The following is a 72,089-nucleotide window of genomic DNA, read 5'->3' on the forward strand; positions in this document are numbered from 1 at the left end:
TGGGTTCGAGAAAGTCTAATGGTGATAGAAGGTATAGTAAATAAATACCATCTCGGCGCTAACCGACAACTAAGTCGCTTGAAACTCTACAAATTTTACGTACCATGCTGCGCCAATTTGGGAAATGTGGGACTAAACCGGACTTGCAAGTAAGTCATACTTTGTAACACATAGAATAGTAGGAAAACCCCTTTGACATTGCTCGCCTATCAGTAACTATTTTCTCCCTTCGTTTAGTTTCAAATGGATAATGAAATAACTGCATAATATTTGTCATACGATAAAAAAAATACTTTTCCCATTTCTCATCTAAGATGCCGCCTATAACTGGCAACACAAATTTCTAGCAGAATGTAAAGCTGACAAGAGGGTTGAAGCGCGACGTTGTCCAAGGGACACACGTATTGTATCAAAAAATAAAATAACCTACATGGTTGTGGTCAACTTGTAAGCAGCAACTAAAAAAAATATCTCTTTTCAGATGCGTGCGGACTGGATTCCTGAACAGTTGTGGAGCGTAAAAGAAGATTGTTCTGCTACTTTTATGATGAAAAATGTGTATGATTGTTGTTGCGTGATGCTATCAAACTACAAGACAAATTAGACATTGGGAGGGAAACGTTAAAGAATGTAAGTGTTACATTGGCACGTAAATGTGTGAAGAAAAATCTGTTTATGGCCCAAACCTTGAAAAAATTAATTTCTGACTATTTATATTTCACGATGACAGTAATTGCAATTGAGATTTTATGCCAATGTAAGGTGAACGTTTTCGGCTATGTTCAGCACTTTAAACGGATTTATACCAGATAATATCAACACCCCTCTGTACAACCACATGAATGGACGAAATTCTTTCAGACACAAAGGTATGTCCTCCTTCACAAGAGTTAACTGTCTTTTATAATATGGTTTAGATCGACATCATGTAAAAACTGACCTTTTCCATCTGTACGTTTCAGATGGGTACGAAACAGTTTAAAGGTGAAAAGGTATAACAAATAAATACAATCTCTGTGCTAACCAATCAGAAAGTCACCTGAAACTCTTCATAATTCCTCGTACCATGCTACGCCAATTTGGGAAATGTGGAAATAAATCGGACTTGCAGGTAAGTTATACTTAGTAACACACAGATCTCTAGGAAAAATCCATTGGCATTGCTCAACTATCACTAATTATTTCTCATTTCTTTTGGTTTCCGATGGGTGCTAAATTGGCTGCATAGTTCTGCCATTTATCCACCAAGATGTCGACTACAACTTCCAACACTAACCTCTAGCAGAATCGAAAGTTGAAGAGAGGGTGGAAGCGCGACATTTTCCAACGGACACCTATTCTGTATCGCAATGTAAGGAAACCCACATGGTTGTTGTCAGCCTGTAGATCCTAATTTAAATATTCTTTCCTTTTTTTCAAATGCGTGCGGAATGGACTTTTTAAGAATTGTGGAGTGTAAAAGAAGCTTATCGTGCTACTTTTATGATGGAATATGCATCTGATTGTTTTCACGTAATGCTATCAAACTACAATACAAATTGGACACTGGGAGTGAACCACTCCTGAATGTAAGTGTTACATTGGCACTTAACTGTGTGAAGTATAATCTGATTATGGCCGAAACCTCTGAAAACTTAATTTCTTATTATTTATGTTTCAGGATGACATTATTTGGAATCTAGATTTCATGCCATTGTCAGCAGAAAGTACTTTAAACAGATTTATACCAGATAATATCACATCCCTGAGTACGACTCACATGAATGGACGAATTTCTTCAGACACAAAGGTATGTCCACTTTCACAAGAATTAAGTGTCGGCTGCCGGTGTGGCCGTGCGATTCTAAACGCATCAGTCTGGAACCGCGTGAACACTATGGTCGAAGGTTCGAATCCTGCTTCGGGCATGGTTGAGTGCGATATCCTTAGGTTAGTTAGTTTTAGGTAGTTCTAAGTTCTAGGGGACTGATGACCACAGATGTTAAGTCCGATAGTGATCACAACCATTTGAACCAGTTAACTGTCTTTTATAATATTGTTTAGCCCCTCATCATGTAAATACTGAACTTTTCCGTCTGTTATGTTTCAGATGGGTACTAACCAGTCCAAAGGTGACAGAAGATATAGAAAATAAATACTATCTCGGCGATACTGACCAATAAGTTACCTGAAACACACAAAAATTCCTCACAACGCGATGCGGCAAATCGTGAAATGTGGAAATAAATCGGACTTGCGGGTCAGTCATACTTTGTAACATATATACGTGTGGGAACAGACCACTGCTATTCGTCACCTGTCACTAATTATCTTCCTCCTTCTTTTGGTTTCAGATGGGTGCTGAACTGACTGCATAGTATTTCTCACACGCAAAAATAATAGTTATGCCATTTCTCATCCAAGATGTCGACTACAACTTGCAACGCTAACCTCTAGCAGTATCCAAAGGTTGCACGAGGATAGAAGCGCAACATTATCCAAAGGACACCTGTTTTGTATCGCAATGTAAGTAAAGGTACATGGTTGTGGTCAACCAGTAGATACTAATTTAAATATTATTTCTTTTTTCAGATGTGTTCGGAATGGACCTGTGATGAATTCTGCAGTGTAGAAGAAGCTTCTTCTTTTACTTTTATGATTAAATTTGCATCTCATTGTTCTTACACGACGCTATGAAACTAAAAGACAAATTAAACATTGGGAGGGAACCGTTCCAGAAGGTAAGTTTTACGATGGCACATAAATGTGTGAAGTAAAATCTGTTTATGGCCCAAACCTTGAAAAACTTAATTTCTTTCTATTTATGTTTCAGGATGACATTAATTGGAATCCAGATTTTGTGCCAAACTCAGCAGAACGTCCTCTTCTATCTTCAGTACTTTAAACGGATTTGTACCAGATAACATTATACCCCTCAGTACGACTCACATGAATGGACCAAATTCTTTCATACTCAAAGGTATGTCCACTTTCACAACAGGTAACGGTCGTCATCAATATTGTTAACACAGTCATCATGTAAATACTGAATTTAAGCATCTGTATGTTTCAGATGGGAACGAAACAGTACAAAGGTGATAGAAGATGTAGATAATAAATACAATCTGGCTGCTAACCGACCACTAAGTCACCTGAAACTCCTAAAAGTTCCTCATAGCATGCTGCGCGATTTTGGAAAATGTGGAAATAAATTGGACTTGCGGGTAATTCATACTTTGTAACACATATACGTGTGGGGACAGACCACTGCTATTCGTCACCTGTCACTAATTATCTTCCTCCTTCTTTTGGTTTCAGATGGGTGCTGAACTGACTGCATAGTATTTCTCACACGCAAAAATAGTAGTTATGCCATTTCTCATCCAAGATGTCGACTGCAACTTGCAACGCTAACCTCTAACAGAATCCAAAGGTTGCACGAGGATAGAAGCGCAACATTATCCAACGGACACCTGTTTTGTATCGCAATGTAAGTAAAGGTACATGGTTGTGGTAAACCTGTAGATACTAATTTAAATATTCTTTTCTTTTTTCAGATGCATTCGGAATCTACCTCTGATGATTTCTTTAATATAAAATAGGCTTGTTCTGTCACATTTATGATGAAATATGCATCTGATTGTTCTTACGTGATGCTATCAAACTACAAGACAATTAGACATTTGGAGGAAACCGTTCCAACATGTTTTACATTCGCACATAAATGTGTGAAATCTGTTTATGGCCCAAACCTTGAAAAACTTAATTTCTTACTATTTAGGTTTCAAGACGACATTATTTCCAATTCACATTTTGTGCCAAAATCTGAACAACGTTTTCTGTTACCTTCCTTACTTTAAACGGATTTATAACAGATAACATCAGACCCCTCTCTACGACTCACATGAAAGGACGAAATTCTTTTATTCACAAAGGTATGTTCACTTTCACAAGAGTTAACTGTCGTTTATTATATTGTTGACACTGTCATTATGTCAATACTCACCTTTCCCATCTGTATGTTTCAGACGTGTACGAAACAGTCCAAAGTTGATAAAAGATGTAGATAATAAATACAATGACGGCAATAACCAACCACTAACTCACCTGAAACTCTTAAAAATTCCTCATAACATGCTGCGCCAATTTGTAAAATGTGGAAATAAAACGGACTTGCGGGTATGTCATACTTTGTAACACATATATGTGTAGGAAGAGTCCATTACTATTCGTCACCTATCACTAATTATCTTCCCCCTTCTTTTGGTGTCAGATTGGTGCTGAACTGACTGCGTAGTATTTGTCATACGAAAAAGTAATAGTTCCGTAATTTCTCATCCACGATTTCGACAACAGCTTGCAACGCAAACCTCAAGTAGAATCCAAAGGTTACAAGGGGATAGAACCGCGACATTATCCAACGGACACCTGTTTTGTATCGCAATGTAAGTAGACCCACATGGTTGTGGTCAAGCTGTAGATACTAATTTAAATATTCTTTTCTTTTTTCAGATGCGTTCGGAATGGACCTCTGAAGAATTCTGTAATATAAAAGAAGCTTGTTCTGCTACTTTTATGATGAAATATGCATCTGATTGTTCTTACGTGGTGCTATCAAACTACAAGACAATTAGACATTGGGAGGGAACCGTTCCAGAATGTAAGTTTTACATTCGCACATCAATGTGTGATGTAAAATCTATTTAAGGCAATAACCTTGAAAAACTTAATTTCTTACTATTTGTGTTTCAGAATGACATTATTTGGAATCCTCATTTTATGCCAAAGCCTGAACAACGTTTTCGGCTATCTTTAGTACTTTATACGGATTTATACCAAATAACATCACACCCCTCTGAACGAATCACATCAATGGACGAAATTCTTTCATGCACAAAGGTATGTCCACTTTCCCAAAAGTTAACCGTCGTTTATAATATTGTTGAGACCCTTATCATGTAAATACTGACGTTTTCCATCCGTATGTTTCAGATGGGAACGAAACAGTGCAAAGTAGATAGAAGATGTAGAAAGTAATTAAAATCTCGTCGCTATCCGACAACTAAGTCACCTGAAACTCTTAAAAGTTCCTAACAACATTCTGCTCCTATTTGGAAAATGTGGAAATTCAATCGGACTTGCGTGTAAGTCATACTTTGTAACACATATTTGTGTACAAAGAGACCATTGGTAATCGTCACCTGTCACTAATTATCTTCCTCTTTCTTTTGGTTTCAGATGGGTGCTGAATTAACAGCATAGTATTTGTCATGCGGAAAGGTAGTAGCTCTGCCCTTTATCATCCAAGATGTCGACTACAACTTGCAACGCAAACCTCTAGCAGAATCCAAAAGTTACAAGAAAATAGAAGCGCGACATTATCCAATCAACACCTGTTTTGTATCGCAATTTAAGTAAACGCACACGGTTGTGGTCAACCTGTGGATACTAATTTAAATATTCTTCTTTTTTTTCAGATGCGTTCGGAATGGACTTCTGAAGAATTCTGTAATGTAAAAGAAGCTTGTTCTGCAACATTTATGATGAAATATGCACCTGATTGTTCTTAAGTGATGCTATTAAACAACAAGACAATTAAACATTGAGAGGGAACCGTTCCAAAATGTAAGTTTTACATTCGCTCATAAATGTGTGATGTAAAATCTATTTAAGGCAATAACCTTGAAAAACTCAATTTCTTATTATTTATGTTTCAGGATGATATTATTTGGAAACCACATTTTGTGACAAAGTCTGCACAACGTTTTCAGTTATCTTCAGTATTTTAAACGGATTTATACCAGATAACATCAGACCCCTCTCTACGACTCACATGAATGGATGAAATTCTTTCATATGCAAAGGTATGTCCACTATCCCAAGAGTTAACTGTCGTATATACACTCCTGGAAATGGAAAAAAGAACACATTGACACCGGTGTGTCAGACCCACCATACTTGCTCCGGACATTGCGAGAGGGCTGTACAAGCAATGATCACACGCACGGCACAGCGGACACACCAGGAACCGCGGTGTTGGCCGTTGAATGGCTGAATAGCAGCCTGCATTGCTGCGAAAGGTGGATATACACTGTACTAGTGCCGACATTGTGCATGCTCTGTTGCCTGTGTCTATGTGCCTGTGGTTCTGTCAGTGTGATCATGTGATGTATCTGACCCCAGGAATGTGTCAATAAAGTTTCCCCTTCCTGGGACAATGAATTCACGGTGTTCTTATTTCAATTTCCATGAGTGTAGATATTGTTGACACTGTCATCATGTAAATACTCACCTTTCCCATCTGTATGTTGCAGACGTGTACGAAACAGTCCAAAGATGATAGAACGTACTGAAAATAAATACAATATGCGCGCTAACCGACCACTAAGTCACCTGCACTCTTAAAAGTTCCTATTAACATGCTGTGCAAATTTGGAAAGTGTGGAAATAAATCCGACTGGCGGGTAAGTCATACTTCGTATCACATATATGTGTAGGAAGAGCCCATTGCTATTCGTCAACTGTCATTGATTATCTTCCCCCTTCTTTTAGTTTCAGATGGGTGCTCAATTGCCTGCATGTTATTCCTTACACGAAAAAATAATAGTTTTGCCATTTCTCATCCAAGATATCGACTAAAACTTGCAGCCCAAACCTCTAGCAGAAACAAGAGCTGAAGAGGGTGAAGAAGTTCGACATTATCCACCCGACACCTGTTTTGTATCGCAATGTAAGTAAACCAACATGACTGTGGTCAACCTGTAGGTACTAATGTAAATATTCTTTTCTTTTTTCAGATGCGTTCGAAATGGAGTTTTGAAGATTTGTCGAGTGGAAAAGAAGAATGTTCTGCTACTTTTATGATGAAATATGCATCTGACTGTTCTTACGTGATTCTATCAAGCTACAGATCAATTAAACATTGGGTCGAAACCGTTCCAGAATGTAAGTTTCACTTTCGCACGCAAATGTGTTGGGTAAAATCTGTTTATGGCGAAAACCTTGAAAAACTTAATTTCTTACTATTTATGTTTCAGGATGGCATTATTTGGTACCCACATTTTATGCCAAAGCCTGAACAACGTTTCCGGCTATCTTTAGTACATTATACGGATTTATACCAGATAACATCACACCCCTCCGAACGACTAACATGAATGGACGAAATCCTTTCATACTCAAAGGCATGTCCACTTTCCCATGAGTTATCTGTCGTTTATAATATTGTTTAGACCGACATCATGTAAGCACTGACCAGTTCCATCTGTATGTTTCAGTGGGTACGAAACAGAACAAAGGTGATAGAAAATATAGGAAATAAATACAATGTCGGAGCTAGCCGACGACTAAGTCACCTGAAATTATTTAAGATTGCACATAACATGCTGCGCCAATTTGAGAAATGTGGAAATGCATCGGACTGACAGGTAAGTCACACTAGGTAACACATTAAAGTGTAGGAATAGAACACTGCTATTCGTCACCTACGACCAATTTTTTCCTCCAATTTTTTGGTTTCAGATGGGTGCTGAATTGACAGCATAGTATTTCTCATGCGGAAAAGTAATAGTTCTGCCATTTATCATCCAAGATATCGACTACAAGTTCCAACGCAAACCTATAGCAGAATCCAAATGTTACAAGATGGTAGAAGCGCGACATCATCCAACGGACACCTGTTTTGTATCGCAATATAAGTAAACGCACATGGTTGTGGTCAACCTGTGGATACTAATTTAAATATTCTTCTTTTTTTTTAGATGCGTTCGGAATGGACCTCTGAAGAATTTTGTAATGTAAAAGAAGCTTGTTCTGCTACTTTTATGATGAAATACGCATCTGATTGTCCTTACGTGATGCTATCAAACTACAAGACCAATTAACCATTGGGAGGGAACCGTTCTAGAATTTAAGTGTTACATTGTCACATAGATGTGTGAAGTAAAATCTGTTTATGACCCGAACCTTGAAAACATAAATTCTTACTATTTATGTTTCAGGATGCCATTAAATGGAATCCAGATTTGATGCCAAAGTAAGTAGAACGTTTTCAGCTATCTTCAGTACTTAAAACGGATTTGTACCAGATACCATCACACCCCTCTGTACGACTCACTTGACTGGACGAAATTCTTTCATACACAAAGGTAGGTCCACTTTCACAAGAGTTAACTGTCGTCTATAATATTGTTGAGACCGATATCATGTATATACTTACATTAACCAACTGTGTCTTTCAGATGAGAACGAATAGTCCAAAGTTGATAAAATATGTAGATAATAAATACAATGACGTCAATAACCAACCACTAACTCACCTGAAACTCTTAAAAATTCCTCATAACATGCTGCGGCGCCAATTTGTAAAATGTGTAAATGAAACTGACTTGCTGGTAGTTCATACTTTGTAACACATATATGTGTAGGAAGAGACCATTACTATTCGTCACCTATCACTTATTATCTTCCCCCTTCTTTTGGTTTCAGATGGGTGTGGAATTGACTGCATAGTATTTCTCACACGGAAAAATAATAGTTTTGCCATTTCTCATCCAAGATGTCGACTACAACTTGAAACGCAAACCTCTACCAGAATCCAAAGGTTACACGAGGATATAAGAGCGAAATTATCCAACGGACACCTGTTTTGTATCGAAATATGAGTAAACCCACATGGTTATGGCCAACCTGTAGATGCTAATTTAATTATTCTTTTCCTTTTTTCCGGTGCGTTCGGAATGCACCGCTGAAGGATTCTGTAGCGTAAAAGAAGCTTGTTCTGCTACGTTTATGATGATATATGCATCTGATTGTTCTTACGTGATGGTTTTAAACTATAAGACGAATTAAACATTGGGAGGGAACCGTTCCAGGATGTAAGTGTTACATTGGCACATAAATGTCTGAAGTAAAATCTGCTTATGGCTCAAATCTAGAAAAACTTAATTTCTTACTATTTATGTTTCCGGATGACATTAATTTGAATCGAGATCTTTTGCCGATGTCAGGGTTTTTTTTCGGTTATTTTCAGTACATTAATCGGATTTATACCAAATAACATCACACCCCTCTGTACGACTAACGTTTATGGACGAAATTCTTTCAGACACAATGCTTTGTCCACTTTTCACAAGAGTTAACTGTCCTTTATAATATTGTTTAGAACGTCATCATGTAAATACTGACCTTTTCCATCTGAATGTTTAAAGTGGGCGTGAAACAGTAAAAAGGTAATAGAAGAAATAGAAAATAATTACAATCTCGGCGCTAACCGACAACTAATTCACCTGAAACTCCTAAAAATCCTCATAGAATGCTGCACCAATTTGGTAAATCTGGAAATAAATCGGACTTGCTTTTAAGTCATGCTTTGTCACACATATATGTGTAGGAAGAGGTCATTGCTATTCGTCACTTCTCACTAATTAACTTCTCCCTTCTTTTGGTTTCAGATGGGTGCTGAATTGACTGCATAGTATTAGTCATACGAAAAAATAACGTTTCTGCCATTTCTCATCCAAGATGTCGGCTACAACTTTCAACGCAAACTTCTAGCACAATCTTAAGCTGTAGAGTGGGTAGTAGCGCAACATTATCCAAGGGACCGCTGTTTTGTCTCGCAATGTAAGTAAACACACGAGGTAGTGGTCAATCTGCAGATGCTAATATAACATTCTTTTCTTTTGTCAGATGCGTGCTGAAAGGACTTTTGAAGAATTGTGAAGTGTAAAAGAAGCATGTTCTGCTACTTTTATGATGAAATATGCATCTGTTTGTTCTTACGTGATGCTATCAAACTACAAGACAAAAAAAAAAAAAAAACCATTTCGAGTGATCCGCTCCAGAATGTAGGTGTTACATTGACACATAAATGCGTGAAGTACAATTTGTTTATGACTCAAATCTAGAAAAACCTAATTTCTTACTATTTACGTTTCAGGATGATATAATTGGAATCCAGATTTAATTCCAATGTCAGGAAAGCGTTTTCGAATAACTTGAGTACTTTTTACGGATTTTTACCAGATAATATCACACCCCTCTGTACGACTCACATGAATGGACGAAATTCTTGCAGACACAAAGGTATGTCCACTTTCACAAGAGTGGACTTGCGGGAAAGCCATGCTTTTGTAATACATATATGTGTAGGAAGAGACCATTGCTATTGGTCACCTATCACTAATTATCTTCTCCGTTCTTTTGGTTTCAGATGTATGCTGAATTGACTGTATAGTATTTGTAATACGAAAAAATAATACTCCTGCCACATCTTATCTAATATGTCGACTACAACGTGCAACGCAAACCTCTAGCAGAAGCCAAAGCTGAAGTGAGGGTAGAAGCGAGACATTATCCATCGGACACCTCATATGTAAAGCAATGTAAGTAAATCCACATGCTTGTGGTCAACCTGTAGATACGAATTAAAAAATCTTTTTTTTTTTCTCAGATGCATGCGTAATGGTCTACTGAAGAATTGCGGAATGTAGAACAAGTTAGTGCTCCTGCTTTCATGATGAAACATGTATCTGCTTGTACTTTCGTTATGCTAGCACACTACAAGACAAATAATGTGTGAAAATGACGCGCTCCAGAATAAAAATATGTGAAGTACAATCTCTTCATGGCCCCAATCTGCAAAAACCCCAATTTCTAATTTTATTTTATTTTTTTAAATTTTATGATGAATAAAATGGAATCCAGCTTTTATGCGAATGTCAGAAGAACATGTTTCCGTTATCTTGTTGACTGAAAAGGGATTTGGACCAGATAACATCAACTCAATACCGTTCGACTCACATTAATAGGCGAAATTTTTCGGACACGAAGGCAGGTCCAACTTCACAATCATCACTGTCTTGTAGAAAATTGTTTCGATGGTCACCGTAACAGTAAGCTAATCTTTTCCATGTGAATGTTTCTGATGGGTCTAATCTTTTCCATGTGCATGTTTCGGATGGGTATAAATAGTCTGCAGGACACAGAAGATATAAAAAAATTAATTAAATCTTGACGCTAACCGAACATGAAATGACCTGACACTCCTCAAAATTCCTCGTAGTATGCTGTGCCATCGAGGGAAATGTAGAAATAAATTGGACTCACAGCTGAGTCATTCTTTTAGCACATAGCTGAGAAGGAAAAGCCATTGGTATTTCTCATCTACCAGAAATTAATTTTCCCCCTTCTTTTTGAGTCAGGCAGCAGCAACCGGCCGAAACACATGCATCAATAAAGAAGTAACCGCTTTTGTGGCTTTCAAGTGTTCCTAACCAGGAGCGAATTTAATACATCATCTGTGTGCATTAAGAAACTAGTTTCTTGAGTTTCTGCGTGCTTACTTAACGTCTAATAGCCACAGTTTTTGCGTTTTCGTATGCATCGGAAAGTAAACCGATTTTGTGACATATTACATGTTCCTAATCAGGGGCGAATTATTTAGTTTCATTTGAGTGCTTTGATAGTTAGGTCTTTAGAATCTCTGCGTATTACTCTACTATATCAGACACCGTTCCTGCGTTTTCGTCAAGGTCTACAGGAGAGTTGCGCAGTACGTGCCGATAGTCCGTTTATCTGCGTAGTTTAGTTTTCCACGGTCTTTAGTATGGACGGGGACTGCGATTGTTGCGTGCGGATCCAGCCGAGTTGGTGACACTTCGCTCTCAGATTCAGGCTGTAATGGCTTCGGTTACACAGCTTGAGGCTGCAGTTAGATGGGCACCGTTGTGGGCCGGCCGTGGGGTTTACAACTGACGTCTAGCACGTCCGATTCATCTCACTGGTGGCCAGCCCAGTTACTGGTCACACTGAGATTTACCCTTCACCTGTGGTCGAGTAGGAGGTCGCCCCGGGGTGAAGCAGGCGGCGACAGACTTCCCAGGCGGCCGCACGTAAGGCCTCCCCCGTTTGTCTGACGAACAGGTTCCAGGTGCTGTCTGTGGCTCACACTGTCGCTGAGCCAGGTGCTGTTGCCTGTTCTGTTTCAGACGAAACCTCTCAGCCTGCATGATTCGGACAATCGCAGATGGTGGGATTAATGATAGTTTGGAGCTCCAGCGTTAGGGGCGTTTTAGGGCCCCTTAGGGATATTGCTGACAAGAAGTGAAAGAAAATCAATGTACACTCCGCGTGCATAACGGGTGGAGTTATTCCAGATGTGGAATAGCTCCTCCCGGATGCCATGAAGAGCGCTCGGTGCAGCCAACTGCAGGTGGTTGGTCACGTCGGTACCAACCATGTGTGTCGCTTTGGATCAGAAGAGATTCTCTCTGGTTTCGAGCGGCTGACGGAAGTGGTAAAGGCTGCCAGTCTTGCCTACAAGATGAAAGCAGAGCTGACCATTTTCAGCATAGTCGACAGGACTGATTGCGGACCTCTGGTTCAGAGCCGAGTGGAGGGTCTGAATCAGAGGTTCAGACGTTTCTGCGACCCGTTGGCTGCAGATTCCTCGACTTGCGCCAAAGGGTGGTTGGGTTTCGGGTTCCACTGAATAGGTCAGGTGTCCACTATATGCAGGAGGCGGTTAAACGGGTAGCAGCGGCTGTGTGGCGTGGACTGGGCGGTTTTTTAGGTTAGACGGTCTCGGGAAAACACAAGAAGGGCTTCAGTCACAAAGGGTGCGTGCTGAACACAGGAAGAACGTAGATACAGGAACCATCGGTGTAACAGTTGTAAATTGTCGTAGCTGTGTTGGGAAAGTAGAAAGTACCAGAGCTCCAAGCGCTAATAGAAAGCACTGATGCTCATATCGTTATAGGCACTGGAAGCTGACTAAATCCGGAGATATGCTCAGCCGAAATTTTTGCGTAGAACCTAACGGTGTTGCGAAAGGATAGGCTAAAAACGGCTGGCGGTGGCGTGTTTGTTGCAGTTAGAAGTAGTTTATCTTGTCGCAAAATTGAAGTAGATACGTCCTGTGAGTTAGTATGGGCAGAGGTCGTTGTTGGCAACCGGAAAAAATAATAACTGTATCCTTGTACTGACCTCCCAATTCAGGTGATACAGTTGCTGAAAGGTTCAAAGAAAACTTGAGTTTGATTTCATCACGTACCCGACTCACACGATTGTAGTTGGTGGTGACTTTAGTGTACCCTCGATATGTTGACGAAAATACATGTGTGATTCCGGAGGTACGCATAAAACATCACCCGAAATTGTGCTAAACGCATTCTCTGAAAATTATTTCGAACAGTTAGATCGTGAGCCCATGCGAATAGGAAACGGTTGTGAAAATTGTTGGGTCTCGCCCACTCGCCTCGTGTAGTCTGCATAATGGATGCTGCGTTCTCGGAATGCTGTACAACAGTTTTACTTCAACAAAGCGCCACTCGCCGACTTCGTGTAACCGCCTTCTCTGGTCATGCGATCTTCGTCTTCGTTCCGGCGCTTGCGGTTACTCCAGAACAAAAACACGCTTGACCTCTTAGCAACAACTAATCCTGTGTTAATAACGAGCATCAAAACGAATACAGGGATTTAAAAAACAAATAGTAGAATACTACGAAAACAGAAGTAAGGTCAAAACTGAGTCAACTGAATGGATCATTGCCATTAAGGACGATTAAAAGTAGCCGGTATAACTCAGGCAGATATTACAGATAGAAAAACATACAGGCAGAGTATGTTTGCTTGGACAGTTGGTCAGAGGGAACTTAGAAAACGGACTCGAAAGCCGTGGTCTGACGAAAGCAAGGGACTAATTCTGAAAGGATGAAACAAATTAGGACGCAGAGGAAGGCCAGCCATCAAAAGTAACATTGACTGACTGTATCTCGCGTGGTACTGTTGGGCCGGTACGAGGATACTGAAAGAAAACCAGTTGGTGGTGCTATACCTGTAGATACTAATTTATACATTCTTTGTTTTTCAGATGCGCCTGAAACTGACACCAGAAGATTTGCGAAACTTAAAACAAGCTATTTCCGCTGTTCTCAAGGTGAAAATGTGGATAACTGTTCGTAAGTGATAGGTCAACATGACAAGACTAATTAAACAGTGAAAATGAATCGTTGTTGAAGGTAAGTGGTACACTGATAAAAACTATTGCAGTAGAATCCCTTTAAGAGCCTCATCTTCAAAAAAACTAAATTTATTCCTTTTTGTATTGCAGAATGTTCCAAATTGGACTCCAGTTCCTTTGCGAATACCAAAAGAAGACGTTTCTCGTGTCCTGTTGACTGAAACTGGATTGAAACCAGATAAAATATTACACAGCACTTTTCAAAGCATATAAGTGCGTGAAAATACTTTGAACTAGATGGTAAGTACAACTTCACAAGATCTGAGTGTCATGTAGAACATTCCTTTAAAGGTCATCATGTAAAAACTAATATTATGCATGCATATGTTTCAGGTGAGTACTAATTAGTCTGGAGGCGATAGAGGAAGTATAAAATAAACTCAATCTTGTGGATGAACGATCAAAGAGTCGTCTGAAACTCTTCAAAGTACATCTTACCATGTTGCTCCAGAGAGGGAAATTTGGAAATGAATCTAACTCGTAGGCAAGTCCTACTTTGTGACACACAGATGCCAAGGAAAAGCTATGTGTACTGCTAATCTGCTGAAATTAATTTCCTTACTTCTTTGTGTTTCAAATGTGTGCTCAATTCACTGCATAGTATTTAAAACAAAAGAACACTAAATTTCTGCAGATTTCATGAGGCACACAAAGAGATTCTACTTTACAGTTTTCACGTTCAAATTACGGCTTACCTCTAACAGCGGAACATTTTCACTTTTAATAAGTCTTCAACTTTTCTAGTATCAATTAAGAAAATTATGCAGCAATTTTCATTATTCAAGCAGCAGCAGTATCTTTCGTTGCTTTTTGCAAATCTTCCGGTGTCCATTTCACATGCATCTAAAAAATAAAGAATTGTTAGCTCACTATCAACTCTTATAGCACAACGTGGCAGTTTTGTCAACTATCTGATACATAACGGGACTGCCTTGGATAATTTCGTGTTTCAGCGCTCTTGTTAGTCTCGGATTCTCATAGAGGGTGCTTTACAAGTGTTCAAAAAATCTGCTGAAATATCGTGTTTTCTTGTTAAAAATATTATGCAGTAAATTCAGCACACATCTAAAAAATAAAAAATTAAGAAATTAATTTCTTATAGATGAGAATTACCAGTGGCTTTTTCTTGTTATCTTTGTGTTACAAACTGTGACTTACCTATATGTACGATTTATTTCCACATTTCTGTCGACCGCGCAGCATGGTAAGAGGTATTGTGAAGAGTTTTAGATGAGTTTTTGATCGGTTAAAAGATTTTGCATCTCCTGCAGACAATTTAGTATCCCTCTGAAACATATGCGTCGAGAGCTTTGTCATGATGATCGTCAAAACTATGTTCTACATCACACTTAATTCTTGCAATATGAGACTTAAATACGAGTGTGAAATATTTTCATCCATTAACACACTTCAAATTACGGTCGATAGTATTTTACCAGATTTAAATTCCTTTTCTGTCAACAAGACAGCAGAAACCCATTCTCCTTGCATTCACCAAAAACCTTGAATGCAGTTTGGAACTTTAGAAATTTCAAGAGAAGAATAAACTAATGTTTTTGTGGGTCAAGCACAGAAAGAGATTCTACTTTACAGGTTTTTGGGTCAATGTACGACTCATATTTAAGTGCAATTGTAAGTAGCCTGTTTATATATGTGTATGTTGGCAGCGAGATAGACTGCGTTAGTAACTCTGACAGCACTGTGCGCACTCTGTAACAGATCCTGTGTGGCTGGTCGGACTCGTTGTTGGAGGTGAACAGCCCGCAGTGACGGACGTTCGAAGTTTACAGTTAGCAGTGATGGAGATTAGATGTCTGAAGTGTTAACGCGAGCGGGCGGTATGGACGTGTCCGTCATAGAGATTTAAAATTATTACGATTATTATTGTTGTTATTCTTTCCTTTCTCAGACGTTATGTCTGGTTAAAAATGGAAAGGGACGCGGACCTTGATCAAGCGTGACTTCCTTTTAACTGTACGGTATATGTTACATTGCATTTAGGAACTTTCGGGTAACTGAGCATGTATCAAGAATTACAGATTTCTGTAGTTGTATATATATGTTTGTATGTAGCTGTATTTCGTTGCGACACTGGTGGATATTGTGTGGTGCGACTCCTGTAGTTGATAGTATAATTGGTATAATGTCAACTTTATCCTGATGCCACATGTCCTTGACTTCCTCAGCCAGTTGGATGTATTTTCCAATTTTTTCTCCTGTTTTCTTCCGTACATTTGTTGCATTGGTTATGGATATTTCGATTAGTTGTGTTAATTTCTTCTTCTTACTGGTGAGTATGATGTCAGGTTTGTTATGTGGTTTTGTTTTATCTGTTATAATGGTTCTGTTCGAGTATAACTTGTATTCATCATTTTCCAGTATATTTTGTGGTGCATACTTGAATGTGGGAACGTTTTTTATTAGTTTATGTTGTGTGGCAAGTTGTTGATGGATACTTTTTGCTACATTGTCATGTCTTCTGGGGTATTCTGTATTTGCTAGTATTGTACATCCGCTTGTGATGTGATCTACTGATTCTATTTGTTGTTTGCAAAGTCTGCATGTATCTGTTGTGGTATTGGGATCTTTAATAATATGCTTGCTGTAATATCTGTATATTGTTTGATCCTGTATTGCAATCATGAATCCTTCCATCTCACTGTATATATTGCCATTTCTTAGCCATGTGTTGGATGCGTCTTGATCGATGTGTGGCTGTGCTAGATGATACGGTGCTTGCCATGTAGTGTTTTCTTTTTCCAATTTACTTTCTTTGTATCTGTTGATGTTATGTGATCTAAAGGGTTGTAGAAGTGGTTATGAAATTACAGTGGTGTAGCCAATGTATTAATACGAGTGATTGTTTTGTGTATTTTGCTAGTTTCTACTCGTTCTATAAAGAATTTTCTTAAATTGTCTACCTTTCCATAATGTAGGTGTTTTATGTCGATAAATCTCCTTCCTTTCTTCTTAATGTGAATCTCTCTGTTGCTGAATGTATGTGATGTATTCTGTATTTGTGGCATTGTGATCGTGTCAGTGTATTGAGTGCTTCTCGGTCTGTGTTACTCCATTTCACTACTCCAAATGAGTAGGTCAATATTGGTATAGCATAAGTACTTGAAGCTTTTGTCTTGTTTCTTGTTGACAATTCTGTTTTCAGTATTTTTGTTAGTCTTTGTCTATAATTTTCTTTAAGTTCTTCTTTAATATTTGTATTATCTATTCCCTTTTTTGTCTGTATTCTAGATATTATAAGCATCTGTTTTTTCCATCGCTTCTATGCAGTCGCTGTGGTGATCCAATATAAAATCTTCTTGTTTAGTATGTTTTCCCTTGGCTGTCCTATTTTTCTTACATTTGTCTGTTCCAAAAGCCACATTTATAGAATTGCTGAATACTTCTGTTATCTTTAGTAATTGGTTGAGTTGTCGATTTGTTGCTGCCAGTTGTTTTAGATCATCCATGTATAGCAAGTGTGTGATTTTGTTGGCATGTTCCAGTAACATTGTATCCATAATTTAGGATGTTGGATAGTGGGTTCAGAGCAAGGCAGAACGAGAAAGGACTTAATGAGTCTCCTTGGTATATTCCACACTTAATCTGTATTGGCTGCGATATGATATTATTTGAATTTGTTTGGATGTTAAGTGTGGTTTTCCAATTTTTCATTACTATGTTTAGGAACTGTATCAATTTAGGATCTACTTTGTATATTTCCAATATTTGTAGTAACCATGAGTGGGATACACTATCAAAAGCTTTCGGTAATCAATGTAAGCGTAGTGTAGCGACCTTTGTTTAGCTTTAGCTTGATATGTCACCTCTGCATCTATTATCAGTTGCTCTTTACATCCTTGTGCTCCTTTGCAACAGCCCTTTTGTTCGTCATTTATAATTTTGTTCTATGTTGTATGTGTCATTAATTTCTATGTAATGGCTGAAGTTAATATTTTGTATATTGTTGGTAGGCAAGTTATGGGGCGATATTTAGCTGGGTTTGCTGTGTCTGCTTGATCTTTAGGTTTCAGATAAGTTATTCCATGTGTAAGTGTATCAGGGAATGTGTATGGGTCTGAAATGTAACTTAAATAATAAAGTTCGATGTGGATGTGTTGAGGTCAACTTCTTTAGCCAGAAATTTGCTATTTTATCTTTTCCAGAGGCTTTCCAATTGTGAGTAGAATTAATTGCTCAGGTTACTTCATGTTGCAAAATTATCACTTCAGGCATTTGTGGTATCATCTTGTATGTGTCTGTTTCTGCTTGTATCCACCGTGCTTGCATGTTATGTTGTAAAGGGTTGCACCATATGTTGCTCCATAAGTGTTCCATGTCTGTTATGTTTGTTGGATTGTCTTTTTTAATGTGTGTGTTATCTATTGTCTGGTAAAATTTCTTTTGGTTTGTGTTGAATATATGGTTTTCTTTCCTTCTATTGTCACTTTTTTTGTATCTTCTAAGTCGTTCGGCTAATGCTTGTAATTTCTGCTTCTTTTCATCTAATTGCTCTATCGCTTCTTGTTGTGAGTTTTTACCTAACCTTTTTCGTTTTTTGTCTAATATTTCATTTCTTATCAATTGTGTTACTGTCCAATGGCTTTTCTCAGTTTTTCTATTCTGATCTGTAGCCTGTGTTGCCCTGCTGGTTTTGTGAGTTTCTTCTGTGTGTTGGGTGGTTCTGATCTCTGCCTAGTGTGTGTATTTAGAGTAGTGAGTGCTCCTATATAAACCAGTAGTTGTAACTCTTCCATAGTTGTATTTTCATTTATTTTGTTGTGTATGATTGTGTTGACTGTTGTTATTGTTGTTGTTTCGACTTGTGGGTTATTTTGTGGTCTATGCATGAATGGTCTAATGTCTGTATTTGTGCCTTTGTATTCTATATAAGTCAGCTGAAATTTTTCTAACATGTGTGTCACTTCCTGTTCTATTTGAGCTTGTTCTGGTGGCTGTCTTAAGATTTCGTTTTCCTCTGATTGTTTAATTGATGTGTGTGTTTTTTTTTTTGTTTGTTTGCTCTGGGATATTTGAGTCCATTACTGTATTTTCTTTATCTTCTGATTGCACATTATTTTGTTCCAGTATTTCTTGTACTTGTTGTTCGATGTTTTCTAATTCTGACTGGGGTATCCTGTTATTTTTTATTTTGCACAGATATGATCAGCTAGTCATTGTTCTGTTAATAATTTTAATTCTGGGTATCTGGTAACAAATGTTGTGTATACTTGTGATCTTTATCCAGTTGTGTTGGTTCCTAAGTTTGTTGCTTGGTAATGACAGAACATGAGGTGTCAGTTAATTTCATCTGACCATCTCATCCTCTGTCTTTGTTTTCCTTCTAGAGAGGTTGCAGGAAGCATATCCTGCAAAACACCTCTATTTGGATTTAAATCATTTACCATTGTGGACGAGCATGGGGTTCAAGCGCTGTCCCCGACCATGACAGCGCTTGTCTGAGGCTTCATTAGTTCTGTCCTGAACCAGCTAATCATACTAAAAGGGGGTTAGCCCTACCGGAGGCCTATTCTTTTCCCTGGCCTCCACAGGGTTTATTATTATTATAAACATTTTTTTAACTGGGTGTCACGGACGATTATATAGTTTTTTGAAATGGATGTCACATTAAGATAAAATCTGCTAAATACGTTTTTTGCTCTGCAACAAAATCTTTCCTTTGCGAACCACATGTCTATTAGTAGTTACAGCCTACAGTAGCTAGAATCTTTTGTTTAACTTGCTGTATTGGTGCTTGCTGTATAGCTGTAATCCATGTAATGAAAATTTGTTATGAGGTAAGTGTCTTATGAAATGTATAGGTTATTGTTCGGATTTCTTCTCATTCAGGGCCATTCTTTTGTGTTAATTATTTGAGCAGTCAGATTGCGTTTGAGTTGTATTTGTCAGGAATAATTCTGTAGATCAAAAATGAAACGATAAGACAAGCGAAGTGACAGCTACAGCATGTAAAGCACCCTCCACCTGACACTAAGGCTGACAAGAGGGGAGATACGTGACATTATCCAAGGCAGCTGAGTAAAACCACCTGGGCGTGGTAAACTTGCAGATAAGAATTTAAGGATTCTTCTTTGTTTCGGATGGGTACGAAATGGACACCAGAAGATTTGTGAAGTGCAAAAAAAGCTAGTTCTGCCGCATTCATAATGAAATATGCATCTGGATTTTCTTTCGTGATACTCTCACAGGACAAGACACATTAAACAGTGAAAATTAAGTGCTCCAGAATGTAAGTGGTGCATTGACACAAAAATCTATAAAAAGGAAACCCTTTAAGTGCATTATCTTATAAAAAAAATAAATTTATTCACCTTCTATATTTCGGAGTGTGCTAACTGCACTCCACCGTTTTTGCGAATGCCTGAAGAATACGTTTCTGCTGTCTTGTTAACTGAAAAGGCTTTTCAACCAGATGAAATACTACCCAGAACGTTGCGAAGCATAATAATAAATAAAGACTCGTCGGTAGGAACTACTTCGCAGGAATTAAATGTCATGTAGAACATAGTTTCCTAGTTATCACGTAAATCTAATCTTATTCGTGCTTATGTTTCAGATCGATACGAAATAGTGTGCAGTAAGTGGATAAAAAACAAACCCGTATCTTGAAAATAACCGATCATAATGCCATCTAAAACTGTTGAAAATACCCATACCATGCTGCGCCATAGAAGAAAACGTGGTTAGGAATACTTTGTAACATACTAATTCCAAGGAAATGCCATTGGTATCGCTCATCTAACAGAAGTTAAGATCTTCATTACTGTATGTTTCAGATTGCCAAATTGATTGCACATTATTTATAACGGGAAAACATAATTTTTCTACAGATTATATGAAAATAATGTCAGCTGCAGCTTGTACAGCACCATCTATCAGACTGCAAGTCTCAGAAGAAGAGAGGGATGCCACATTATCCAACGGAGTACCGTTTTGTACCAGATAGTTGAGTGAAACCACGTGGTCGTGCTAAATCTGTAAACCATAGTTCAACAATTCTTTGTTTTTAAGATGTGTGCGAAATGGGCACCAGAAGTTTTCATGATGAGAAATGCAACTACATTTTCTTATGCTGTACTTGAGTAAAAGACCAATTAAACAGTGAAAATGAACCGCTCTTGAAGGTAAGTAGTTTGCGCCAAAACGTTGTGAAGCAGAAATTTCACTGTGCCCTCATCTTCAAAAAAACTTTCTTTTACTTTTTACCTCGAGGATGTTATAAAATGGACTCCAGCTTTTTTGTGGATGCCAGAATACATCTGTCTACTATCTTCTTGGCTGAAAATAGATTAAAACAAGATAAAGTACTGCCCTGCAAATTGCGAAGCATGCTAATGGGTGAAAATATTTCTGACTTGTAGGTAAGTACTTCCCAAGATGTAACTGTCATGTAGAACATAGTTTTGATGGTCATTGTTCTGGCATAAAGTCGTGCATCGGCACAACGGTCAGAAACAGCTAAAGTGGAAAGGGCTGTGAAGAGAACACTGCGCCGCCAGGCAGCGGCCCAGTTGAAGAGCAGCCGTTTGCGAGCTCTACTGCGCCCGCTTAAGAACTGTATTACTTCTCCTGCATTACGAATTGTATATACTGAAGAGACTTATCTGTCTGTCGTCATTTGCTTGCGACACATCATTGTAAATTGATCACTTGTTGTTGTTGTTGTTGTCTTCAATCCTGAGACTGGTTTGATGCAGCTCTCCATGCTACTCTATCCTGTACAAGCTTCTTCATCTGCCAGTACCTACTGCAACCTACATCCTTCTGAATCTGTTTAGTGTATTCATATCTTGGTCTCCCTATACGATTTTTACCCTCCACGCTGTCCTCCAATGCCAAATTTGTGTTCCCTTGATGCCTTAGAACATTTCCTACCAACCGATCCCTTCTATTAGTCAAGTTGTGCCACAAACGTCTCTTCTCCCCAATACTATTCAACACCTCCTCATTAATTATGTGATCTACCTATCTAATCTTCAGCATTCTTCTGTAGCACCACATTTCAAAAGCTTCTATTCTCTTCCTGTCCAAACTATTTATCGTCCATGTTTCACTTCCATACATGCCTATACACCACACAAATACTTTCAGAAACGACTTCCTGACACTTAAATCTATGCTCGATGTTAACAAATTTCTCTTCTTCAGAAACGCTCTCCTTGCCATTGCCAGTCTACATTTTATATCCTCTCTACTTCGACCATAATCAGTTATTTGCTCCCCAAATAGCAAAACTCGTCTCATTTCCTAATCTGATTCCTGCAGCATCACCCGACTTAATTCGGCTACATTCCATTATCCTCGTTTTGCTTTTTTTGATGTTCATCTTATACCCTCCTTTCAAGATAATGTCCATTCTGTTCAGCTGCTCTTCCAGGTCCTTTGCTGTCTCTGACAGAATTACAATGTCATCGGCGAACCTCAAAGTTTTTATTTCTTCTCCATGGATATTAATACCTACTCCGAATTTTTCTTTTGTTTCCTTCACTGCTTGCTCAATATACAGATTGAATAACATCGTGGATAGGCTACAACCCTGTCTCACTCCCTTCCCAACCACTGCTTCCCTTTCATGCCCCTAGATGCTTATAACTGCCATCTGATTTCTGTACAAATTGTAAATAGCCTTTCGCTCCCTGTATTTTACCCCTGCCACCTACAGAATTTGAAAGAGAGTATTCCAGTCAACATTGTCAAAAGTTCTCTAAGTCTACAAATGCTAGGAACGTAGGTTTGCCTTTCCTCAATCTAGATTCTAAGATGGTTCGTAGGGTCAGTATTGCCTCACGTGTTCTACTGTTTCTACAGAATCCAAACTGATCTTCCCCGAGGTCGGGTTCTACCAGTTTTTCCATTCGTCTGTAGAGAATACGCGTTAGTATTTTGCATCCGTGACTTAATGAACTCATTGTTCGGTAATGTTCATATCTGTCAGCACCTGCTTTCTTTGGGATTGGAATTATTATATTCTTCTTGAAGTCTGAGGGTATTTCACCTGTCTCATACATCTTGCTCACCAGATGGTGGAGTTTTGTCAGGACAGGCTCTCCCAAGGCCGTCAGTAGTTCTAATGGAATCTTGTCTACTACCGGGGCCTTGTTTCGACTCAGGTCTTTCAGTGCTCTGTCAAACTCTTCACGCAGTACCGTATCTCCCATTTCATCTTCATCTACATCCTCTTCCATTTCCATAATATTATCCTCAACTACATTGCCCTTGTATAGACCCTCCATATTCTCCCTCCAACTTTCTGCTTTCCCTTCTTTGCTTACAACTGGGTTTCCATCTGAGCTCTTGATATTTATGAAAGTGGTTCTGTTTTCTGCAAAGGTCTCTATAATTTTCCTGTAGGCAGTATCTGTCTTGCCCCTAGTGAGATAAGCCTGTACATCCTTAAATTTGTCCTCTAGAAATCCTTCTTTAGCCATTTTGCACTTCCTGTCGATCTCATTTTTGAGACGATTCTATTCTTTTTTGGCTGCTTCATTTACTGCATTTTTATATTTTCTCCTTTCATCAATTAAATTCAATATTTCTTCTCTTACCCAAGGATTTCTAGTAGCCCTCGTCTTTTTACCTTCTAGATCCTCTGCTGCCTTCACTACTTCATCTCTCAAAGCTACCCATTCATCTTCTGCTGTATTTCTCTCCCCCATTCCTGTCAATTGTTCCCTTATGCTCTCCCTGAAACTCTGTACAACCTCTGGTTTAGTCAGTTTGTCCAGGTCCCATCTCCTTAAAATCCCACCTTTTTGCAGTTTCTTCAGGTTTAATCTATAGTTAATAACCAACAGATTGTGATCAGAGTCCACATCTGCCCCTGGAAATGTCGTACAATGTAAAACCTGGTTCCTAAATCTCTGTCTTACCATTATGTAATCCATCTGATACCTGTCACTATCTCCAGGCTTCTTCCATGTATACAATCTCTTTTTATGATTCTTGAACCAAGTGTTAGCTATGATTAAGTTGTGCTCTGCGCAAAATTCTAGCAGGTGACTTCCTCTTTCATTTCTTACCCCCAATCCATATTCACCTACTACGTTTCCTTCTCTCCCTTTTACTATTACCAAATTCCAGTCTCCCATGACTATTAAATTTTCAGCTCCGTTCACTACCTGAATAATTTATTTTATTTCATCATATATTTCTTCGATTTCTTTGTCCTCTACCGAGCTAGTTGGCATGTAAACTTGTACTACTTTAGCAGGCGTGGGCTTCCTGTCTATTTTGGCCACAATAATGCGTTCACTATGCTGTTTGTAGTAGCTTACCCGCACTCCTATTTTTTTTTTTCATTATTAAACCTACTCCTGCATTACCCCTATTTGACTTTGTATTTATAACCCTGTATTCGCCTGACCAAAAGTCTTGTTCCTCCTGCCACCGAACTTCACTAATTCCTACTATATCTAACTTTACCCTATCCCTTTCCCTTTTTAAATTTTCTAACCTACCTGCTCGGTTAAGGGATCTGACATTCCACGCTCCGATCAGTGGAACGCCAGTTTTCTTTCTCCTGATAACGACGTCCAGCTGAGTAGTCCCCGCCCGGAGATCCTAATGGGGGACTATTTTACCTCCGGAATATTTTACCCAAGAGGACGCCATCGTCATTTAACCATACAGTAAAGCTGCATGGCCTCGGGAAAAATTACGGCTGTAGTGTCCCCTTGCTTTCAGCCGTTCACAGTACCATCACAGCAAGGCCGTTTTGTTTAGTGTTACAAGGCCAGATCAGTCAATCATCCAGACTGTTGCCCCTGCAACTACTGAAAAGGCTGCTGCCCCTCTTCAGGAACCACACGTTTGTCTGGCCTCTCAACAGATACCCCTCCGTTGTGGTTGCACCTACGGTACGGCCATCTGTATCGCTGAGGCACGCAAGCCTCCTCACCAACGGCAAGGTCCATGGTTCTTGGGGGAAATTGTCACTTTTCTTACTGTAATAAAAATTCATTTATACAATTTGCTTGAATAGTTGTCTACCGATCCGAGAAATCAGGTTTCCTAGGCACCCCATATTCGCCGAGTAAGCAGGATTAAACGTTGGTGAAGAGGAGGTTAACGGGTCCCAAAGCGACAGCCACAGATTCTCAGTTTTCTTTCCGTGGCTTTTTGTTTTTTGCTGGCGACTTAATTCTACATTTTCTTTCCTTTGCAAGGGTGTTTTTACTTGCATAAACAGTCTCTTATAGTGTTTTGCTATTTAGTTATTTCATTGGGACGTTGCCGAACTTTTCTTTGCTTTCGTGCTTATTTTTATTGCTTGCCTTCTCTGCGTTTGTTTCTTCCAACATGCCCACACCCTGCTCAGGCGCCACAGCTGCCTGTGTTAGATGCAATGCAGCTAATGCAGATGCTTCAGTTTCAGAGCCAACAAATTTCAACCCTGCTAAACACTGTGCAGCAACTACTGGCCAATGCTATGCACCCGCTAGAATAAAAAACTACACCTACAGCAGCACCGAGTGCTGTAACGCCTTTTCGCCAGTTTCATGAACAAGAAGACTAATGGCTCGAGTTGCGGTGGTTGCAACACTTTGAAGCCCACACAACTGCTAACAATGTACCAAACACTGTTAAACTCTCCTATTTATTGTCCACAGTAGGAAGTGCAGCGTTTAGACTCGTCCAGAAACTCTTTTTCTAACGGCACTCTGAGTAAACTTTTGTATGATCAGGTTGTCGATTCGCTAACTACACTCCTGCAAATGTAAATAAGAACACATTGACACCGGTGTGTCAGACCCACCATACTTGCTCCGGACACTGCGAGAGGGCTGTACAAGCAATGATCACACGCACGGCACAGCGGACACACCAGGAACCGCGGTGTTGGCCGTCGAATGGCGCTAGCTGCGCAGCATTTGTGCACCGCCGCCGTCAGTGTCAGCCAGTTTGCCGTGGCATACGGAGCTCCATCGCAGTCTTTAACACTGGTAGCATGCCACGACAGCGTGGACGTGAACCGTATGTGCACTTGACGGACTTTGAGCGAGGGTTTATAGTGGGCATGCGGGAGGCCGGGTGGACGTACCGCCGAATTGCTCAACACTTGGGGCGTGAGGTCTCCACAGTACATCGATGTTGTCGCCAGTGGTCGGCGGAAGGTGCACGTGCCCGTCGACCTGGGACCGGACCGCAGCGACGCACGGATGCACGCCAAGACCGTAGGATCCTATGCAGTGCCGTAGGGGACCGCACCGCCACTTCCAGCAAATTAGGGACACTGTTGCTCCTGGGGTATCGGCGAGGACCATTCGCAACCGTCTCCATGAAGCTGGGCTACGGTCCCGCACACCGTTATGCCGTCTTCCGCTCACGCCCCAACATCGTACAGCCCGCCTCCAGTGGTGTCGCGACAGTCGTGAATGGAGGGACGAATGGAGACGTGTCGTCTTCAGCGATGAGAGTCGCTTCTGCCTTGGTGCCAATGATGGTCGTATGCGTGTTTTTCGCGGTGCAGGTGAGCGCCACAATCAGGACTGCATATGACCGAGGCACACAGGGCCAACACCCGGCATCATGGTGTGGGGAGCGATCTCCTACACTGGCCGTACACCTCTGGTGATCGTCGAGGGGACACTCAATAGTGCACGGTACATCCAAACCGTCATCGAACCCATCGTTTTACCATTCCCAGACCCACAAGGGAACTTGCTGTTCCAACAGGACAATGCACGTCCGCATGTATCCCGTGCCACCCAACGTGCTCTAGAAGGTGTAAGTCAACTACCCTGGCCAGCAAGATCTCCGGATCTGTCCCCCATTGAGCATGTTTGGGACTGGATGAAGCGTCGTCTCGCGTGGTCTGCACGTCCAGCACGAACGCTGGTCCAACTGAGGCGCCAGGTGGAAATGGCATGGCAAGCCGTTCCACAAGACTACATCCAGCATCTCTACGATCGTCTCCATGGGAGAATAGCAGCCTGCATTGCTGCGAAAGGTGGATATACACTGTACTAGTGCCGACATTGTGCATGCTCTGTTGCCTGTGTCTATGTGCCTGTGGTTCTGTCAGTGTGATCATGTGATGTATCTGACCCCAGGAATGTGTCAATAAAGTTTCCCCTTCTTGGGACAATGAATTCACGGTGTTCTTATTTCAATTTCCAGGAGTGTATTGTAACCAAGAAGTGAATGTGGTAGAAAAAAAAATAAAAAAATGCTCTGAGCACTATGGGCTGTGGTCATCAGTCCCCTAGAACTTAGAACTACTTAAACCTAACTAACCTAATGACACCACACACATCCATGCCCGAGGCAGGATTCGAACCTGCGACCGCAGTGGTCGAGGGGTTCCAAACTGTATCGCCTAGAACCGCTCGGCCACTCCGGCCAGCGAATGTTGTAGCAGCTAGGTACCAATTCTTTAATTGCAAGAAATGGTTAGAACGAGTTTATTACGAGCGGGTAACAGATTTGCAGTGTAGGATGAGGAAATGTTAATTCAGATGTGCTAGTGATGTTTTATATTCAGCTGTTATGTTGTGTGGTGAGATCGTGTACGATGTTACTGATGTCGAACTGAGAGAACAGATTTTGGTTCAAGTGGCTGTGTGCACTATGGGACTTAACTTCTGAGGTCATCAGTCCCCTCTCTGTCGCTGCGGGGCGGCTTTGACGGTGGTCCACCTTTTGTTGGCCTGTCCGCTTTTAGCTGTGCTCACGCAGACATTTGCGCTGCCTGATTCGCCCCCTGCCCTTTTAACAGATGACACTGCCATGGCAGGCTCAGTTTTGCGTTTTATTCGGGCAGGGAGTTTTTACCACATAATCTCAGTGTTTGTCATTTTTTGGCCTACGATTTTAGACTGGGTTATTTTTCAGAGTGTTTCTAAGTGGTTGAGTGTTTCTAAGTAGTTGGCTTTTCCTTTTTTATCTCTATTGCCGGCAACCATTGTCACACTCTGTGTGATTTTAATTCCTTTCGTCTGGTCTCAGTCTGCGTCTTTCTTGTCCTATTGTAAGTAGGCTGGACACTGCGATAAGGACTCAACGGCAAAAGCGGATCTTAAACAAGTTCCAAGTACACAACTGCAGAGTCAGACTTATATGTGAAGTTGGTTCCGAGAGGTTACCCCCACCTCACAAAGTGTTTCCGTTTTACTCCAGCGTTTTGATAAATATAGCTTGCTCACAGTGTAAGTAGGCTGTTTAGGTTTTTTTATTGGTAACGCCACGCAGCGCTCTGTAGGAAAATCACTGGCTGTGCTGTGTGCAGTCTGTGGCTAGTTTGCATTGTTGTCTGCCACTGTAGTGTTGGGCAGCTGGATGTTAACAGCGCGTACCGTTGCGCAGTTAGAGGTGAGCCGCCAGCAGTGGTGGATGTGGAGAGAGATGGCGGAGTTTTGAAATCTGTAAGTCTGGAGGTCATGAACTGCTATATACATTATGACTTTTGATCACTATTGAGGTAAATACATTTTTTATTCTCTATTAGAATCTTTCATTTGCTAACTATCCCTATCAGTAGTTAGTGCCTTCCGTAGTTTGAATCTTTTATTTAGCTGGCGGCAGTGGCGCTCGCTGTATTGCAGTAGTTCGAGTAACGAAGATTTTTGTGAGGTAAGTTATTTGTGAAACGTATAGGTTAATGTTAGTCAGGGCCATTCTCTTGTAGGGAAAGGCAGATTGCGTTGCGCTAAACAAATATTATGTGGCAGTTTAAGCACAGTCTTGTATAATTTTTCTATGTCGTCTGTTGTCATGTCCATTGTTCATTTTTATTCTGTGTGGGTGTTTGAAGTTTTGGAAATAGGGACCGATGACCGTAGCAGTCTGGTCCCTTTAATCCCACAAACCAACCAACCATCAGTCCCCTACAACTTAGAACTACTTAAACCTATCTAACCTAAGGACATTATACACATCCATGCCCGAGGCAGGATTCGAAGCTGCGACCGTAGCGGTCGCGTGGTTCCAGACTGTAGCGCCCAGAACCGCTCGGCTACTTTGGCCGGCGAACAGATTTTAAAACAGTCCAATCCATCATTTCAGCATGTAGTTCAAGTACATGATCTGCAAGATTCAGGTGCCGTGTCGGCCGATAAATCTGAGCATCCAGCAACTTGTCGGGTCGAGTCGCCCCTTGGTCACAACATGCCAGTTCGGCAGGCGGCGGACTGCACGCGTCACACCACGTAAACAGCTCTCTGCAGTGAACAGAATTAAGACATGCCCTCTGTGCTATTCACGGCAAAAATGCCAAGACTGCCCATCCCAACAAGCACAGTGTCACGCTTGTGGCAAGAAAGCTCATGTACAGTCCACATTTTTGCAACAGATCAGACATAAGAATTCTGCCCATTGACAAAAATCTAGTCATAAGGCCTGTGTAATAAATGCCGCGTATTCAACGCCTTCTGCAGGCATTAACGAACCTAGCAAGCGAACGGTGTCTTCAGTGCTACACCAGTCCAACATGCTTTTTGGACGACCCTATGTAATGCGGCATTGACCTCTAAATGTCACGAGAGGCGAACCCACATGTATTAAAGTAGGCCACAAGAGAAGCAGTAACGTCAGAATGGATCGCTTAGGAGAGCTTTGTGACTTCTAAGATGGGCTAATGGTTGAATGTCATCTGAGTAAAAAAACCTTCAGGGAGATTTAAACCCTGCTAAAGCTGCCCAGCTTATCTGTTGGTGATGTGGCTGTGAAGTGGAAATGCGATGAAACAATCACGGCTAAACCAAAATTAGGAGACGAACCTTATCTCCTGATGGACAGGGACCATCCAGCACTGCGAAGAGTTGTTGTAAAAAAAAATGGCATCACTCAGCAGTTCCAAAGCCTTACCAGCAGTCCAGCTAGCACAATAAATGTGTGTAGGTAGTTAAATGGGGTACGGTGGTCGAGCAGCCCTTCACAACTTACACACATTTGTGTAGTCAACGCCAGGTAACGCTTGAGGTAAAGAGCGACAACACTGGACAGCGATTTGGCGTGATGAATCGTGCTGTACCCTGCGAGAATCCGATGCCTGGATCTGAGTTTAGCGAACGTCTGGAGAACGTTACCTACCATCATGCGTAGTGCCAACATTCGCGTACGAAGCAGGTAATGTGAGCGTATTGGAATGTTCGCCGTTGTTGGGATCCAGTGTCCTTACTACTCTTAAGAAAAAGATAAGTGCGGAAGGATATATGAACAAGTTTTACAGCATTATTTACCGCGTACGATAGTGGAAAAGTTCAGAGGCAATCACTGTATGAGCATGACATTGCATCCTGCCGTAAGACAGCGTCTGAGGCAGTAGTTTGTGGACAATAACACTCCTGAAATCGACGTGCTTGCCCAGAGTCCCGACATGAACCCAACAACATCTTTGGGATGACTTAGAACGACGAATTCTCTCCAGACCCAAGCATCCTACATCTCTAACTCTTGTCAGCTCCTGCGGATGAATGGCAGCCATTTCTCCGCAGACATTCATACACTTCACTGGACATGTACCCAGCACGATTCAAGCAGTACTAAAGGAGAAGGCCGGTCATACCTCATATTGATGTCATGTAACAGGTGTCGTCAAACTTTTCTTCAGACAGTATATGTCACTGTAATCACTAAATTCCTTCATATGTTGAGTGGCTAATGGTATAAATAAATTGTGGAGCTACGGCTTCTTTGCTATGGTATTAGTATTCATTATTATAAAAACCACAGGAAAAGGCCATTCAATTACATGTTTATTCATGGAAAATACGTGGATGCATTCTGTGACGAGTAATCCAGACATCAGCACTGTGACTGGTGAAGGCAATTTACAGCGCACTAGTTCGGCTAGGTAGCATCAGAAAGCACAAAGCACGGAGGGGCACAAAGCACGGAGGGGCGCGAAAACTAATTGCATATGAGATATTAGGAATGTGTGTTATTTCATGTGTATAAATAACAGCAGCATCACCAATTTGACGCTAAAAGTATAAACTAGAAAGTAACAAAAATCTGCTCGTAAAAGCTATGTTTTTAAAACAATACATTTTTAAACGCTAATTTGTTACCTTCTTAATCGAGTTTGGTACTCACATATGAAATCAAGAAGAACATATCGATAAATTCGGTGAGGTCAGACAAACCGATGCCCGTCATGTTACGAAGTTGCAAGTAGAATTCACAAGGGGAGGCCACGACGTTTGGGATCACAGATACTTCGAACTTTGTATATCTTTGGTAGAGCACTAAAACAACGTAATGTGCAGGTAGCGAGGTGCACTACTCTGGCATCTCCGAGAAAATCGCAAGAGAACTTTTACGCGTCTATTATGTAAGGGATATCTGCGCGTAGTTCTGAGCATTCCAGTTCATTGGATCACGTGGTTAGCGTTCGAGCTTCGTAAGACGAACGTATTTGAGGAGACGGTTCGACACCCACTCACCCTTGGTTTTTAATCAATATTTTTCATCACTGGGCGTATTATTTCATTTGTATGACATATGAGAGGTTATATATTTAAAAAACACGTCTACTTGCATGACGTTTTAGTGAGTTTAATGTTATTTGACTACTTACTACTTTTAATTTATTTATTAGAATTTATAACTATCGACAAGTAAATGAAGAAACACATACAGCTTTCCCGAAAATGTGCGCCTGTCTTGATTTGCGAAATCACTTATGCATGCAATTTGGTAAGGTACCGGCAACTAACTTGCACCTGGACGCTTCGAACTGCAGACACAGTGCTGTTAACCTGCGTAGCTGTGAGACGTTGCTAATGTGGCAAGAACGCGTAATGAAGGTGAACATTTTTTGAATATCACAGAAGTTACACTTTGTGACATTACAGCCTTTATCACTGCGATTTTTAACATGTAAAAGATTTTTCTGTATTCGCGTCAGTATGTGCGAACTTTTAACATATACCAATGAATGTTGTAACCAGATATCTTTGCCGCGCTCCTGAAAAGCACAGAATACCACGATAGCTATAAACTGTTACACGCTGCTATCGATCAGTAAAAAAAACGACGCACCTATGTTTCAAAATAACAATTGCCAATTTTTACTTCTGCAGGGAGCCGCGCCGCTCTCTAGCTGTTCTTCTGTGAATGTGTTGCGAGTCGGACGCAAAAGTATTGTGCTCCATACTGATATAATCATTTTATTGTAACTTTAAGAGTTTAAGTGATTAAAAATACATGTAGCCACAAACAAGCGAGAATGTGTATCATGAAAATTCGCTCCACCACCACAATGGGTGGCCATGTTAATGTAAGTTTCCGTTTCATAATATAATACTTAAAGCCTTGAAGTTTATTTAATTTTGAAAGAAAATCTCTCAAACTTATTTTGATTATACTTGTGATAATCTTTTCTGTTTAAAAGATTTATGCAGCTTATGATCCAGCGTGTGTTCTGTCGGAACAGGAGGCTGTCGTGACGACGTCGTTATAGTATTTATTCCAAGTTCTTTCAGTTCCGTTTATATGTTCGTACAAATCCAATTAGGTGGTCCCTTAGGTTTCTTTCATGTAACTTCTGTCTGTTTTCTCCGCGCGATCTTCCTCCGAAAAAAATTTCTTTTCATTTTCTTAGTAATTTTCGATATCGCGAATGAGAAGACAGCCGCCTCCTGCTCCGAACGGAACACCACGACTTTTCTAACGTCGGAGAGTACCGCACGAATTTTCCGCTAAAAGGTAATAGAATTTCTTAAAGCTGGATCAATTACACATTTTGCTGCTGTTCTCCGACAAATCTGGTGTGATTAATAGTAATTTATTGTGTCACGACAAAAAGAACCAAGTTTACTTTTACCAAAGCAACAAAGCTTTCAATTAAATTACTAAAAAAAAAAATCATACCAGATCTGGTGCCCGAACAGGGACCTGACTAAAATATTGAAAGTGTCACAGTACTAATATATGATTATCTTATTTCATGTATCGCTCTTTGGAACCCAATGCTGCATAAAATTACGCATGAGCAACAAATATACGCAATATTGAATGACGCGATTTTTACACAAATATCTTGGGATTTAATAAGACACAGATTTGCAGTTTTGAAGACAACGCCGAGTGAGTACCAAATTTTCGTTTGCCATAGTTCTGTCTAAAGAGTAGCTCATTTGACCTTCAAATTCGACCTCACTCTATACTTTCTGTAGCTTAACGTAAAAAACCATTTTTTTCTACGTAAATATTTGAACATTTTCTGTAACCTTTTGCTTGGACTATTTGTTTTATACTTTAGTTAGTATTCTCGTGTTAAGTTTAAGATGGATGCTATTTCAGTCTTTTCTGTGTAACAGCGTTGGCAATCAATTGTTTCAACGGCGTTGACTCCATCTTGTCTTTTTTGCTACAAACGTGGGTCAGTTATTACCCACGTAACATTAGACATTTGACGAACGCGCCGCGACTTTAACTTGCGCGGTAAGAATAATTGACAATCAGAATTTCAGTTGGCAGTACCCATATTAAGTTGGCAATAGTTGAATTTCATTATGGCGGACGGACAATCCAGCGCGAACTCTGCAGACGAAAGCGACTCCGCTCACGCGGAACGACGGCCAGGACAGACGACAGACAAGAGGTAGCTAACGTGGACGACACTCAGCAGGAAACACCCACCTCCCAAATAACGGTATCAATTGACATTGTCAAAATGTTACAGGAATTGATACTAAACAGACAGGAGAGGGAACAGCGTGAACGTGATCGCGAACAACGTTTTCATCAGAGTTGAAAACGGATATGACAACACAGATTGACTCAGTTAGGAATGACGTAAATACCACCATTGATGCGAAAGTAGGCTCTCTCACAGCACAGATAGATTCGGTTAAGGGTGACGTCACGGCGCAAGTAACCACTTTGACAACACAGATAAGCACTCTGAATAACAAAATTGATAACATTGGTCAGAATCTCACAACTCAAATCGAAGCGTGTCGCAAAGAAACAGATTCGGTAAAACTTGCGTATAAAACAGTTGCACGACAGGTAAACGAGTTAGCGACAGCGGTAGCCACTGTAGAAGCAAAAGTAAGTGCAATGGCGAATGACATTTCGGACCGAACTATTGAGGAAAGAGTTAACAGTAGTGTTGCTTCGCACACTAAAGCACTTACCGAACATTACAAAGAATGGATTGATGTACAAGAGAAGCTTGTTGAGAAGAAGGTTACACGTGACTTGAAAGATGTTAAATCCGCAACCTTAGACATATTATCTGCACCCGGCAGTTCAGGAGACACTGTTTGTACTGAACTAGGCCAAATTAGACGAGTGTTTACCCGGGATTTGCCGAAATGGCGGAAGCAAGTAACAGATGAGATATCCGACCTGAAACAGCAAATTCAAACACTACAGTATGATAACCAGAGTGACGGGAAACACTCACTACCTTCTGAGCCAGATGAACATCAATACCAGAAAACACAACACACCACAGTACATTCCGCGACCGAAAAATGAATTTAACGATTCACACAACAACACTGAACAATTGACACTCACAACCCTCATGAAAGAGGAGAGTGTATTGAAAAACAGAGTTTTTCAACCATTCCAACCGGAAAAGCGAAATATTCATCCAGTCGTTTTCCTAAGGAACTTTTCAGGAGTCTTTCCAGGTGCCTGGAATGACAAACAGAGAATACAATTCATTACCGGATACATACAAGGAGAAAGTGCTATATGGGGAACCGAGATGGTTGATAAGTGCAAAACATTCAGCGAGTTTGAGAAGAACTTTTTAAGCAAATTTTGGAGCGCAGGTGTTCAGCAAAGCCTACGCAAAGAGGTCTACAACGCCGAACCTTTCCATTCGAACAGTGGCGGACTTCGCCGGTACTTTGAAAAGTACTTGAGAAAGATACAATATTGGGACACTCCCATAACAACAAAACATCTACATCTACATCCATACTCCGCAAGCCACCTGACGATGTGTGGCGGAGGGTACTCTGAGTACCTCTATCGGTTCTCCCTTCTATTCCAGTCTCGTATTGTACGTGGAAAGAAGGATTGTCATTGTAGACGGTTAACAAAACGAATAATGCATAACTCCTCCTTGGTGTTGCGATTTTGTGCGTAATTGCAGATGGACTAAGTAATGCAAATGGACTAAGTAAGTTCGCAAGTTATCATTGCAGCACTTGTATTTTTTTCTCGTTGATTATGAAATGTGAATGAAATACTTCTTTAACAAAACTTGTAGTGACACTTATGGTCAAGCCAGAAGGGAAACGTGTCATACGTTTAGTGCAGAATCTGAAGCGTAGCTCAGATTCTTGCGCTGGAAATATACTGCGCAACAGAATTAAAGGATCACTTTTTCGAAATACTATAATTCCCATCCATTCCGACGCTTAAGTTTGAAATTTGGCTCGAAGGTGCGTACAATCTTCCTTTGTAATGGTGCCAAAACGTGACGCCCTCTGATGTCACTCCCGGGCTCGACGACGCTGCAAACAGCAAGGTGGGTTAATGATGCCACATTGGCACCAAATTTCACAACATTTGTGCCCACCGCCTCAACGGAAGTGTCTCACGGTGATAAAGTTGTCACAGCCCTCTTACCCACATTTCACCGCTTCCACTGACGCCTCTGCGATGGAGGTCAGAGCCGCAACGCCCAGCGTTGTCTCACGTGGTCTTCTCAAGAGTGACTGAGGAAAACACTCCATACACAACGTCGCTGAGAAATGGCACGGGAAGGTCTTACGGGGTGGCACAAAAGGCCATCAATGAAACCACACCTTTCCATGTGGTACCGCCTCCCACTAATTTCGCAGTCGAAAAATTAGTGAACGTGTCAGAGGAAGATCAGGACGCATTTTTACCCGTCCTTGATTCGCTCGATCTTACACACGAAGACGCGCGTGCGAATGCTAACCGTAAGAACAACAACGCAGGCACGTATTCGAATGGAAACCAAGTGCGTACCAACCAGGGTTTGATACAAATCAACACACACAATGGATAAAAAACCAGCGAGAATGGTCAAGTGATGTGACAGAAGAATCAAATCAGTCGCATCACAAGAAAACGGAAAACTAAAGGCAGCACCTTTTCGCCTCCTTGGGGATGCGGGGGACATAATAGGGGCAAACTCGACCTTGAACGACTTAACGTAATACGTTACGATCGCGAAACTGACTTGAGAGACGATTTGTTGCAGGAAAATATTGAGACAGACTTGAATGACGTATGGGAAGACGAAGTACAAGCAAGGACTAAAATTTACATAGCCAATACACCAATAGATGCTATTATTGATACTGGTGCAAACGTAAATGCTTTACCACTATGTATGATTAAGAAAGTTTCTGCAGGGATGAAAATTTTAACGTTACCAGTACAAGGTTGTTCAGTAACAGGAGCGGTAGGATCTTTATCACAGCGAGTCAATTTGCAAGCTCAGGTGCCGATAAGGATTAATTCTACTTCTTTCATGTGTGTATTTCTAGTAGTTAAGAATTTCTCAGTGTCATGCTTATTAGGAATGGAGTTCCTGAGGAAGAATAAGGCAATGATTGATATAGAAAAGGGTATCTGTACAATCCGAGTAGGTGAACAGGAGGTAACGCTGCAATTGTTGCGCGGCAAGGTCAAAAGAGTCAACACTGAGCACAAAGTTAAGGTACGCTGACTGGTACAGCGAATGTTTTTGAACCAAGCACACATGACAAGAAAGGGTAGCAGTTGGACGGATTTTGATACTGATGACGGACTTCCGACTAGAGAAGAGATTTTGAATAAAGTAAGCGAATCAAGTGAACTTGATTACATACAAAGGCAAGATTTACTGCACTTACTTATGAGGTATCTTCATGTCTTTTCTTCGAAACCTGGAGTAATACGTGACTACGAATATGACATGAAGGTCGCTCCCCATTCTACTTTTTGCAAGACAACGTACTCTGTCCCGTATGCAAGGCGCGAGGCTGTGAAAAATGAAATACGTAAAATGCTTATGTGGGAGATCATTGAACCGTCAGACTCACCTTACAGTAGTCTGATATTGCCACTTTTGAAGCAGGATGGTAGTGTACGTATAGTTTTGGATGCAAGAAACATAAATAAAATAATTATTCCAGTAAGAACTCGACCTGAGGCTATGGATGAACAATTACAAAGGTTTCATGGAGTAAAATTCCTCACATCGGTAGACTTGAGATCGAGCTACTGGTAGGTCAAGATGACATCAGTCTCGAAAATATACAGCGTTTATATTTGCAGGTAGATCATACCAATTCAAAGTAGTTCCATTTGATTTGAATGTGAGTTCAGGCGTATTCATAGCTGCACTTGATCATGCATTAGGACCTGAACTGTTGGATCGAGTAACAGTGTGTGTTGATGACTTACTGATTGCTACGAAATCTTGGGAAGAACTTTTAGACATAATAAGCAAAGTTTTCCAGAGGTTTGTTGACTATGGAGTCACAGCTAAGCTACATAAGTCTAAATTTGGTAAAAGCGAGATTAAATTTTTAGGACATCTTGTATCATCACAGGGAATTACCCCAGATCCCGACAAACTAGCAGCTATTAAAAACTTTCCTGTGCCCTCTTCTACACGCCAGTTGGAAGGCTTCCTCGGAATGACTTCCTTTTTCAGAAAGTTTATTTCGGACCAGTCGATTACCAGTCAAGCATTGCATGATCTTCTAAAGAAAAATACTCACTGGCATTGGACGCCAGAGTGTCAGGCAGATTTTGATCGCATTAAACAAGCACTTCAATATTTTGTTCCATCCAGACATCGATAAAGAATTCTGTATTTCGTCAGAAGCTTCATTTCAGGGGCTTGGTTCTTGTTTGTTTTCAAATAGAAGTAATTGATGGAAAAGAAGAGATAAGAGTTATCAGCTTTGCAAGCAGGGTTCTCACAGAATGTGATAGGTCATACTCGGTGACAGAGTTGGAGGCTCTGGCTGTTGTATGGTCCTTTAAAAGGTTCAATTACTACATCCATGGTCGGAAAATTAAGGTCTTTTCTGATCATCAAGCTCTTAGTTTCTTGCTCTCGTGTAAACTTCATCCTCGTCTTACACGATGGAGTCTCTTCTTGCAAGAGTATGATTTCGAAATAGTATACATCAAGAGTAAAAACATTATCGCGGATGCTTTGTCACGCATGCCGCAAGGACTTCCCGAGTCCAGTGAACTTATCGAGCAGATGTCTAGCTACCGAATTCTTCTAATGAAAGACCCACTACATAGAAAGTATTTCCTTCAGCTGTGCAAGCAGATGCGTATACTCCAAGAAACAGATCCCAAATGGCGTAAGGTCAAACAACTTCTTCTAACAAAACCCGATCGCCACATGTCCAAATTTTATAAACTACACAACGATGTTTTATTCCATCGAACTTCTCTCCTCTCTGGTAGAGGGTGTGTGTGTATACCACACGCATACGTTGAACACCTTATCTGGTACACACATCTTTCCTGGGGTCACTATGGACCTGAAAAATGCAAACGAAAGATTTCTGCGTATTGCTATGTACCAAACTTGCACCATCGAATTCACAAGTTGTCAAGTACAAGTCTTATCTGCCAGAAGGCAAAACCCTTCAACCATTCTAACCTAGTTCCTTTGAATCCAATTATTACTGAGAGACCAAATCAAGTTCTGGCCCTTGATCTCGCCGGCCCCCTGCCGCAAGGGAGGGGAGGGTTGAAATACCTAGTCGCATTGATGGATCTTTTTACAAAACATGTGAGACTTTATGCAGTGAAATCATCCAGTGCACTTCCGATCATCCGTCGACTCGAACAAGACTATTTTCCTCGATTTGGCAAGCCGGAGGCCATTCTATCAGATAAGGCATCGAATTTCACTGGCAGACAATGGCGCAATTTTCTTGCCAGACATGGCATCAAACAAATACTTATATCTCGTTTCAGACCGCAATCTAATCCCACCGAACGTATCTTCAAAGAGTTCAATAGATTCATTCGAACCTACATACCTAATCGACAAACCCGTTGGATTGACTTTGTATCTTCATTCGAGCAGATTGTCAACAATCTTCCACACTTCTCAACTGGATTTACACCTGCGGAATTAATGACGAGTCATCGGCAAAGAAATGAATGGTTAGATCCCATACCTAAACTTGTAGAACCAGAATTAGATTTAGATGCAAAACTTAGGCAAGCATTGGTATCCTTAGCTGTACAGGCGAATCTACGCAAGAAGTCTTATGACAAGAAGGCATCTAAGGCTCTTACATATGGTATTAATGAGAAGGTCCTTTTACGGACACATTTTAAGCCATCGAAGATGTTGAAAAGAAATAGGAAATGGAGGCTATTGTACGACGGACCATTTGTAGTAATTAGAAAACCACATACAGGATGTTATCTAATAGCGGATCCAGCATCTGGCAGAATTAAAGGATTGTATCACCACCAGGATCTCAAGAAGTATAACGAGGCAAAGTAACAAGCAAAGGAACATTAGCCTAAGGTTTAACCTGTGAAACACTTCGGTATTCAAACACACCAATACGAGTACTCACACTTGGCGAAAAACTATCGAGTAATTGAAGATTTGATTTATTATGGTGTACGAAAAAGAAAGCACATTCCATTTGAGAGGACAGATTCTCAGTTAGTTTTAAGTTAGTCATAGGCGTAAGCAGTCCAAGTTGGCTGTTGGCATTGAGAAATGCCGTTATTGGTGAAAAGAGATACGGAAGGAAGTAGCAGATTGCCACCTTCCAACTCCAATGAATATATATGTATGTGAAATATTAGGTTAAGCAATTTCTTTTTCAGCCCTCAAGATGGAATGTTAGTCTTTAAGTGTACAGAGTTCAGCCTATTGCGTGTAAACTGTGCGTTATTGTAACACCGCCATGAACTATACCTTTTGTTAGAGCGAACTTCAGAATCAAACAGATTTGTGCAGCCAAGTGTTTGAACTGTAAAAAGCTGTAAATAACAGAGACAGAGAGAGAGTATCACGTAGTATTTGATAGTTTTCAGGAGATTCAATCTCAGATTCAAAGTATCATCTACGAACAGTAAGCCTCATAAAGATTTAATAGCTAAGCAACAAAGCATTTCCTTTATTCTGTTTTACAACAGTTGTTAGGTCATGTAGTCGAGAGTGCCACTACATGGAAACATATACGTCGCACTGACAAGTCTGAAGTATTCCTGATGGTAAACGTTTCTTCTTTAAACATGTAAGATGCACTAAAGTAATTAGCTATTTCACAGCCAAGCCCGACAATCGCCCAGAAGGAAGCGTGAGAAACTAGAAAGCTGTCACCAGATATGACTCACATTATAATAATAAAACTAAGATCTGATATTAGATTAAAGAATAGCCACTTGAAGGCACACGTGACGCATGTCATGCATCTAAGGTCACAAAAATATCCTAGTGTAGTTGTGCTAGAATTTGTATATGTATATAGAGCATTTATGTTCATATTTGATCCTCTTCCACTTCCCCATCCTACCCATTAAAAAAAGTGAGGATTAGAATTTGACAGGCTCATCTGAGTGCTCTTTAGACGGTTGAAGTGGAAACGAAATTTGTGGGAGAGATCCGTTAGCGAAAGTTTTGTTCTAATCGCGTATCGCGAGTAGCAATGTCGAGAGATATTAATACATTCCGCGAGTAGTACTTGCAACCAGTAACTTTATGAAGCACGAATCTTCCGGAGAGAAATGCATGAGTATGCTCGACCAGTAGAGACAGAATTTGTTCAATCTGTGCTCTACATAAACAGTGACACTAAATTCTGAAGAGAAACGATATAACAAGCTGCTTAAAAGATTTGTTTTAAGAAAAATTTTACCTTTGTAAAAGGGAGAGAGAATAACCGAAATAATCGTGCCCTGATGCACAAGTAGTGGTATTCAATACGCTAATCCGGCGTGGCGTGACTGAAAAGGTTAACAGAATTTTGTGACTGTAAGCAAACTTAAGAAATGTATGTATGTATGTAATTTATGGACATTGTTTAATCTTGTAATGTATTTACCTGTGAGCAACTTGAACTGTGAACTTTGAAATCGCAATGTGAGATGGGAGATGTGAATTTGCAGACACTCTAAGACGTTCTAAACAAAATGCGAGTGATAAAGTGTACAAAATACGTGTGCAGTGACGTGTGTACACGCAAGTGCAGGTAGTGACAGCGATCACAGCAAAACATTTTGCAAACTATATGTAAAACGTTGGCTTCACTTACCTGTGTGTAAGCAGCATGGCAGGTCGCAGGGACTCTCGTGTGAAATCCTCGAAACAGACGGTGGTATTTTCTACCCAAGTTTTCGATACGCCGATCGACGATGGAGAAAGGACACTAGACGTGTGTTTTCCGCGTGTTCTCATTTTAGCAGAGCGCGAGTGACACACGTTAAACTTCATACGAGCGTACACGAGCGCGTGTTGCACTGGACTAGTAACCGGCAACAGCGCGGAGCTGCTTGCAGTTGGACTCAACAATTAACATTTGAAACACAACCGACGCGCGCGCTGTGGAGGCGTGTCATTGACCTTAGAATGTTTTCCGTCTCACAACTACGCAAGAGACATTGCTAAAGCTATCACAGTGAAACTTAATTATGAATTTTATTCTGTAAAAAGAGAAGTCTTAGTTTGAAATTAATTTCCATTTAATCAGTCACGTCGGATATTTTGCGATAGATAATTAAATAAAGACAAGGCATTACTGAGCACTGAAACGTTAACTGGAAGGGAAGGTTATCAATCCTGTCCAGAATCCTATAAAACCTTTACCTCTAAGTCTAGATTATAGCACGAACCTAACACAGGTTTCTTTCTGTTCATTTGCATGTAAACGACATAACTCTTGATGCGAGACACTAGAGAGGCAACACGAGCGAACACAAAAAATACGCTACCCAGGGTCGTGACCTCTCGGACGACGCCGCTCACCGAACGAGAATAGACGTTCCAGACTCCGGTTAAGTGAGCGCGTGGCAAATAAATGTGTACAGTGTAGTGTCAAGTGCAACATCCTGATTAACAACGACATTCTAAAAGAATCTAATCAAACGGATAAAAAACATTATTAGACCAAACAGGTCACAGACAATTTTAAAGGACTGTTTAAGTAATTATTTCAATGTATCTGTGTATGTATGTCTACTGACATGTTTTGTTTTCTATATAGAGTATTATTCATTTATCTTTGTGTGTGATAGACTTAAGATTGTTTTTTGTCATATTTTGTTTCACAGTAACAGCAATTAAGGTAACAGTGTAAGGACATCTTACAATGAACTGAGAGAAGTGCCAAAGTGCACAAAAGACACTGAAAGACTTTACTTGTTTTCATAACTGTACTGGAAGCATAAAATAACTAGATGACAAACTCATTCCAAGTTTATGTTAGAACGAAAGTAAATAGATGATAAAACGCAGTAATGTCTTGAAACTACATGTGAGTCATGATGATCCTTCCGGAATCATCATGCCTCACATGGGAGGCATTGTGACATTACAGCCTTTATCACTGCGATTTTTAACATGTAAAAGTTTTTTTTTCTGTATTCGCGTCAGTATGTGCGAACTGTTAACATATACCAATGAATGTTGTAACCAGATATCTTTGCCGCGCTCCTGAAAAGCGCAGAATATCACGATAGCTATAAACTGTTATACGCTGCTATCGATCAGTAAAAATCGACGCACCTATGTTTCAAAATAACAATTGCCAATTTTTACTTCTGCAGGGAGCCGCGCCGCTCTCTAGCTGTTCTTCTGTGAATGTGTTGCGAGTCGGACGCAAAAGTATTGTGCTCCATACTGATATAATCATTTTATTGTAACTTTAAGAGTTTAAGTGATTAAAAATACATGTAGCCACAAACAAGCGAGAATGTGTATCATGAAAATTCGCTCCACCGCCACAATGGGTGGCCATGTTAATGTAAGTTTCCGTTTCAAAATATAATACTTGAAGCCTTGAAGTTTATTTAATTTCAAAGAAAATCTCTCAACCTTATTTTCATTTGTGATAATCTTTTCTGTTTAAAAGATTTATGCAGCTTATGATCCAGCGTGTGTTCTGCCGGAACAGGAGGCTGTCGTGACGACATCGTTATAGTATTTATTCCAAGTTCTTTCAGTTCCGTTTATATGTTCGTATAAATCCAATTAGTTGGACCCTTAGGTTTCTTTCATGTAACTTCTGTCTGTTTTCTCCGCGCGATCTTCCTCCGAAAAAAATTTCTGTTCACTTATTTTAGTAATTTTCGATATCGCGAATGAGAAAAGTCAGCCGCCTCCTGCTCCGAACGGAACACCACGACTTTTCTAACGTCGGAGAGTACCGCACGAATTTTCCGCTAAAAGGTAATAGAATTTCTTACAGCTGGATCAATTACACATGTTGCTGTTCTCCGACAAATCTGGTGTGATTAATAGTAATTTATTCTGTCACGACAAAAAGAAACAATTTTACTTTTACCAAAGCAACAAAGCTTGCAAATAAATTACTAAAAAAAAATCATACCAGAACTTGTACTACAGAAGTGAAGGTTGGAGTGGGACTCAAACCGCCGTCTCGTGTAAGTTCGTATTACATAACTCCAACGCTGACCACTGCACCAGCACGAACTCTTTAACACCTGCCGCCTATATACAGACACATAACAGACGTGGAAAACTTATCTTGCGATTTTCTCGGAATTGCCAGAGTAGTGCACCTCGCTACCTCTACATTATGTTGTTTTAATAGTCTACTAAAGATACACAAAGTTTTAAGTAAGTCTGTGATCCCAAACACATGTTATCACAAGATGCACCGCAAGTATCTGATTTACCTGACTACTTTGACACTACGTTCACACGTCATTGAGTTAACGGTAGAGGCGCTGAAAGGCAGACGGAAGCATATTTTTTGAATAAGTAAGTAGTAAGCAAATTCTCGACAGGTATTGATTCCTGCTGTAGCTTATGTCAAATTACAATTATGACTTTATACCCTACATCTCAGAATATCACCATCGAGCTGATGGTGATCGCTTCTGTGGAAACGCTCAGGCCAGTCAAAAAGTTCCGAGACTGGATTAATAAAAAAAAGAACAGTTAAGATGGTGCCTTTAATGAATCAGTTGTTCTTCCCGCCCCACTTGAGATCAACGCAAGTAATGTTCATACAACCATGATAAACTGCCGTAAAAGTCCTTCCTTGGGATGTTGTCCAACTCGCTCATCATACTGGTTTCAATCACGGTTGTATCGCCAAAACGTTGACCTTTCATGTGAATTTCCGGTCTGTAGTAGGTTCGTAGTGGTAACACCATCATCCATGATGATGATTTTTTCCAGACAAAATTGTCTGCGTTTTGCATTTCAGTCGAGTCGCACTAGGAATCCATGCGTCGTTGTTTCTCTTCGGGAGCGAAAATGTGCGTGAAACAAAACAAAACGCACATACTTTTCTCTTCTTCAAAACATTCTCCTGATTTAGAGATGTTGCTTCACTGCGATTTGTGACACAACAAAGTTCAAACACCAACCGCATGTCCACATTCCGACCACTGTCTCATAACAATTGAGTGGGCAAATGCACACCTGTTGATTACAGTAGCCACTGCGCTCGCGTCGCTTCTACGCCGCAAAATCTTAATAAAATAAGAGTATCAATTGAATTAGAGTATCAAGAGTTTGTAACAACATTCTTCAGTGGCCCACAGGAAGTAATTATTTCCAGTCTGATGGGAAAGATTAGTGCTTCCAAAAAGACAATGTAGTACAATCTTATGAAGAAAATTAGAAAGTTTTAAAGAATATTGTTAACTATAATTTTTTATTGTAACACAGTGCATTTTTGTCTTAAGATGTTTTGCTGAATAAATATCAATGATTTCAAACGGTTAGTAACATAAATAAAAATAAATAGCTGTGTAAACCTATGTTAGTGTGGCTTCTTTGTAAAACTCCCCACGAGAGGATTATTTATTGTAGAAGGGACGAATGTCCACCAACTTCCATAGAGGATAGCTTCAAAAATATTTATCGAATGCGCTGTAACGACTTGTCACTGTATACAAATGACCTAGTTCTACAAGTTTGTAATGGATCAGAAAACTGTAGGAAAAATAATGTAGGTGTTAACAAGTCTTTTTTTTAGTTTTCTCTAACAGAGGTGATTGGATTTTCTTCCTTTTCCCAATCTTTGTCTCAATTGGTACAGAACATTATTTAACTTTTTTTTAAAACAGTGGAGTACAGTAATTCTTAAAATTACTTTATTTCTAAAGTTAGCTATACACCACTCACGCTACCAAAAGTTGTCTCCATTGATGAAGTCATGGGCATTAAAAACCTTTTGTTTTTAAATTTTCTACATATTTCAGATGGCGAAAAATACAAATACTTAATTTGGCTTCGATGTGCAGAGAGACCAGATCAGTGAAAAAGGCCAGTGGGTGTATTACATCTTTGGGTTCGATTATTTAAATCCTCAAGATGTTCCTGATGCCTTTGCTGACCTAGTCAGCATAGAGCCACAAGACCAAACTTGCAGATTATGTAACTGAAAATTACATTAATGACGGAGAAGATGCACCACTTCCTCCTCAAGTTTGGGTAGCAGATTGCGCTTCCGTTTGGAGAACGCTTGTGACAGTCTCCATTCCCGTTTCAGTGCTTCACGTAAATCTCCTCACCCAGACATGTTCAATTACGTGTATATTAATAGTCTGAACCAAGAACGATCTGATACCTACGATTTAACTCCTCAAATGATGGCCACATCATCAAAACGAACTCAAAAATTAGACAGGCAAGCTCTTCTACGACAGACATTATATCCACACAGAAATGATGAAACGTGCAAATTAGAATTGGTGAAGTGCGTTTCATACAAAGCAACCGTGATCATAGCATATGATAAAGGAATTGTAGTTGTTTTCAGGAAATATTTTTGAATGTGAAACTTGTAATAAAAACTTTGTGTTTATGTCTCATTTGTTTTCTTTTATATCTTGTTCATTGATCCAATATCTACAGTATTCTTGAAGAACACTGTAAATAGTGGCGGAGATCGTGTACTTACTTTGTTCAGATTTGAGAAGAGTTTGCCGAGCAGCCACGAGCAGACGGAAGTTTCCGAGTTCGTGTATGCGTGATGAATGCTTGAATCTTCGTAAACTGTTAAATATTACTAAAATCATTCTACAACGTACATGATGAAAATAGCTGGTCCCGTACTTCAGAAAATTTTATAAGTTAAATCATTTCACACGGTTTTAATCAGGCGAATACTAAATAATTTTGACCAGGCGGGAAGTTCCCAGCTGTTCTTGGACAAGGAATGTTAAGCACCATTTTTTTAAAAAATGTAATTATTTTACTAAATACCGAAAGGCTGCTAATTTTAAATCACAGCTACTACAGTCTGATCCACGAACGATGGGCGTTCGCGCAGGTCGAGACAAGAATAGGAAATGTATTGTTGCCGATTCCAAGTGACAGTTGTGGTACTCGCATACACGTACTTTGTTCCCGATGGAAGCTTGTATCCCACAAATTATGCCTTTCGCTTCCTTAAGCAGGATTTGTCGCTTAGGACCACCATCAGCCATGACAACTCGCAACAAATGAAATAAAAGTTCACTAAATAACTCACTACGATTGCCTATAATGCTCGCCTTGCAAACAACATTCACAGCGGAACGCTCAGACACTGCTGAATACTCTTTGTCTGGCGGAGAACACGTGACGTAGGTGCGCAGAAGAAGCCAAGCTTGATTGCCATAGTTTGTGACTTCGTCTGTAACATCTATGTTTTATTTATAATACGTTTAAATTTGTATGTACGCAAGACCCTGCAATAACACCAAATCAGAGGAATCTAAATTACTTTATGACAGATTAAAACAATAACTTTAAAACTTTCAAATATTTGATCAGTTTTAAAAATTCTTTAGGTATACTTCACAATAAATTTTAAGAAACCAAATATTCAAAATTATAAACAAATTAAATCACTTGAAAGGCAAGCAGTGCAATATCATGTAAGCTAATCCCTTTCACAGTAAACGAACATGAAGCGCCTCGTTTCCAAAAGATCTCCGTTTACGTAGTGAATTAAGTTTTGACTAAGTGGTCTGCTGGTACCACACGCACATGCCACCTCTATGGTTCCCATTTTGGGCTTACATCAACACATTTACGCACATATTAATAATATCTCCTGCAACACAACAATTGTTAAGCACTTATAATCACCAGGCAATATGAATAAAATATCTTGGCCTTTAATAACATGAGAGACTGGGACAGTTAAGTGATTTAAAGAGAAGGCTTTTAATTCAACCATAATTATTACTTAACTAGAGAAGGAGCTACACAGGTTGTCAAACCAACGGACATATTGAAATATTAAAAAACAAACACAGCACCTCGATTAGTTGATACAGTCCGGAAAAAAAAATTTACTTACCAGGAATGGAGTGCTAAGCAAACTCAACCGACAAATTTAAATATGAATTAACAGCACTGTTAAATGCAGAGAAGAGAGCGGATGGGTGGAAAGAGTATACTGAAGGCATGTATGAGAGAAACACTTCTCTGATGACGTCATAGAAGAAGAAACAGGAGTCGACATAGAAGAGATAGCGGATCAAGTATTAGAATCAGAATTTAAATGAGCTTCAGAGGACATGAGATTGAATAAGGCAACAGGTATACATAACATTCCATTAGAATTTTTAAGATCATTGGGGAAAGTGGCAACTAAGTGGCTATTCACGTTGGTTTTTAGAATGTATGAGTCTGACGATATACCATGAGACTTTCGGAGAAACATCATCCACGCAGTTCTGAAGATCGTAAGAGCCGACAAGTGCGAGAATTATCGCACAATTAGCCTTAAAAGCTAATGCAACCAAGTTGCTCACAAGAATAATATACAGAGGAATGGAAAAGAGGCAGTACTGAAGTTGCGGTTGATAATAGAAGTAAGACTAAAGGAAAATCAAGACACATTCATAGGATCTGTCGACCTGGAAAAAGCAATACACAATTCAAGTGGTGCAAGATGACAAAAATTCTGAGAAAAGTAGGAGTAGGCTATAGGGAAAGTAGGCACAAGAGCCAGATGGAACAATAAGAGTGGAAGAAGAAGAATGAAGTGCTCGGATTACAAAGCGTGCAAGACAATGATGAAGTCTTTCGCCCCTGCTGTTCAATCTACACATCAAAGAAGCAGTAACAGAAATAAAAGGAAGTTTCAAAAGTGAAATGAAAACTGAGGATGCAAGGATATTAATAAGATTCGATGATGGCATTGGTACCCTCACTGAAAATGAAGAATAATGACATGATCTTCGGAATGGGATGAACAGTGTACTGCGTACAGAACATGGATTCAGAGTAAACTAAAAAAAGACGAACTAATGAGAAGTCGTATATATGAGAATAGCAATGGTCACAAAGTTAAGGAAGTCTGCTACCTAGGCAGAAAAACCAGCCATGACAGACGGAGCAAGAATGACATAAAAAGCAGACTAGTACTGCCAAAAAAAAGGGATTCCTGACCAAGAGAAGTCTACTAACAGCAAACACAAGTCATAATCTGAGGAAGAAATTGACGCAAATGAACGTTTGGAGCACAGAATTGTATGATAGTGAAACATGGACTTCGGGAAAACCGGAACAGAAGAGAATTCAAGCATTTGACATGTGATGGTACAGAAGAAATTAGGTAGACTGATAAGGTAATAAACGACGAGGTTCTTCGCAGTATCGGCGAGGAAGGAATATGTGAAAAACACTAACAAGAAGATGGGACAGGATGATAGAACACATATCAAGACATCAGAAAATGACTTCCATGGTACTAGGGGGGAGCTGTAGAGGGCAAAAACTGTAGGAGAAGACAGAGATTGGAACACATCCATCAAATAATTGAGGATGTAGGTAGCAAATGCTGCTGTAAGACGAAAAGGTTGGCACACGAGACGAATTCATGGAGCGCAACACCAAACAAGTTAGAAGACTGATAACAAAAAGAAAACCACCTTACTTGCTGGGGCACAACGTCTTTTTTGCCGTCATGTTACTACGCGGCAGGGGCACAGTATCTGTGTCTGGTAACAAGTATGGCGAGAAAACATTTTTACATTGGGGTAAGTGCTTACCATACGTAAAACTTTCACTGCGTCTTTCGTCGCTAGTGGTGGAATACCATTGTCATATATATACATTAACCATACTACAAGCCCCGTCTAAAAGTGAGCGCGTTGCGCACACTAGGACGAATAACTTGTTCCACAAGCTGTCCCCAGACAGGTGCCATGTATGGGAAGTGATGAGCAACTGCTTTGCTGAAAGGCCGGTCCATTGGTTTTGTAGTATCGCTCAACAGCGGTAGAGTGCCACAGATAGGATACGCAAATAGGAATGGTAATCATTAAACCACATGCGTTTTTTGTTGCGGCAGTATCTTCTTGTGAAATTTCAGTAACGAATTTGCTCCCCAGAATGAGAAAAGTTATTTTGTTGGCGCCCACCTACATAGGAAGGAATGAACATCATAATAAAATAAGAGAAATCAGAACTCCACACAGAAAAACTTAAGTGTTCGTTTTTCCTGCGTGCTGTTCGAGAGTGAAATGATGGACAAACAGCTTGAACGTGGTTTGATGAACTCTCTCTTAGGCATTCAGCTGTGAATTGCAGAGTATTCACGTAGCTGTAGATGTAGATGAACTGAGCCAACTTAGCACGCGTTGCTTGCAGACACTGCGACACTACTTACTCCACTCAGTTTGGCAAGACCGAACCGGCACGTCATACAACCGCCGGTCCACATTAGAGATGTTGATAAAAAATCAATATATCGAATAATCTATATTGTATCCAAAGAGTGTCGATATATGCTGACGATATTTTTTACCGCTACGTCGGTATTAAAATAGCAATATCCGGTGCTGATATTTTTATTTTATATTATACTTTTATCGCATTTTTCGGAAAATATTTGAAACAGTTTTGTTTTGAATGTTTAAAACTGTATTTTGAAATTGTAGTACAACATAATTTTACATTCACTGTGAGAAGGAGTCTCACTGCTTTTTGAGCTTCCATCAAGTTCATTCTTTCTCTTTGAAGAAAGTGTTGGTGGCATTCAGATTACTAAAAGCTTGTTCCCCAACAAATAAGTAGGTATCTCAGCCACATATCTAGTAACTCACTGAAACAGGGAATTTTGTCAGATAGACTGAAATATGCTATTGTTAAACCATTGCATAAAAAAGGGGATAGATCTGATGCTAATAACCACCACCCAATCTCACTTCTGACAGCTTTATCCAAGATTCTTGAAAAGTAATATATTAAAGAGTCGCATCACATATTTGTAAAAATGAAGTACTAACAAAATGTCAATCTGGTTTTCAGAAAGGCTTTTCAACAGAAAATGCTATATATGCTTTCACTGATCAAATTTTAAATGCAATGAATAACCGAACATCACCCATTGCGATATTTTGTGATCTCTCAAAGGCTTTTGATTGAGAGAATCATTAAATTCTTCTATATAAGCTTAAGTATTGTGGCATGAGTGCACAAATGCACAAATGGTTTAATTCATACTTAACGGAAGAATGCAGAAGGCTGAAATTAACAGCACAGATTGTCTACAAAAACCAGTAGAGTCCTCTAACTGGGGAGGTATCAAGTATGTTGTCCCACAGGGTTCAGTCTTGGGTCCCCCATTGTTGTTAATATACACTCCTGGAAATGTAAATAAGAACACATTGACACCGGTGTGTCAGACCCACCATACTTGCTCCGGACACTGCGAGAGGGCTGTACAAGCAATGATCACACGCACGGCACAGCGGACACACCAGGAACCGCAGCGTTGGCCGTCGAATGGCGCTAGCTGCGCAGCATTTGTGCACCGCCGTCGTCAGTGTCAGCCAGTTTGCCGTGGCATACGGAGCTCCATCGCAGTCTTTAACACTGGTAGCATGCCGCGACAGCGTGGACGTGAACCGTATGTGCAGTTGACGGACTTTGAGCGAGGGCTTATAGTGGGCATGCGGGAGGCTGGGTGGACGTACCGCCGAATTGCTCAACACGTGGGGCGTGAGGTCTCCACAGTACATCGATGTTGTCGCCAGTGGTCGGCGGAAGGTGCACGTGCCCGTCGACCTGGGACCGGACCGCAGCGACACACGGATGCACGCCAAGACCGTAGGATCCTACGCAATGCCGTAGGGGACCGCACCGCCACTTCCCAGCAAATTAGGGACACTGTTGCTCCTGGGGTATCGGCGAGGACCATTCGCAACCGTCTCCATGAAGCTGGGCTACGGTCCCGCACACCGTTAGGCCGTCTTCCGCTCACGCCCCAACATCGTGCAGCCCGCCTCCAGTGGTGTCGCGACAGGCGTGAATGGAGGGACGAATGGAGACGTGTCGTCTTCAGCGATGAGAGACGCTTCTGCCTTGGTGCCAATGATGGTCGTATGCGTGTTTGGTGCCGTGCAGGTGAGCGCCACAATCAGGACTGCATACGACCGAGGCACACAGGGCCAATACCCGTCATCATGGTGTGGGGAGCGATCTCCTACACTGGCCGTACACCTCTGGTGATCGTCGAGGGGACACTGAATAGTGCACGGTACATCCAAACCGTCATCGAACCCATCGTTCTACCTTTCCTAGACCGGCAAGGGAACTTGCTGTTCCAACAGGACAATGCACGTCCGCATGTATCCTGTGCCACCCAACGTGCTCTAGAAGTTGTAAGTCAACTACCCTGGCCAGCAACATCTCCGGATCTGTCCCCCATTGAGCATGTTTGGGATTGGATGAAGCGTCGTCTCACGCGGTCTGCACGTCCAGCACGAACGCTGGTCCAACTGAGGCGCCAGGTGGAAATGGCATGGCAAGCCGTTCCACAGGACTACATGCAGCATCTCTACGATCGTCTCCATGGGAGAATAGCAGCCTACATTCCTGCGAAAGGTGGATATACACTGTACTAGTGCCGACATTGTGCATGCTCTGTTGCCTGTGTCTATGTACCTGTGGTTCTGTCAGTGTGATCATGTGATGTATCTGACCCCAGGAACGTGTAAATGAAATTTCCCCTTCCTGGGACAATGAATTCACAGTGTTCTTATTTCAATTTCCAGGAGTGTATATTAATGACTTGCCACTCTATATTCATGAATATGCAAAGTTAGTTCTTTTTGCTGATAATACAAGTATAATAATTATACCCAAGAAGCAAGAATCAGGTGAGGAAATTGCAAATAATGTCTTTCAGAAAATTATGAAGTGGTTCTCTACAAATGGACTCTCATTAAATTTTGAGAAAACACAGTTTATACAGTTATGTGCAGTAAAAGGCATAACACCCTTGATAAATGTAGACTATGAACAGAAATCTGTTGCTAAGGTAGAATACTTAAAATTTCTGGATGCGTGCATTGATGAGAAATTCAATTGGAAGAAACACATCAACGATCTGCTGAAACGGTTAGCTTCAGATACTTATGCTATTAGAGTTATTGCAAATTTTGGAGATAAAAATATCAGTAAATTAGCCTACAATGCCTATTTTCATTCACTGCTGTCATATGGTATCATATTTTGAGGCAATTCGTCATTAAGAGAGAAAGTATTCATTGCACAAGAGCGTGTAATCAGAGTAATAGCTGGAGCCCACCCAAGATCACCTTGCAGACATTTATTTAAGAAACTCTGGATTTTCATAGTACCTCCGCAATACATATATTCAATTACGAAATTTGTCACTAATAACCCATCCCATTTGAAAAATAACAGTCAAGTGCACAGCTACAACACTATAAGAAAGGATGATATTCACTATTCTGGTTTAAATCTCACTTTGGCATATAAAGGGGTGAATTACGCTGCCACAAAAATCTTTGGTCATTTGCCAAACAGTGTTAAAAGTCTGACAGATAGCCAACCAACATTTAAAAGCAAATTAAAAGAATTTCTGAATGACAACTCCTGCTCAATAGATGAATTCTTAGATATGAAGTAGTAACAGTAAAATAATTAATTAATTAATTAATTAATTTGTATAAAGAAAATTTATGTTAAAGTGACACGTTCCGCATCATTACGAAATGTCGTATTCATGATCCATGGGACAAGGATAAATGTATGTATGTATTCACAAATAAGTAGAGCGATTGCACTGGGGGTGGCGGTGTGAATGGAACGACAAGATTTCCGATATGAAGGATTACCACGTCGGATGCGTTAATAAATAAATATATAAATAAAAGTAATTTTTAACGCATATAGTGTGCCACTTCTTCACATCGGCATTCTTCGAAAACAGTTGCTCAAAATGACGAACAAAAATGTAAATGACAAGAATGGTCTTTGCGGTGGGCAGCGACTTTTGAGGGGAAATGCTGACTTAATCGGCGCTTGGCGCGACCAGCACAAACAGCAATACGTAACTTCACCACGCGATTCTGACAGTAAAACTGTTAGGTCGCTGACATTGTCAGAAATGAAAAATCAGAGAAGGCGAAACGAAATCTTCCCGGCAAATACGATATGTGACGAAATAAAACGACGGATCCATCGGACTCCTTTTTTTGTACCACTTACAAGCGGCTACCATTGTTAGCAAAGTGGTAATCGCCTAACATGACCGCACATCATTTTCCTTTCAGTTCTTGCCATAAGGGGGATAGGCAGGCTGATAGCTTGTTGACTTACAAAAAAACCTAATAGTAAATTGATACTTCAATAAACAGCACTAAAACAGGCAGTTCATTTACGATGTGCAGCCGATATTTTTTTTTGCCGGTAAGTAGATATTTTTTCCTTCGATGTTTTTTCCGTGGATATATCGACACAGATTGTTTACAATGGGCAGCCGATATTTTTATACGCCTGTAAGTCGATATTTTTTCCGTCAATATATTGATATTTTATCGACATACTGAGAGTAAATAATTATATATTCTAAAATATCGATATATGGGATTCCCGACATTTTTTAAAAACTATCAGCAGTCCTAATTCACACCAGACATCACATACAGCGACTGTGATCTATATTAGTTACACTATGGTTGGATGGTTGATTCGGGGAAGAGAACGAAACACCGTGACCATCAGTCTCATCGGATTATGGAAGGTTGGGGAAGCACGTCGGCCGTGCCCTTTCACAGGAACCATCCCGGCATTTATCCGAAGCGATTTAGATAAATAGTGGAAAATCTAAATCAGGATGGCCGGACGAGGGTTTGAACTGTCGTCCGCCCAAATGCCGCTACAGTGTGCTAACCACTGCCCAACCTCGCTCCGTGGTTGCTGTATGGCTCCACCTCTTACCTAAGCGACGAAGCACTGTGGTCGCTCTCTCTCACTGTCCCTGTCTTTTTCCTATATCTGTCTCTCTGTCTGTCAGTCTGTCTTCACCCTACCGCCCTTATAAAACGATCCGCGCCAAAGTTTCTCTAATATCCCAGCTGCGATTTAACGCGAGGTATCGAACCCAAATCAAAGCTGCAGTAAGGCCGACCGAAGCACGGCTCTCAAGCAAGTAGGAGATTTTTCTTTTCTGTTTGGTACGTAGACGTTCAACGAAGGCCAACACAGGAACAACGTAGGTACAGGAACCATTGGTATAACAGTTGTAAATTGTCGTAGCTGTGTTGCGAAAGTACCAGAGCTCCAAGTGCTATTAGAAAGCACTGATGCTCAAATCGTTATAGGCACTGAATACTGGCTAAAGCTGGATATAAGTTCAGCCGAAATTTTTGCGAAGAACCTAACGGTGTTCAGAAAGGATAGGCTAAACACGGTTGGCGAAGACGTGTTTGTTGCTGTCAGAAGTAGTTTAACTTGTCGCAAAATTGAAGTAGATACTTCCTGTGAGTTAGTGTGGGCAGAGGTCATTGCTGGCAACCGGAATAAAATAATAATTGTATCCTTTTACCTACCTCCGAATTAAGATGATACAGTTGCTGAAAGGTTCAAAGAAAACTTGAGTTTGATTTCAATCACGAACCCGACTCATAGGATAAAATTTGGTGGTGACTTTAATTTACCCTCGATATTTTGACGAAAATACATATTTAGTTCCGGAGGTACGCTTAAAATATCATTCGAAATTGCAACAAATGCAGTCTCTGAAAATTAATTTGATCAGTTAGTTCATGAGCCCACGCGAATAGTAAACGGTTGTGAAAACACACTTGACCTCTTAGCAGCAAATGATCCTGAGTTAATTACGAGTATCAAAACAGATTCAGGGATTTGTGAACACAAGGCTGTCGTAGCGAGATTGAATATTGTAATCCCCAAATCCTCCAAAAATAAGCGAAAAATATACCTATTCAAAGAAGCAGATAAAAATTCACTTGTCGCCTTCTAAGAGACAATCTCCACTCATTCCAAGTTAATAATATAAGGGTAGACCAGATGTGCCTTGAATTCAAATAAATAGTATCTGCAGCTATTGAGAGATTTATACCACATCAATTAACAAATGATGAAGCTGGTACACAAAACGGGTTAGAACACTGTTACAGAGACGACGAAACAACCAATGTCAAATTTAAACAGACGCAAAATTCCCAAGATTGGAGATCTTTTCCAGAAGCTCGAAATTTAGCGCGGACTTCAATGCGAGATGCCTGTAACAGTTTACACAACGAAACTCTGTGTCGAAACCTGGCAGAAAATCCAAAGAGATTCTGGTCGTATGTGAAGTATGTTAGCGGCAAGAAATATTCAGCGCCTTCCCTGCGCGATAGCAACGGAGATACCATCGAAGACAGCGCTGCCAAATAACAGTTACTCAACACAGCCTTCCAAAATGCTTTCACAAAAGCAGACGAAGTAAATATTCCAGAATTCGAATCGAGAACAGCTGCCAACATGAGTAACGTAGAAGCAAATATCCTCGGAGTAGTGAAGCAACTTAAATCACTTAATAAAAGCAAGTCTTCTGGTCCAGACTGTATACCAATTAGGTTTCTTTCAGAGTATGCTGATGCATTAGCTAAATACCTAACATCCATATACAACCGTTCGGAAGATCCGTACCCAAAGACTGGAAAGTTGCACAGGTCACACGAGTATTCAAGAAGGGTAGTAGGAGTAATCCACTAAATTACAGGCCCATATCGTTAACGTCGATATGCAACAGGATTTTAGAACAAGTATTGTGTTCAAACATTATGAATTACCTCGAACGAAACGGTCTATTGACACACAGTCAACATGGGTTTAGAAAATATCGTATCTGTGAAACAAAACTAGCTCTTTATTCACATGAAGTGTTGAGTGCTATTGACAAGGGATTTCAAATCGATTCCGTATTTCTGGATTTCCGGAAGGCATTTGAGACTTTACCACAAAAGCGGCTCGTAGTGCAGTTGTGTGCTTATGGAATATCGTCTCACTTATGGACTGGATTTGTGATTTCCTGTCAGAGAGGTCTTAGTTCGTAGTAAATGACTGAAAGTCATCGAGAAAAACATAATTGATTTCTGGCGTTCCCCAAGGTAATGTTATAGGCCCTTCACTGTTGCTTATCTATATAATCGATTTGGGACACAATCTGAGCAGCCGTCTTCGCTTGTTTGCGTATGTAGCTGTCGTTTATCGACTAATAAAGTCATCAGAAGATCAAAACAAACTGCAAAACGATTTAGAAAAAATATCTGAATGGTGCGAAAGTGACAGTTGAAGCTAAATAACGAAAAGTGTGAGGTCACGCACATGAGTGCTAAAAGGAACTCGTTAAACTTCGATTACATGATAAATCAGTCTAATCTAAAAGCCGTTAATTCAACTAAGTACCTTCCGTACGTATTTCAATTACGAACAACTTGAATTGGAAGGAACACACAGAAAATGTTGTGGGGAAGGCTAACCAAAGACTGCGTTTCATTGGCAGGACACTTAGAAAATGTAACAGACCTACCAAGGAGACTGCTTACACTACGCTAGTCCGTCTTCGTTTAGAATACTGCTTCGCGGTTTGGGATCCTTACCAGATAGGACTGACGGAGTACTTCGAAAAAGTTCAAAGAAAGGCAGCACGTTTTGTATTATCGCGAAATATTGGAGTAAGTGTCACAGAAATGATACAGGATTTGGGCTGGAAATAATTAAAAGAAAGGCGTTTCTCGTTGCGATGGAATCTTCTTACGAAATTCCGAACACCAACTTTCTCCTCCGAATGCGGAAATATTTTGTTGAGACCGACCTACATAGGCAGAAACGATCACCACGATAAAATCAGGGAAATCAAAGCTCGTTTGGAAAGATATAGGTGTTCATTTTTTCCGTGCGCTATACGAGATTGGAATAATAGAGAATTGTGAAGGTGGTTCGACAAACCCTCTGGCAGGCACTTAAATGTCATTTTCAGACTATCCATGTAGACGTAGATGTACATTTAGATGAAGTCACATTTACGTATCCATTAACATCGGGCCAGGAACATCCCGTCGACTTGACACTGCATTAACGTTTATCAACACTTCGAATGGATTGATCGAATGTATGGAAGCCGGAGGACATTAAGAACAGTGTGCTAGCCGTAAGCACTTAAGATCTCAGACAGCTGGCGCACACAGGGGTTTAGAATAGCGCCGGCCGTGGAACGAAGTTGCCTCAGCGATGGTTTCCGGCCATCTCGCGCGTAGTTTCGCACGGCACAGTCGAACACGAAGCGCGGGATTTTCAGCTGGTGGACCGAGCTTCGTTTCTTGTCGCTAGTATTTCATACCTTAGGAAACAAACATTTTCGGAAAATATGGTACTTTTAAGAGCTTTGGGAGAACTGTAATTGTACTGAAGAAGAATAGGTATTGCCGTCTTCTAAACGCACGGGAATAAAACGTCAAAGTTTATAATAACTAATTAGGCATAAAATGGGCACTGTGTTTAGTAGGATATAGGCAGATTTTGTTTTGTTGAAATGACATGACTGTTAACACTGTATGGAAAGTTTGAAAATCATGACTGAATTTAAAGTAAGAATAAGGTTAGCTTTCTCATTCATGGTGACTTACACTTCCTATTACAGGCTTCTAGGGCTTTTAGAGGAAACATAATAGATGAAGCTTTGATAAGGAACTGCCGTTACAAATGTACTATCTGGATGTAAGATACCCTAACTTTGAAGATCTGATCACTTTCAGATTTCCCGCTCCACAGTACGTACGTCACAGAGACAATGAACTCTGACGTGTGTGGTCCACAGGACCTCACGGCACGGGCAATGTTTCGAGTCCATGTCGTCGGATTCTCCTCTAAGTGACGAAGGATTCCTTCTTCATAGAATGAGCCGTTGTAGTCAGACTAAAATGATATGAGATGTAACAAACGTAACGGAAACTGACGACAACATCATACTCTGTCTTGTGTGTGCACCGTGAAGAAGAATATTTGAAAGTTATCCCGTCTTCCAATTTATTTTACATCCAAGCAGTACGTTCCCGTACATGGGTTCCTTATCGAAACATTTTCTAGTGAGTCCCTCTAAAGCCTCTATAAGTCCGTAATAGAAATTGTACGTCACTATGTGTAAACGAGAGAAAATAAATTAATAACAGTAAAACACATTCTTTCCTGTGTAACACGGAAAAGATACCATCCGTAGCTGATAAATCATCCTCATTTTCGAGTAGTTGAAAACCAATTTGGTTCTCCGCCTTTTGAAACACCTGCCAATAAAAATGTAAAGCTGTCCTCACTCTGAACGCTCTGAACGTTGATTTAAATACTGTAGTGCTTTTCTAGCCGTGGTCTCATTAATGGCATGGGGTGCAGTTGACTTCTTCCAACCTTAACACCTAGACAGCCATAGGAGGGGCCCCAGCGTTTGTTGACACCGCAACGCGGAGAAACTTGACATTTTCACATTAACAGATCAATACCACTGTGAAAAGAGCGATTAGTGACAGAAAAACAAAAGTGCCAAGAACCTTTGGGTTCTTTATGTGGCTCCTTTCCATACAATTAGCAACCGATATAGGGAGGTTGTTTACTTCTAAAGACAGTATTACAAACACTAATAGTATTTTCTGTGGAACGTGAAGTATACCACAAGATACACTGTGAAAGTCCGACTGCTCGGTTTGCTCCGGCTAGCCTCCGACTTGCGCTTTAGTTGAAAATTCCAACATCTAAACATACATGGTGGTGTCTGTTTGTTCTATATCGTGTCTCCCTACCACTTTCACGCAACGACGCTCTGAGCGTGTTTTTTAGAGAATTGAATAGTTTGAACCTAGGACCTGTTGCTGGTAAGGAGACGCCAGACAACACATGACATGTAGAATTCAGAAGAGTTCAGTGAGTCTAGCGATGATACAACCAAATACTTAATGTTTCAGCGTCAGCTCCACTGCACTCCCTGTAAAAGAATCTTAATACTAATTAAATTTAGTGGAAGGGGTTCAAGGCTTTCCTATTTTTAGTTAGCTGGTAAAATAACGTCGAAAAAGCAGTTAAGTTTACCATTGGAAATTTTATTCTACTCACAAAACATTGTTTATAAATTGCACTATTGATAAAATGAAGTGTTTTAATACAGGATGGTAAAAACCAACTGCGTTCAACAAAAATGTGAACGAATATTCCCTGAATGGGTTTCCAAGTTCTACAATGGATCGAAAGATGACCTATGCCATATCACATCTATAATCTTGGTTTAAATTAAGTTTCACAAGATAGAAAACTATCAAACTGGTCTACAGTGACCCTCAATTATCTTCAATTACTTATTTAACTTGTCGTAAATTACAGTGTGCTCCCTGCCGCCGTTGGATAAGCAGCTGCAGCAGCAAGTCGCATAACCCTAGCTTACTTATTTGTTAGATAGTTTAATTAATTTCTTTGCGTGTTTTTGGGTACTTGCATTTTTTAATTCATATATTTCGGGCGTATTATAGTATTTGAGGGTTGTAGAATCGCGCCTTAGTACCTGAATAGTGTAAATTCGCGTAGTCGTCTGTCTTCTGTTTTTGTTTTGAACAGCCAGTGTCGGTTGGTTACTGCCATTGTGCTCCCTGCCGCCGTTGGATAAGCAGCTGCAGCTGCAAGTCGTATAACCCTAGCTTACTTATTTGTTAGATAGTTTAATTAATTTCTTTGCGTGTTTTTGGGTACTTGCATTGTTTAATTCATATATTTGGGGCGTATTATAGTATTTGACAGTTGTAGCATCGCGCTTTAGTGTTTACTTCGTAGATTCTTATTTAAATTGCGTGTGAGTTTCGTATAGGAGGTGCAATTTTGAGTTTTAGTTACTGTAATCGTAAATTCAGCAGATTGTAGCGCATCCGTTAGGCATTTGTACAGGTTAGTTGATACATTCTTTGCGTGTTTCGCTTGCGTTATCTAGGCACGGACTCGTGTTTCAGTAACTGTTGTTCAACATCGATTAGAATGGACAGGGACTGCGATTGCTGTGTTCGGATGAGGGCTGACTTGGCATCCCTTCGCTCACAGCTGCAATAGGCGCTGACTTCGGTCGCGCAGCTTGAGGCTGTTGCACCACTGTGGGGAGCCGGACTTGGGTATCACGGGGATGTCAACCTCGTCCCGTCTGTCCCCAGATCGGTCTGCCGCTGTGGTTGCCCCGGTTGCTGCCCGCAGTGGGGCTGAGCCCTCGCCTGTGGTTGATTGGGAGGTCGTTCCAAGGCGTGGGAGGCAGTGAAAGGCGTCCCCGGTGGCTGATCAGAAAGCCTCCCCGGTGCGTCTGACAAACCGGTTTCAGGCACTGTCTCTGGCTGAACCAGATGCAGCTGCCTGCCCTGTTTCAGAGGATCATTCTCAGCCTTCAAGGTCCCGGCAATCGCAGAGGGTGGGCTTACTGGTAGTTGGGAGCTCCAATGTTAGGCGCGTAATGGGGCCCCTTAGGGATACGGCGGCTAAGGAGGGGAAGAAATCCAGTGTGCACTCCGTGTGCATTCCGGGAGGAGTCATTCCTGATGTGGAAATGGTCCTTCCGGATGCCATGAAGAGCACAGGGTGCAGCCAGCTGCAGGTGGTGGCACATGTCGGCACTAATGACGTGTGTCGCTTTGGATCTGAGGAAATTCTCTCTGGATTCCAGCGGCTATCTGATTTGGTGAAGGCTGCCGGTCTTGCTTACGAGATGAAGGCAGAGCTTACCATCTGCAGCATCGTTGACAGAACCGACTGCGGACCTTTGGTGCAGAGCCGGGTGGAGGGTCTGAATCAGAGGCTCAGACGGTTTTGCGACCGTATTGGCTGCAGATTCCTTGACTTGCGCCATAGGGTGGTGGGGTTTCGGGTTCCGCTGAATAGGTCAGGAGTTCACTACACTCAGCTGCGGCTACACGGGTAGCGGAGGCTGTGTGGCGTGGACTGGGCGGTTTTTTAGGTTAGAAGGCCTCGGGAAAGTGCGGGATGGGCAGAAATGTCAAAGGGTGCTTGGCAATTACAGGACGTGCTTGGATCAAGGAACAGTCGGAATTATAGTTGTAAATTGTTGTAGTTGCGCTGGAAAAGTCCCTGAGCTTCAAGCGCTAATAGAAAGCACAGAAGCTGATATCGTTATAAGTACAGAAAGCTGGCTAAAGCCTGAAATAAGTTCTGCAGAAATTTTTACGAAGTCTCAGACGGTGTTCAGGAAAGATAGATTAGGCAGAATTGGTGGTGGAGTGTTTGTGTCTGTCAGTAGTGGTTTATCTTGTAGTGAAGTCGAAGTAGATACTCCGTGCCAATTGGTGTGGGTGGAGGTTATACTTAACAGCCGAATTAAGTTAATAATTGGCTCCTTCGACCGACCCCCAGACTCCGATGATACAGTTGCGGAACAGTTCAGAGAAAGTTTGAGTCTCATAACAAATAAATACCCCACCCACACGGTTACAGTTGGTGGGGACTTCAACTTACCCACGGTATGTTGGCAAAAATACTTGTTCAAAACCGGTGGTAGGCAGAAAACGTCTTCCGAGATTGTCCTAAATGCTTTCTCCGAAAATTATTTCGAACAGTTAGTCCACAAACCCACGCGATTTGTAAATGTTTGCGAAAACACACTTGACCTCTTAGCCAAAAAACAATCCAAAGCTGATAGAGAGCATCATGACTGATACAGGGATTAGTGATCACAAGGTTATTGTAGCTAGGCTCAATACCATTTCTTCCAAATCCATCAGAAACAAACGCAAAATAATTTCATTTAAAAAAGCGGATAAAGTGCCACTAGAAGCCTTCCTAAAAGACAATTTCCATTCCTTCCGAACTGACTATGCGAATGTAGACGAGATGTGGCTCAAATTCAAAGATATAGTAGCAACAGCAATTGAGATATTCTTACCTCATAAGTTGGTAAGAGATGGAACGGATCCCCCGTGGTACACAAAAAAGTCCCGAACGCTGTTGCAGAGGCATCGGAAAAAGCATGCGAAGTTCAGAAGAACGCGAAATCCCGAAGATGGGCTAAAATTTACAGACGCGCGAAATTTGGCACGTACTTCGATGCGAGGTGCCTTTAATAGGTTCCACAACGAAACATTGTCTCGAAATTTGATAGAAAATCCGAAGAAATTCTGGTCGTATGTAAAGTACACAAGCGGCAAGACGCAGTCAATACCTTCGCTGCGCAATGCCGATGGTACTGTTATCGACGACTGTGCCACTAAAGCGGAGTTATTGAACGCAGTTTTCCGAAATTTCTTCACCAGGGAAGACGAATGGAATATTCCAGAATTGGAAACACGAACATCTGCTAGCATGAGTCTCTTAGAAGTAGATACCTTAGGGGTTGCGAAGCAACTCAAATCGCTTGATACGGGCAAGTCTTCAGTTCCAGATTGTATACCGATTAGGTTCCTTTCAGATTACGCTGATACTATAGCTCCCTACTTAGCACTCATTAACAACCGCTCGCTCACCGATAGATCTGTACCTACAGATTGGAAAATTGCGCAGGTCGCACCAGTGTTCAAGAAGGGTAGTAGGAGTAATCCATTTAACTACAGACCTATATCATTGACGTCGGTTTGCAGTAGGGTTTTGGAGCATATACTGTACTCAAACATTATGAATCACCTCGAAGGGAACGATCTATTGACACGTAATCAGCATGGCTTCAGAAAACATCGCTCTTGTGCAACGCAGCTAGCTCTTTATTCGCACGAAGTAATGGCCGCTATCGACAGGGATCTCAAGTTGATTCCGTATTTCTAGATTTCCAGAAAGCTTTTGATACCGTTCCTCACAAGCGACTTCTAATCAAGCTGCGGGCCTTTGGGGTATCGTCTCAGTTGTGCGACTGGATTCGTGATTTCCTGTCAGGAAGGTCGCAGTTCGTAGTAATAGACGGCAAATCATCGAGTAAAACTGAAGTGATATCAGGTGTTCCCCAGGGAAGCGTCCTGGGACCTCTACTGTTCCTGATCTATATAAACGACCTGGGTGACAATCTGAGCAGTTCTCTTAGACTGTTCGCAGATGATGCTGTAATTTACCGTCTAGTAAGGTCATCCGAAGACCAGTATCAGTTGCAAAGCGATTTAGAAAAGATTGCTGTACGGTGTGTCAGGTGGCAGTCGACGCTAAATAACGAAAAGTGTGAGATGATCCACATGAGATCCAAAAGAAATCCGTTGGAATTCGATTACGCGATAAATAGTACAATTCTCAAGGCTGTCAATTCAACTAAGTACCTGGGTGTTAAAATTACGAACAACTTCAGTTGGAAGGACCACATAGATAATATTGTCGGGAAGGCGAGTCAAAGGTTGCGTTTCATTGGCAGGACACTTAGAAGATGCAACAAGTCCACTAAAGAGACAGCTTACACTACACTCGTTCGTCCTCTGTTAGAATATTGCTGCGCGGTGTGGGATCCTTACCAGGTGGGATTGACGGAGGACATCGAAAGGGTGCAAAAAAAGGGCAGCTCGTTTTGTATTATCACGTTATAGGGAAGAGAGTGTGGCAGATATGATACACGAGTTGGGATGGAAGTCATTACAGCATAGACATTTTTCGTCGCGGCGAGACCTTTTTACGAAATTTCAGTCACCAACTTTCTCTTCCGAATGCGAAAATATTTTGTTGAGCCCAACCTACATAGGTAGGAATGATCATCAAAATAAAATAAGAGAAATCAGAGCTCGAACAGGAAGGTTTAGGTGTTCATTTTTCCCGCTCGCTGTTCGGGAGTGGAACAGTAGAGAATTGCAGAGTAGTCATGTAGATGGCTGATGTGGCTTCTCAATAACTATATAACAGAGAAATCATCGCGTCTCAGATTTTTACTTCAAATGTCAATTGTGAACACCATGAGCTTTAATTGACGATCGACACTAGTATTACACAAAAAGGGGGTGTAACAGATGAGACTTCTGCAGTTCTGAGTGAAGCTTTATGCGCTGTTATGCGGCATCGCGTGCGTTCACTACCTTCTTGGTGTTTGTCAGGGGCGGCGGCCGGCGCAGCTCCGCTCATCTCTCCGTCTCGGAACCAACTCTCTCCTAACTTCCCCTTACTACAATTTACCGAAGTTGGTTTAAAAAAACTATCTGGCTGTGTTTTCATCTGACCAATCATGGTGCCGGCCGCGGTGGTCTCGCGGTTCTAGGCGCGCAGTCCGGAACCGTGCGACTGCTACGGTCGCAGGTTCGAATCCTGCCTTGGGCATGGATGTGTGTGATGTCCCTAGGTTAGTTAGGTTTAAGTAGTTCTAAGTTCTAGGGGACTAATGACCACAGCAGTTGAGTCCCATAGTGCTCAGAGCCATTTGAACCATTTGAACCAATCATGGTCTCAATGTTAGCCTTAAGCTCCACCTACAAAAATTCTGTCTATCCAATGAGAAACGTTATACTTTTCGTGGTGGGGCAATGTTTTTAAAATATGCAACGTAACAGAGATGCGAAAAAGTCTCACGCTAAAACTTCCAGCTGGTGTGGTCCTTTTAGCGTTATCGTAAGATCTATACTGTTCTTCTGGAGGACTCTATCTTTTAACATGGACTGGCGGGTGGTCCTCACTTAACAGAGGCGCGAAAAAGTCTCACGTTAAAACTTGCGGGTGGTAGTGGCCCTTTTTGCGTTATCGTAAGATCTATACTGTTTTTTTGGAGGGCTGTAGCTTTTAACATGGGCTGGGGAGTTGTCCTTGACGTAACAGAGACACGAAAAAGTCTCACGCTAAAACTTGTGGGTGGTGAGGCCCTAGTGGTTAGCTGGCGACGTGGGTGTCCAGTCCGTCCCTTATCATAGGGCCTTCTAGCTTAACACGGTTCTGCTCTCGGCTACTGTTCTCGTTTCTCCTCTCGGAACTGCGTCTGTCTCACGGTGGGAAGGTATGGCATGCATTTAGGCATTCTTGTGTTAGTCTGTGGTATTCCATTTGCTCACTCGTTACTCGTATTACTTGGGTTAATTTAATGTCACGATTTATTCGGAGCTATGTGACATACTACTGGATTTTCTTATCATGTCAGAGTTTTAATGGATGGTTTTGGATTTGCCTGACACCTTACAAACATATTTACCATTTTATCAGATCCGTTGATCAATTGTAGCTTAGAAGCAAGGAACAGTCACTACTACAAGGGCAGGCTGAAAAGTAATCCAGTGTGTTTGTAGAATGCAACCTAAATGACCTTCAGAAATGTGCGAGGTGGCATGTGGAAGGTAACTTCCCCCTCTACCTCCATGTGCAGTTCGAATGCGTCGCGTTCAATCAATATATATTCAGTATCGGAAGTATGAATCCGTATTCTAGTGCTACGTTAAACAGGGTACCGTTATCGAATTTGTAACTGCAGAAAAAGTGACTCCTAGTAACATTCGTCGTAGTTTAAAGGCTGTTTATAGTGACAATGCTGTTGATAGGTCTAGTATAAATCTATGGATCGTAAATTTTCGTGGCTGTGTTCCTGGAGAAGCCATAATTGTTCATGAAACACGCAGCGGATGTCGATCACTGCCACAGACGATAAATGTCGCAAACTCATTTGGGATTTGATTCAAAATGATCATCGAATCATTCGGAAGTGTATCGCAAACCGTACTGGAAATTCAGGGAACGTGTCGGCTTCATTATTGAATGATAGTGTTAAATCTGCGCACGATGGGCAGCACGCCGTCGCACAGACGAGAACAAACAGCGTCGAATGGAATGCTGCGAGAAGCATCAGCAGTATGCGACTTCATGTTCAATACTGTGGGGGGGGGGGGGGGGGGGGGGGACGAGTCATGGGTCCGTCAATAAGACCCAGAAAAAAAAGATACAGCGCTGAATATCGACATCCCTTCTCCTCAGGCGAAACAACGAAACAATTCACAACACAACCATCCGCAAAGTAAATTCTTTTAGCTGTGTTCTGGGATGCTCACCGAGTTTATGTGACCGATTATCTGGTACTAGGGGCAAAGTCAAAGTCTTTTCAGCCCATAGAGACTCTAAAATGCCTCCGACGGAGGTGGAGTCAGTCGTGTTAGAAGCAGCCTGGCGCCAATAATCTTGCAACATGACACCGTTCGTCTACACACCTCGCACGAAACTGAATATCCTCTGCGAAACCTGAAGTTTTAACCAATTCCATGCCCTCCTTACTTCTCCGATCTTGGGCCTTGCGATTTTTATATTTTTACTCTGCTCAAGAGAGATCTTAACGGTAATCATTACACCTTGGACGATGAGGTGAAGGCAGCTGCCAAGTGTTGGATTCTAGAAAAATCAGAAGAATTTTTCAGTGACGTAACGAAAAATGTTGTTAAACTTTGGGAGAAATGTGTTACTCTTAATGGTAACTATGTTGAAAAATAAATATATGATATTTTTACTTTTTCCCGATCTTCCTAATTGTTTTTGTTCGCTTTGTGTAAGCATGTGTGCATTACACCTCATCTAGCCTAAAGAGCCGTAAAAGAAAGTGTAAACGTGAAACTAACTATCAAAATGCTTTGTCACTTCACGATAGCATTATTTTCGTAATAATTCCGAAGAAGAAAGAGTTATACATCTCTGAGGAAAGTGATTTATCAAGTCGTCACTTTTCAGCCCACACATGACATTCATGCAGCTCTGGTGTTTGTGTGGGAGCTGGGGTAGGAGAGGACCATGAAGAATGAACAGCAAGCTCTGGTACACAACACGTATTGAGTTACAGTTTCTCCGCATTGTGGTAAATGTCGGCACATTGTCATCCACAGTCTCGCTTCGACACTAGCTCAATGCAACTGGTGTCCACGTTGTGCTACAACAGTTTGGCGGTGCCTCGAATGCCGTAGCGGTGGTTTTCTATTTCGTAAAAGCACCGAAGAGTGAGATAGTCACTTGAACGACGTACTGAGGGGTGATGGACAATTCCGCTCCGACCTATCCTAAACCGATGGTCGTGTACGTCTTACACGCTCTCGTGTTCATCTGTGACGATTTGGGATGACACTGGATACAACGTACGACATCATATTTCACGAATCTAGGGTAATCTGACCAGCAGCGTGAGCAGTATTTTACGTCTTGAGACACTGCCAGTGCGTCTCCAGCCTTCCTGATTTAGGTTTTCCGTGATTTCCCTAAATCGTTTCAGGCAAATGCCGGGATGGTTCCTTTGAAAGGGCACGGCCGATTTCCTTCCCAATCCTTCTCTAACCCGAGCTTGCGCTCCGTCTCTAATGACCTCGTTGTCGACGGGACGTTAAACACTAACCACCACCACCACTGCCAGTGATTTCACACAACATATTATTTCAGAAAGTGACTTATACTTACCTTTCCAAAGAAATTATGCTACTTATCAGGACGAGGATGGGAGCTACAGCAGTGGCTTTTGTGGTGAACAAGGGTCTACCGTTCGGGCTGTGGAAGGGACAACAGTGACCTGTCCTTGTGAATACTGCAAGTGTTCTAGTCCTCCCACCCGGAGGGGAAGGGGGGGGCGCTGTCCCAGCCGAGACAGCTTAAATGTTAACTGCACAGAAGAGTAACAGACCGACATAGAGATACAGAGGCTGTATCTACAGAAAATTGTGTATCTCGAACCTTTTAATGGAAGGATTCTGTAATGTTTCTCTTTAAAAAGCAAGTATTTATGAAGTTACTGTAATGAAGAAATTCCTGAAGTGTCCTTATTGTCCAGGACGAACATTCTTTCTCTTCTGCGATGTGAAGAACTGTTTCAGAGATTTCAATAATTATGAAAATAGTCTAATGAATTACAACATAAGAGCATTTTCATTTGTGGGAGGTCACTCAGTAGCGACCTCATGACCAATTCTTTCTTCTGTTTTAGAACCGTGGTCGATAGGACCAACGAGTAAAAGACAGATATATGGAACTCTGGCGACCGGCCACTACATCCCAACAAGTTGCTAAGAGCACTGTCAGGAAACCTGTCATGACGAATCTGTGAGCCTGTATGAATGAAAGAGGTTTTCCTTTTATTCACATTCAGACTATAGAGAGCTTACTCACCCACTGGTCATACCGGACTCGAGAGTCCATCACCGCAGCAAAGTATTTTCGCCATCTGTCCCTGTCTTGGGCTATTTACTTCCATTCACCTTCAATACCTAGGCTCCTCAAATCATCCTTCACAGTGTCCTCCCATCTACGCCTCGGTCTCCCCACAGGACGTTTTCCCTCTAGGTGCCCTACCAGTACTCTGCGCGCTGCCCTGCCCTCATCCATTCGAGCTACGTGACCCGCCCATTGCACCCTACGTGATTTAGTAATACTGATTATGTCAGGGCTTGAATAGAGTTCGTGAACCTCTTCGTTATGCAGTTTTTGCCATTCTCCGCTAAAGTCATCCCTTTTTGCTCCGTAAATTTTCCTCAAAATTTTGTTTTCAAATATTCGAAACGGCTTTTCATTTTGCACAGTAAGAGACCAAGACTCACACCCATACAGCATTACTGGTAGAATAATAGGTCTGCAGTACGCCTGCTCATTTCCTGCTCCCTGGTGTACGTTTAGTAGATGCTCAAAATACGCCCTCTATTTACTTAATATAGCACTGGGGTCTGTCAGTATTCCTCCGGCATCCCCTCAAAGTGCATTTGTCCTAGGCTTGAACCCCTTCCTATACCCATTTATGTCTAGGTAAAGTTCCCTATTTTTTTTTGTTTTACTGTTAGTTTCCATTTTTTTAATTTGATTCTTCAAATAATCCCTCTTCTTTGCCCGCCCGACCAACTTCCCTTCCCATGTTCAAGAACTCCTCTCGTTTCCTGTCTCCCATTCTATCCCAATCTAATTGCGCTTTTCTCCTTTCCTATACTAATTTCTTGCATTCCTCATCAAACCACGGTTTCCTCCTGTTCTTAATTGTACCTATTGTGAGCTTCACTGCCTATTTGATATTATTCCTCACAGTGATACACTGTTTATTTACATCCTCGTCTTGATCTTCGCGTATCTTGAGAGCGTCCAACCTATTTGAAATTTCTATGATGTACCTTCCTCTAAAGTTTTCATCATTTAGCTTGTCAGTGTCGAAACTAACAAGTTCTGCATTGTGACACCTTGATATTGCTGTAGATAGCCGTTGGTGAACTTTGGAAACTATAAGAAAATGATCAGAATCGCAGTCTGCTCCCCTGAAAGTCCTAACATTTTCTATGCTAGTGTGCCATCTCCGATCTATAAGAACATGATCAATTTGGTTTCAGGTGTGTCCATCCGGAGAGACCCAAGCTGCTTCATGAATGTCCTTCCTTTTGAAATATGTGCTCTCAACAATCAAATCTTTTGAAACAGCAAATTTAACCACCCTTGTGCCATTATCATTCGAAATGTTATGCAAACTTTCTTTCCCAATTGTAGGCAGGAATGCTTCCTTCTTCCCTATCTTTGCATTAACATCACCTATGATTAATTTTGTATCGTACGAGGAGAACTCATCCCACAGTTGATGTAGTTCTTCATAAAAGCCGTCTTTAACAACCTCTTCAGTGTCCTCAGTTGGTGCGTGTACATTCATTACTACTAGTCTATCCCACCTGCCGGACAACACTGTAACTGATAGTCGGTCACTAATGAACCTTATCTCTCTGATTGCGTGAAGCACTTTTCTCTGTACTGCGAAACCTGTTCCGAATCAGTGAGCTTCCACACCTCCATAGAAAAATGTATAGTTACCCCTCTTTATGCTACCCTCCCCCTGCCACCGAGTTTCTTGAATAGCTGTAATGTCCACATCGTATCTATCTAATTCGTCTAATAATGTCTGGAACGTTCCTGTCCTGTTCAAACTTTTAACGTTCCATGTTCCCAACCTGAAAGTTCCTTTCGGCCTGAATCTCTTCGAAGTAGGTTCAGCCCGGAGGTCCAAATGGGAACCTAGTGTACCTCCGGGATATTTTACTTCAAAGGGACCCATGCCAATTAATGTTGCTGATTCTTGATGAATAGATCTTGATGAATAGATTTGATAGAAGAAGAAACAGGGATGGTTCATCACGCCATCGCCTGCTGTACACCGGCTGTCCGCCGCTGCTTATTTTTTGTATTCACAGCTACCCTTTATATCTGAAGGCCGTATCCCCTATCCGTTTCCGCTTGATGCCATGACTTTTGTATACTCAAATTGCAGATTTAAGTTTCAAGACGAATATAATGCAGTATGTAGCAAAGACCGACAGTGTTTTAACTACGACAGATTTGTGATGAAAAATGCTGCGTAATGTTGTGAGGTGAAATTCATGATGTACAGATGCATTTGTAGCAGAACAGTTGCTTGAAACAAACAAAAATTATGACACATAAATGAGCCCACAAAACAGATTGTCTTTTGATTTCTGAATTTCATATTCAAGAAGCATTTTTCTCGCATACGGCTATTGCACTTAGTGTATCGCTACAGGAAACAAAGAACTGAAACAAGACCAGGAAAGAGTAGCAGACAAACTAATTTAATGAGAATAACCAAGCCAATGTCTTTAATTTCTCGCTTTTTTATACATACATCAAAAAAAGTTTGGCGTCATCTCGATTCCGAGAGTTCCGGAATCTATACAGAAAATTGGAATAAAGATCAACATAAACATCATTTCCGACCTTTTTATTGCTCGTGAAAACCACATATTGCATGTTGTACCACCTTACAGCGAGACCTTCAGAGGTGGTGCTCTAGATTGCTTTACAAACCGGTACCTCTAATACCCAGTAGCACGTCCTCCTGCATTGATGCATCCCTGTATTCGTCGTGGCATACTATCCACAAGTTCATCAAGGCACTGTTGGTCCACATTGTCCCAATCCTCAATGGCGATTCGGCGTAGATCCCTTGAAACGTCCCCTTAGAAAAATTTATACACGACTGTGCTTAAACTGACACACAATATCTTTAGCGCAACGCAATCTGACTTCCAAAAATCCCTACGAAATAATGGCCCTGACTAGCATTAATCTATACCATTCACAAATCACTTACCTCAGAAAAAATCTTCGTTACTCGAACTACTGCAATACAGCGAGCACCACTACTGCCAGCTAAATAAAAGATTCTAACTACGGAAGGCACTAACTACTGATAGGTATAGTTAGCAAATGAAAGATTTTAATAGAGAACAAACAGTGTATTTACCTTAATAGTCAAAAAATATATGATAGTTCATGACATCCAGTCTTACAAATTACAAAACTCCGCCATCTCTCTCCCCACGTCCACCACTGCTGGCGGCTCACCTCCAACTGCGCAACGCTAAGCGCTGTTAGCATCCAGCTGCCGCTGCCCGACACTACAATGGCAGGCAACAATGCAAACCAGCCACAGACTGCACACGGCACAGCCAGTGATTTTTATACGGAGCGCTATGTGGCGTTACCAATAAGAAAACCTAAACAGCCTACTTACATAGCCCCCATGCTCCCCACAAAAAAAATTACAAATTGTTTTGGGCAGTGGCCAATACAGGTTTGAAAAATGTTTTCATAATTACAATAACAAAGAAATGAAATGCACACACTTATCGATACAGTGTTGGTCAAAAGCTAAAATTTTCTCACAGTCCATAAAGACAGTGCTGATCATTCATCAAAGTAAAATTGCAGTGTTTTTCTCAAAGTCTGAGCAGTAAAAGAAAATGCACACGGAAGTAGTGGATTTCCATGCAGTCTTGAGGAAGT

Source organism: Schistocerca gregaria, chromosome 2 (assembly GCF_023897955.1).
Source record: "Schistocerca gregaria isolate iqSchGreg1 chromosome 2, iqSchGreg1.2, whole genome shotgun sequence".
Taxonomy (NCBI): domain Eukaryota; kingdom Metazoa; phylum Arthropoda; class Insecta; order Orthoptera; family Acrididae; genus Schistocerca; species Schistocerca gregaria.